This window comes from Punica granatum, chromosome 5 (genome assembly GCF_007655135.1).
Source record: "Punica granatum isolate Tunisia-2019 chromosome 5, ASM765513v2, whole genome shotgun sequence".
NCBI classification, from domain to species: Eukaryota; Viridiplantae; Streptophyta; class Magnoliopsida; order Myrtales; family Lythraceae; genus Punica; species Punica granatum.
The window spans coordinates 21,941,378-22,011,586 of record NC_045131.1 but is presented as its reverse complement, the minus strand read 5'-3'; the positions used below and the strand labels follow the sequence as shown (position 1 = coordinate 22,011,586).

At 38.8% G+C, this 70,209-nt stretch overlaps 7 protein-coding genes and 1 pseudogene across 10 annotated transcripts in view; 4 read left to right on the top strand and 4 right to left on the bottom strand.

Annotated features, from left to right (window-relative positions):
- LOC116208802 (probable serine/threonine-protein kinase PBL19) overlaps positions 1-953 on the bottom strand; it is a 2,518-nt gene extending 1,565 nt beyond the window's left edge. The window contains exons 1-2 of the mRNA XM_031542364.1: positions 313-953; positions 1-28 (exon numbers count right to left, since the gene is read on the bottom strand). The exon at positions 1-28 is cut by the window's left edge and continues 233 nt beyond it. Of these exons, the coding sequence (XP_031398224.1) occupies positions 1-28; positions 313-666 (382 nt within the window). The 5' untranslated portion in view covers positions 667-953. The remainder of the gene's footprint in view (positions 29-312) is intronic.
- Positions 954-18,718: 17,765 nt separating this feature from the next.
- LOC116208445 (pentatricopeptide repeat-containing protein At3g24000, mitochondrial) lies at positions 18,719-24,831 on the bottom strand. 3 transcript variants are annotated; one of them, XM_031541898.1, is made up of 5 exons: positions 21,725-24,831; positions 20,611-20,857; positions 20,343-20,504; positions 19,764-20,012; positions 18,719-19,191 (listed from the first exon to the last, which is right to left on the bottom strand). In XM_031541898.1, the coding sequence occupies exon 1, from the start codon at positions 24,682-24,684 to the stop codon at positions 21,727-21,729; it is 2,958 nt and encodes a 985-aa protein (XP_031397758.1). In that variant the 5' UTR covers positions 24,685-24,831; the 3' UTR covers positions 18,719-19,191; positions 19,764-20,012; positions 20,343-20,504; positions 20,611-20,857; positions 21,725-21,726. The 3 variants fall into 3 exon arrangements, with proteins under 3 accessions (XP_031397758.1, XP_031397759.1, XP_031397757.1); XM_031541899.1 differs by lacking the exon at positions 18,719-19,191 and adding an exon at positions 19,327-19,701 and having other exon boundaries at positions 19,825-20,012; XM_031541897.1 differs by lacking the exon at positions 18,719-19,191 and having other exon boundaries at positions 19,327-20,012.
- Positions 24,832-28,695: 3,864 nt separating this feature from the next.
- On the top strand, positions 28,696-30,681 carry LOC116209344 (annotated as a pseudogene).
- A 20-nt stretch (positions 30,682-30,701) lies between these two features.
- LOC116209346 (cytochrome c oxidase-assembly factor COX23, mitochondrial) lies at positions 30,702-33,493 on the bottom strand. The gene is made up of 3 exons (XM_031542956.1): positions 33,250-33,493; positions 31,498-31,574; positions 30,702-31,036 (listed from the first exon to the last, which is right to left on the bottom strand). Exons 1-3 carry the CDS (start codon positions 33,344-33,346, stop codon positions 30,989-30,991), a joined length of 222 nt encoding a protein of 73 aa, XP_031398816.1. The 5' UTR covers positions 33,347-33,493; the 3' UTR covers positions 30,702-30,988.
- A 3,702-nt stretch (positions 33,494-37,195) lies between these two features.
- Positions 37,196-39,793, top strand: LOC116209345. Its single transcript, XM_031542955.1, has 3 exons — positions 37,196-37,364; positions 38,641-38,968; positions 39,074-39,793. The coding sequence occupies exons 2-3, from the start codon at positions 38,654-38,656 to the stop codon at positions 39,674-39,676; spliced, it is 918 nt and encodes a 305-aa protein (XP_031398815.1). The 5' UTR covers positions 37,196-37,364; positions 38,641-38,653; the 3' UTR covers positions 39,677-39,793.
- A 1,994-nt stretch (positions 39,794-41,787) lies between these two features.
- LOC116206607 (DNA repair protein XRCC4-like) lies at positions 41,788-44,695 on the top strand. Its single transcript, XM_031539378.1, has 5 exons — positions 41,788-42,028; positions 42,136-42,278; positions 43,003-43,131; positions 43,368-43,490; positions 44,143-44,695. Exons 1-5 carry the CDS (start codon positions 41,878-41,880, stop codon positions 44,377-44,379), a joined length of 783 nt encoding a protein of 260 aa, XP_031395238.1. The 5' UTR covers positions 41,788-41,877; the 3' UTR covers positions 44,380-44,695.
- Positions 44,696-47,393: 2,698 nt separating this feature from the next.
- On the top strand, positions 47,394-50,860 carry LOC116207021 (rac-like GTP-binding protein RAC2). Its single transcript, XM_031539870.1, has 7 exons — positions 47,394-47,827; positions 47,999-48,086; positions 48,963-49,072; positions 49,179-49,242; positions 50,042-50,106; positions 50,317-50,382; positions 50,609-50,860. Exons 1-7 carry the CDS (start codon positions 47,660-47,662, stop codon positions 50,705-50,707), a joined length of 660 nt encoding a protein of 219 aa, XP_031395730.1. The 5' UTR covers positions 47,394-47,659; the 3' UTR covers positions 50,708-50,860.
- Positions 50,861-52,227: 1,367 nt separating this feature from the next.
- LOC116207020 (nucleolin) lies at positions 52,228-58,127 on the bottom strand. Of its 2 annotated transcripts, none has more exons than XM_031539868.1 (12): positions 57,696-58,127; positions 56,724-57,313; positions 56,537-56,626; positions 56,207-56,446; positions 55,584-55,805; positions 54,951-55,245; positions 54,556-54,869; positions 54,333-54,442; positions 54,124-54,224; positions 53,938-54,014; positions 53,768-53,861; positions 52,228-53,664 (listed from the first exon to the last, which is right to left on the bottom strand). In XM_031539868.1, the coding sequence occupies exons 1-11, from the start codon at positions 57,964-57,966 to the stop codon at positions 53,769-53,771; spliced, it is 2,403 nt and encodes an 800-aa protein (XP_031395728.1). In that variant the 5' UTR covers positions 57,967-58,127; the 3' UTR covers positions 52,228-53,664; position 53,768. The 2 variants fall into 2 exon arrangements, with proteins under 2 accessions (XP_031395728.1, XP_031395729.1); XM_031539869.1 differs by having other exon boundaries at positions 52,228-53,579.
- Between the last annotated feature and the right edge of the window lie 12,082 nt (positions 58,128-70,209).

The following is a 70,209-nucleotide window of genomic DNA, read 5'->3' as shown; positions in this document are numbered from 1 at the left end:
GAACTTCCGCAACCCATTGTTTATGACCCTAAATCAGACAGACAGAAACAGAGATCAGAAAAACTGTTCCAGAAAACTGCAATAGCCGACCATGGCTAGTGGGAAACACGAAGAACACTTGAAAGCAAGTCCTAGAACCAACTCAGGAAAGAGGTCTGGAAAATAATTTACTGGAAGCAAATCCCAAACGACCTTAAGCTCATGATAAATTCGTTCTTCGAAACGTCTTCCAGTTCTGGTTTGCAGGAGAAGCTTATTAATAAATTTACAGGAAATGGAAGACCCAAAAAGCCCAACGATTCCATTGTATACCTGCACGCCATCCTGGTTGAGTTTCTTAATGGCGACGAGGACCGGCTCGCCTCTTCCATCTTCAGGCTTGATCCTCCCTTTGTAAACACTCCCAAACCCACCCTCACCGATCTTAAGAAGCCGACTGAAATCATTTGTTGCCTGCCTTAGCTCCGAGAACCTGAACACCCGCAAGTTGTGAGCCTTCTCTTCGTAGAGCTCCGGTATGCCCCTCGGAGAAGTGGCAGAACACGAAGATTTGATCAGCCGGTCGGCCGCCCCCGAAGTATCCGATGTCCCAGAGGTTTTCAGCTCCGGGGCCGACCGTCGCTGCCTCGACCTTGATCTGTCCTTGAAGTAGCAGAAGCACTTCATCGGCTGGAGAAACCTGATGATGTCTCTTTACTTGCCCTGTTTTACTTTTCCTCTTGTCAACTCTTTCGAGCTCTATGGCCTACACGGGTTTTCGCTAAAACGGCAAAGAAAGCACGAAAACGACCGGTGTCTATGGTATGGATACCTCCGAGTTGGTTTGGTGAATTCAATTCAATTCAACTCTCAAAATATTTAAAAAAAGAAAAAAAAAAAAAAAACCTTAACAAGGAAGAAGGAAGAGAGATTCGGAAGCTGACGGGAGTTGAAAAGTTGGCCATGATAACTTCGTCAGAAGGGAAGAAGGCGCTTTCAAACTGGGCTCCATCTCTCTATCTCCCTATATTATCTCTCTCTCTCTCTCTCTCTCTCTCTCGCTCAGAGTGATATATACATGCATCGGAGGGAAGAATTGGACCCGACTTGCAATCACCTACCTAATTAATATGACCGACATATCCAAAGTCAACAATTTTCCCCAAAAAACAGAAACAAAGAAAAATTACGTGGAGAGGCCAAGTATAATGTTTGGGTACCACTTTCTCTTTATTTATTATGATTTTTATTTTTATTTTTTTTTTATTTTTAGGGTTCCAAACTTCGCCCTTAATGTCCATCATCTACGTGAACATCTTGTAAGCCTACATGACATGGGTATAACTTCATCCATGCACACCCCCCCAAGTTCATTCCTGACACAGCGCGGATCATGATTTTTCGCGCATAAATCTCAATTTAGACTCTAAGGAAATAGAATACATCTAAACTCAGCAAATAACACCAAAAAGGACCATGATAAAAAGAAAAATCTCTCAACTTTATCAAGAAGTATTATTATTCTTGAGATAAAGAGTTATAGCCTTCTGGTTACAATGAGATGGACTACATATATATAGGCTTAAGACAACTAAGATGACACTAAAATAGAAAATTAGAATTTAGACTCTTACTAAGTAACTTTCTGAAACAAAAAATGTAATTGTTCCAAAATAGGAAACTTAAAACTCTTAACACGAGCTAAAATAGGAAGTAATAACTAATTTCTAATATCTCTCTATATAAATAGAATATACTACCCAATTATGATTATAATATTTAGGGGTATTTACCTAAAATGACGTTTGCCCGTTTTGTCAAATCTATCATATGTTTTTTTTGTCAAATCTATCCCATGGTTTACTTTTTGCATCAAATCTATCCCGGCGTTATCTTTTCCGTCGACATTTAACTACCGTGCTGACGTGGCGTCTACGTGGCAAGTGTGGCCCACTATCTCTCCACGTGCCACGTCAGCAAGGCCGTTAAATGTCGACGGAAAAGATAACGCCGGGATAGATTTGATGTAAAAAGTAAACCATGGGATAGATTTGACAAAAAAAAGCATAGGATAGATTTGATAAAACGGACAAATCATGGGCCATTTTAGGTAAAAATCCCAAATATTTATAATCTATGAATTAAAACATCTTATCTTCCGTTTTCACATCACGAGAATATTTCTTTATGTTGTTTTGTACTTGGGCTTGTTGATAAGGATTTGAGCTGAAAATCCTCCTCGTCAATCCTTAAAGATAGGGGAGGGACCGGAGGGTGGAAAAGAATGGGAAATTATAACTTTGGGAAGTGAAGGAATTTTGTACGAAATATTATTACTCTTATGCAAAAACAATGTTTTGCGTTGGCTTTCGTGCTAGTATGAAACGTTATTCTTTAAGCGCGAAAACTTTATGCATGTGTACGAAATATGTGCAAAAACTTTCACTTTTGTACGGAACATTATTTTCCAAGTGCAGAAAATTGTGCACTCGACCTAGCTGAACCTCCAGTAATTGCACCCTAGAATTTCCGGGCTTGTTTGGTTTGTGGAAATAATTTTAGAATCATGATTTTGATTTTAACTCTACCCACTACACAACAAAAACACACGTTTTTCAAGTCAAATTTATAATATAATCGCATTTGTCCTTTTCCACAATCAAAATCAAAATCAAAATCAAAGTTACTTTAACTCTGAAACCAAACGTCTCCTCCATGTTCGGGTGTATGTTAGTAGGTAGTACGGAAGAAAATGAAAATAAAAAAATGTAAATTAAATTACTATATTATTATTTCGTAGACTTATTAACAAAGAAAACAAAAAGGTTGGTGCAGTGGCTTTCGATTTAGAAATCAAGAGACTCCGTGTCCCTTTGTTTCCTTTCCCCATCTAGCCTATAGCTTTAGCTCATTTCATTTAGCCTCATTTTAATTTTCATAACCAAGTGAGAAATGGAGTCTGATGTAAAAGCATTACTGTCAACTTGAAAATAAGAGTTCAACATTCAATTGTCACTAGTGAAACTCTTATGCCACTATATTCTTCCTCTATATATTTCCCTTTTAATCTCTTGAACCTCATTTGAAAAAATAATAATAATCGTATCGAAATGAGGAAAAAAAAAACTCTTTCTTCACTTCCACTTTTTGGGCTAAATGAAACAAACTGTTCATAGGAGAGTGGAAATTTTAATCATTAAATTAACATCCAGAGGGGAAGAACCATTAAAAAGAAAATTGTTCTGTTTATTGAAATGAACCAGAATGAGCTCTACGGATTAAGCATCGATCGATATATATGTAACCATTTCGTCCCTCTGGATGAGTATTTACTGTTTTTCTTTTTAAGGGTCACCTAATAAAAAATATTAAAGTCGTTAGGAAGTACTTCAAGAAAATGAAATCCCTAATGTCATCCCAAAGTACTTATCGTTATTCGTCCTTATTGTTTGACTTCTTAAGGTAGTTTGATGAAAAAATTGATTATAATAATGGTTATAAAAAATTAGATGTGAGAATTTATTATTAAGTGAGAGAAAAAATAAAATGTATATATATACATACATACGAATGAGTAGATGATGAATTGGATTTGACTGAAATAATAAATAATACCAAACTTTTCATCTTGAAAAATTCTTCCTTTCTTATCTTTCAAGAAAGAGTAGAAAAAAAAATTCAATTCTTTTCTTAAATCTTCCTAGAATTTTTTTTTTGGTTGACATGTGGCCAAAGGAGAGTTCTACTCCTTTAATTTTAACTAATGAGAAGACCCGTACGATGCAGAGGGCCAGATGTTCAAATTTAATAATACAATTTGATGATAATTTTGATAAAATTATGAAAATAAACTTTCTACATTTAAATTACAACTTCATTATTTCATGCAATTCCACAAATTAAAAGATTTCAATTGGATTTCTAATTAGTAAGCATTTAGTATTTAAGCGGTGCAAAATAAAAGTACAAAAATCAAAATAAAAAATTTAGAATTTATTATTAAATGAGAGAAAAATAAAAGAAAGTATATATATATATATATATATATAGATCTAAAAGTAGGTGATGAATATGACTTGAATGAAATAATAAATAATTTCATCTTGACAAATCTTTCTTTCTTATCTTTCAAGAAAGAGAAGAAAAATATTGAAATTTTTTCTTAAATTTTCCTAGAATTTTTCTTTGGTTGACGTGTGGCAAGATGAGAGTTCTACTCCTTTAATTTTAACTAATGAGGAGACTTGTGCGATACACAAGATCGGATATTACAATTTGATGATAATTTTGATAAAATTATGAAAACAAACTTTTTATATTTAAATTACTACTTATTTATTTCATGCAATCACAAATCAAAAGATTTAAATTGGATTATCCCAAGCCGTTGGTAGGTGTATTTGCCATAGGATGTTGGATTATTTCGAGGGCGAGATTTTCACAAGTGGGGGAGAATGATGAGGAAGATTTTCAGTCCAAATCCATATCAATAAGTCCAAACCCAAAGAAGCATGTCTTGGATATATCAAGGATATATTCTCGTGATGTGGAAAGGAAAGATAAAATGTCTTGATCTACAAATTATGAATATTATAATCTTAATTGGATAGTATATTTTATTTAGATAGAAAGATATTTAGAATTACATATTACTTCCTATTTTATTTTGAGTCAAGAGTCTTAAATGTCCAATTTTGAAACAATTACTTATTTTGTTTTAGAAAGTTACATAAGTCCGGTTAATTTTCTATTTTAGAGTCTTCTTAGTTGTATAGGCTTATATATATATATATATATATATATATGTCTGGCCATATCATTGTCAGATAGAACTTTATATCTCATGATTAATAGTATTTTTTGGAGAGATTTTCTCTTATATCGTGACCCTTTTGGGTGTTATGCATCTTGGACTTTTTAAACATATATATATATAAAGTTTAATGCAAGTGCATTAAATAGTGGTGTAATTGTATAAAATTAATTCACATTAATAAAATATTTATCAAATAAATAAATAATAAAATCTATATATATGTTCTGAAAATATATATACATATATAAAATGAGTATATATGTTAATTCACCTGAACAAAATAAAAAGTAATTATAGTTCTGAAAATATGTATACATAGATAAATGAAAATCTATTTTGGTAATTGTTTTAATAATTATTAGTAGACAAGTGATCGTATAATTCTTTAAATATATAATTTTTTTATGTTTTTAGTTTATTTAACTTTTTATATTATCGAAATGTAATGCAACTTTTCACTCTATATATTTCTACAAATTTATTGTAAAGAAAATAAGTAAATCTAGAAAAAAAAAAGCTCACTGCTAGAGTCAATTATATATTTCTTTTTTACATTTTTTTAAAATTTTATCATGTTTCAATTCATATAATCATCATAGTATTTAAAAGAATACACATGTTATATTTTTTACAACAGAAACATCCTCAAGTACATGTAAAGTAAATATAATTTGTGAATAATATGATAAAAATAAAGGGAGAATGACACTGCAAGTTCTATAAGTTTATTGTTCAGGCAATTTTAGTCCTATAAGTTTCATGCACAGTAAATCAATCCTATAAGTTAGGTTCATAAGGCAATTTCAGTCCATTCCATGACTGACCGTTAGCCGGGGTTGACGTGGATACTAATGTTGTTAACTTTGTCCACGTGACAATTCGTGATTGGCTAAAAAAATTAAAAATATATCAATTTTAGAAAGAAAAAAAAAGTACAGGCTGGGTGTTGCTGAGGGTTAAGGGGCCCTCTACCCCTAGTCCAGTCTCTCACTCCCTTCCTCCGTTTTTGAATAGAGGGAGGGAGGGAGAGACCTAATCTTGGGTGGGGGGCCGCTTCCGGCCACCCTTCACCTCCGACGAGGTTGTCGGCGCCATGGTTGTTAAACTCGCAAGTCAAATCGTAAAATCGCATGATTCTATGATTCACAATGTTACTAGCGATTTCGATTTCACCCTGAGAATCGAAGTCCTAGAATTGTGATAGGATCACATCCGAAGTCGTGGATTAGTGCAATTCTACCGATCCTACATTGGGGACCAAACTCAGTTCAGTTGTCGGCCCATAGAGCAGCTCGACTAGATTTTTTTTCCTCTTCTACTGATCAACGAATGAATGGAGAATCGACTCCTGACTTCTGAGCTCTATCGAAGTCTCGAAAAAATGAAAGACTCAAATCCTGACTTCTCCCATTGCTTAAATCTTGCCTTCTTGTATTGAAATTGCCTTAATCCCCTACTCAAATTGCCGACTATAATCGTTGTCCTTCCTCTTTTGGTTGAAATTGTTGATTGTAATCGTCATCCTTCGAGCACTGTTGTATGCTACTATTTGCTTCAAGCTCTCCGCTGCTATTCTGCTGTACGTTGATGATATTGGTGTTGGCGATGAAGATTTAGATGACATTTGATCTGTTTGTTCACCCTATGTTATGTTGTTAGCTTTTTATTTCTATTTCGAGACTTTGAGTTATAAACTGTAATTTAGTTTCTATATATATGTTATTTTTTTAATTACAAGTAGAATCTTACGATTAACGATTTGAATCTACGATTTACGATTCCACGACCATCGACTTATTCTAATTAGAATAGCGATTCTAACAACTTTGGTCGGCGCCTTCCAGGCTGCCGGCAACCTCGCCAAGGGAAGGGGTCCCCGAAAGGGCCCCCATCACCCCCTGTCAAGTCCCCCCCTCTTTGCCTTTGTTTTTGAATAGAGAGAGGGAAGGGGAGAGTCGACCGGGGGTGGGCACTAGCGACCTCGCCTGAGGTGAGGGGTGGTCCGAAAGGGCCCCCCACCCCCCATCGAGTCTTCCTCTCCTTCCTTCTGTTCGAAAATAGAGGGAGGGTAAGGGAGACTCGACCGAGGGTGTGGGGGGCCCTTTCGACCACCCCTTCCCCCGGCAACACCCCAACTCGTTAAGGGCTAGGGTTTTACTTTTTTTTTAAAAAAAAAATTATATGTTTTTAATTTTTTAGCCAATCACGAATCGTCACGTGGACAAAGTTAATGACATTAGTGTCCACATTAATATCGGTTAACAGTCAGTCACATAATGGACTAAAATTGCCTTACGAACCTAATGTACAAGACTGATTTGCCAAGCATTAAACTTATAGGACCAAAATTGCTTGAATAGCAACTTATAGGACTTGCAATGTCATTCTCCCTAGAATATACAATGGAAGGTTTAAAATTTTTTTAAAATACCTGATTGTTGTTATTAATTCTTTGCAAGTTCATTGCTCTTTGCTACATGTTATAAATTCTTTCCATCTATAGTTGAAAATAATTATTCTAAATAGCTATATCTATTGTATGATAATTGTGCAATGCATGGGTAATATAACTAGTCTTATTATACATGACAGATTAGTCTCAAAGTACAAATATTATTTCCATGCCCTTTCTCTTATGCTTAGATTTTATGAAAAATTAGGCAATAACCCTTAGTGACATGGAAACTTTGATATACAAATATAAAGTCGAATTGTACTTTCAAAAAGTTATAGGAATACGATGAGATCAAAAAATACTAAGATAATATATTGTTTTACTTCACAATAAGAATATGACATTTAATTTTGAATAATATATATATGCACATTGACAGGCACGTTGAGATAAAGGGACAGGTCTTTGCAGCAAGAGAGAGAGAGAGAGAGAGAGAGAGAGAGAAAGGGGTAAGTTCAATTGTGGTTGGGAAGGATGATGGAGAATTTTTTAGGGAAAAGATTTAGTTCACATTTATTATACCTTAACTTATGTGTGATAGTTAAATCTTTAGTGTTTATAGTATATGGACAAATTCAGTTATATAAAAAAATTTCATATTTTGGGATGCCATTATAATTATCTAGTTTATTTTTTTTACTTTTTGAGAAAGAATCTTCAAGTTATTATTATGTACTAGTAATATGGGCTAATTTAAAGATAATGCAACAGAATTTCCCTACCAAAAAAATCCCTGTCGAGAAAAATGATAATCCAATAGAATTTAATCCAACTAAAAGATGGGGTGAAATAGTTTAACCTAAATAGGATGAGGTTGTAAAAACACTCATGATGGAGTTAACTGCTCATTTAGCATAAGTTTTGTTTTTAAATTTAAATAAAGAATGATAAAAACAATAAAATTAATCAATTGAAATGAAAAAATGGCGGAAACCCTACTCTTAAAGAGAGAGAAGGCTGGTGATCATAAAAAAATAGCGAGATACGGGTGAGAGGGGAGAGAAAATCGGAGATGTGAGATGGTGAAAGTACGTTAAAAGGTAGTTATTTTCATATTTTGCAATTGTATCTCTTAATGTAATCGTTGTAATAAATTCAATCACATATAGGAAGGGTGATTTCGGGAGGCAAAAATTATTAGATAAACTAAGTTGCTTCTCATATATAAGTAGTATAAATAATTGATAATCAAAGTATATGTGGCTTTATTAAATTATTGTCATTGACCATCTTGGATCAAAGAGCTGCCGTGAATGATTATAGGGTTTTATAACATTATAAAGGACGCTTTTAACAATTCAAAATATTAATGAGCTTATAAAAAAGAAGAACGAGTAAAGCATGCCCCCGTGCATTTCATTGGATCTGGAGTACGAGATACATAATAAGTATTAAATTAAAAATAAAAGATGTGGGATTCCTATGATCTGCGAGGATCGAAGGAAACAACAAATCCTACGTTTAGCACACCAAAGGATCTCCTAACTTCTTTGGCACGGTTATCTATAAACACTATATGGACATAGAAAATTGTCTGTTCGATTTGAGGACCCTCATTTTGCTTCGGAATTGTTTGAATAAATTTGACAAATTTGCCGTCCAACAAAATTGGTCAAAAGAAATAAGGAGAAATATCATAATATCATGGTACAGGTGTTTCAGCTTTTTTTTTTTTTTTAATTTGAAAAGTATAAGGTACTGCGGCGACTCAAAAATAGACCTGAGGCAACCCCTCTTTTTCGTTGCCCCAGATCCCCCGACCCATTTTCGACCCATCTGAAAAGGTCGCCTAAGGTTAAGTCGGGATAGACCTGGCGACTCTTTTTGAAAAGGGTCGCCATAGACTAGACCTAAGGCGACCAACCACGTGGGTTAAGAAAAAATAAATTGGCCAAGGCATATCTGGGCCGACCCACATTTGGGTCGATATAGCCACAATTTGACCGACCTAAAATTTTGTGTCAACCAAGTCACACCTATGCCGACCCACACTTGGGTCGGCAAAGCCTTGTATTTTCAATCTTTTCAAGGGTTTTCCTAGGCTTGGCATACATACATATACCTTGGCCACTGACAGCAGGTTATTAACAAGTTGACCGTCCATGAGGGCAAATAATTTGTGCCACTAACAACATGTTATTAGCTTATTATCAGTTTATGAGAAAATTACTCAATCACTTTATGGCATCAAGTTAACAGTTTGTTATCAGTAAATGAGAAGGCAAATTAGCATTCGGATTTTGTCAACAAGCTGACACCAAATTGCGATATGGACAAATATCCAATTATGGCCAATGCAATATTACATAATAATTTATGAATCCTAGCAAGAGCCAATAGAGGCCTATGTATACACATACAATAAAAAGTTAAATTTCAATAACAATATATTTCCCTCCACCTTCGCGCTCATTGGGTTGCGTCGTTGGATGATCCTCCGCCTCTACTCTCATTAAGAGTACCTAGATGTCCAATATAAAGGCAGGAAAGAAAAAATTGATCAGTACACAAAGGTCAATAAATTGATCGTAAAGAGACCAAATTCAAGTTATCGGACATCTAAAGACACCCATGCGTATCTTTGGCCATGTGTTGATTTTGGAGTTTTTTTTAACTCTACTCCACTTATCTTTAATTTAACAGCACAATTATTAATTTCTTTTTATTCAATTTTTTTAACCATTCAATTCAATTTTGTAATATCAAATTCTCTCAACTATTCATTAATTTTTCTACAATTCAATAACACAATTATTACTTTCTCTCAACTAGTCATTACTTTTTCTCACTTTTTCCCATAATTCAACAAAATTATCATTACAACCTCAAATAAATATAATTATTTATAGTTAGAATGGAGTGGAGTTCATTCACAAACAAAGCCTTAGCTTCTACTTGAGATCGAGAAAATCAAAACAATGAATTTATCACCCAAACAAAGTGACAGGTGCGATAACTCAACTCGGACTCCATCACTAGGATAGCCATTCTCGCCCATTCCCCATGACATTCATTCTCAATATCAAATAGCCACTCCATCATCAAGAAATAACCAGTTCTCCAAACACAAGAATAAATCATCAAGATCGAGCCATCCAAACCAAGTTAAGCATGCTCAAATCAATTGACAAGTCAGCCCCGAACTCGTACGGACATAATGGCACCCACCCATATTGGGAGCAAAGGAACTCAACATTAGCCCTTATGTATATATATAGTCAAAACAGAATCGATCTCTGCAAAGGAAGTCATCCGTAGCAATGCACTTAGAAGCACAAACGTTGAAGGAAAATTAAGCGAGAGACTCAACTCGAGGGTTTACACATATTGTTAGATTCGGGTCTGCACCGATAAGCTGCCATTGGAGATGAAGCTGCTGAAGCACGGAACGAGCTACCGTGAGGGAGCCAGTCTGAGGTAGTGCTTGGAGGTGTAGTTTAACTAGGACTAGGGTAGGAGAGAAGGTGCGAGACAAGGGGAACTGTGGTCGGCGACAACTGGGTGTAGGCGGCATCAAATCATTGTCTTTAGAGGATCGTGCCAGTGCTCAAAAGACTGTAAGGAAGGGGACGAGAAGCTTCTACAGAAAGGAGACAATATGAGAAAGGCAGTATGGATATAGGAGACAAGACGAACAGAGAAAGAAGAAGAAAGAGAGAGAGAGAGGCGGGACATAACTCAGTTGTAGGTTGTAGAAGAGGAAGGTAGAGACGGGGCTTATGCAGGGCCGGAGATGGTGGTGGTGGAAGGCGAAGGGCCTGGGCGTTGAGGATGGTCTAGGCATGAAGAAGAAGAAGAAGAATAGGGGATGGCTAAGCACGAAGAAGAAGAAAGGGGTATGAAAAAGAATAGGGGGAAGGAGAGATGAAGAGCTAAATTTTAAGCGAAAATTTTGAAATTTTAAAACCGTAGATAGGAAAGTGAAAATTTAAAATTTTAAGTAAAAAATTTGAAAATGAGTAAACGGGCAGGGTCGGCAAAGGGTAGGGAAAATTAATTAGGTGATACAAAACTTTTTAAGTTGTAACGCGGACGGTACAAAATCTTTTTTTTTTGGTAATAATTTGGTATAAAACGTATCAAGTTGTTTCAATCAAGTTCAATCCGTCAATTTCCGCCGATGTCATCAAGACCTTCTAACGTGGCAAGTCGTATCATACGCGGCTGACAGCTTTTAGCATGATGTAACAAAATAGTACAAAACCTTTTGAGTCGTATCATACATCGCAATTTTATGGCAGCAACTAAAAAGATATCCTCTAAAACTTATCTAAATAAACATATATACTCCGAATTGCTTTATCCCATAGCCCATACAACATACGATTTCTAGCCAAATTTTCGGTTCTCACAGCGGGAAAATGGTCAATTAAATAAATTATGAATGCCGCTCCATAAGTCGGGATTAAACCAAAACATTAATTTAAAAAAAAACTTAAACTATAAACATTAAAAAAATATACTGCTCTTTAAACTTATAACAAAAGGGGACAGTATTCTTTCTACCACTAAAACATCAAAAAATGTCGACAATATTCTTTCTACTAGTATAAGAAGGGGCAATACAAGGCCAACAGCTATACCTAATCAGTTTCAATATGAGCATCAAAAGTGCAGCATTTGTAATCTCACATAAAGATGAACATCAAAACGACATTTTATATCCTAATTGCCAACATATGGTGGCTAGCTCAAACAACCCGATGTCTTTGCCTTCCTTCATTTTGTTGGTGGCTCCTGGCTGAGAGAATTTAGAGCAAATTCATCACTTGTGTTTTTGCTTCCCTTGCCTCTCTTTTTAAGAGACCCAGAAGGCCCTATTCCTCCCTTATTTGTCTTTTGGCTCGAAGATCTTGAAGCAGATGCAGTAGGTGGATTTGTTGGTGGCTCGAACATCCTACTAAACTAAGACTCAAATTGGCCATGAGCAGATGGGACAAGTGGTTGGGGAGAAACCTGAGGATCCAATCAATCAATAATTGTAAAAGTTTCACATTTTTATGAAAATGTGCATGTATTTGATTTGTATACCTAAGTAACATTGCTTTGGATGAACTCTGATCTATGAAGATCTGGACTAGCAGATGGGGGCTCGGGAACACTGTCATATGTTCTCCTCCTTTTTTCCTGTCAGTAGCTTGCAAACCAAGGAATTAGATCATTGAAATGAATGAATATAAGGATTATATATTTGTCTAGCAGTAACTCACAATGTTTTGTTGGTTGTAACTTCCACTTGACATATCTTGCTCTGTGTTTGAAGACCTGCTGAAACACTCATTCCTATCTTATTACAAGTCTTTTTATTATGACCAGCTTCTTTGTATATTGAGCATCTCATTTTCATGCAGCCTTTATTTCCAATAATCTCGATGCCATCTTTAGCAACTCGTACAGTTTGCTCATCAGGACCCTTTCTCCTAACAGTTTGGTGTCTACCCTTTTTTGGCTTTCAGGGATGAGGTTTTACTAGTTCCAAACCAGTTGGGTCATAATCATCTAAATCTCTTAATGAATAAATAACTGGTTCATAGCAAGCTTTGAAGCTTGCAATACTATAGATAGGATAGATAAAATCTTATGGCTTCCTCCTTTCTAGTTGTATACATACAATTGCATGGTGACAAGGGATACTTGAGAGTTGCCACCGCTTACAACTACATGTCAAAGCAAGCAAATCCACCACATAGAGCTTCTCAGAAACAGTCACACCAAACTTACATGCCCCAGATTCAATTGGCCAGCACCCTAATGCCCACTCCTTGTACTTCTCAAGTTTCTTCAGAATCTTATGACAAAACCTCCACTTATACTTGTCTGCAAGTTTCCTTTTCATGGACATCTTTTTCATCAGTTTTATTCTAATACTCTCAAGCAATGTAATAATATATTTTTCTCCTTTTTTTCCAAAATCCACCTGCACAATAAAAAATATTACACATTATTATTTACTTTCAAGTCAAAGTATTGTACTTACTAAGTATGTAGGGTACCTATTAAAGCAGTCATAGTGGTTGTTTAACAGAATATCAGACTTGGGGTATTCCCTAAAATGGGACTTTGACCACTGTGATGGAGGTTTATCCTAAAGCCATTCCCGAGCTTTCTCATCTTGTATTCTTAATACCTCCATGTGCTTCCTGAATTTTGCAGGGTAAGTGGCTTTGGCAGCAGCCCATCTTTCAATTCTTTCCCCCTCTTGATAGTGTCTAATCTGTAAAGATTTTTCCATAGATGTCGAATGTAGAACCTTTTCTCTACAAGAAGAAACAATTTATCAAAGGATTGAACTAATCCCTTGATAACATATCACACACAAACAAAAAAAAACATTGTCAGCAACTTCCACAAGTAAATAGGCATTTAAATAGGTTCAAATAAATTAACACAGATATGTAAGTAAACCTAATTAATTTTCAATAAAACCATACATTTTTCTTATCTCCCATAAAAGTCTAGGAGGATGAATCATCAATATTCAAGTCTCTTGCCATATTTTCTAAGAACCATGACCATGATTCGTTATTCCCAATCTCCACCACCCCAAATGTTATAGGATAGATGCAATCATTTGCATCTATTCCCACTGCGGCTAGGAGCTGTCCACTGTATCTTCCCTTAAGCCAACACCCATCCAATCCAATTAATGGTTTGCAACCAGATAGGAAATCCCTCTTGTAGGCATCAAAACATACATAAATATTCTTGAAGATGTGCTGGTCGGTCCCTATTTAAATAAAAGAACCAGGATTGGTCTTTCTTAATTTTTCAGAATAGTTTCATAATTTTGGATATTATTTCTCGTCTGAACTCCTTAATAAGGTCAGAGCATAATTCCTTGTTCTCCATAGCTTCATCCTGTTGCATTTGGCCTTGAAGTCATGGTCAAGCTGATGTGCCAAAAACTTGGAGGACCAGTTTGGGTGAGCCCGAAATTGAGCCTTATAAGTCTCACCTATCTCCTTATAAGTGATATATATGTCAGGAACCTCCTTCCCACATGTGTGCTTGTCCTTATATTTCTCAATTTGTAACGCATTGTGCATTTTATTCCATGCTGACCTTAGCATCCATCCATTGCAATTCATACACTTTGCATTGACTCTGTCCTTTTCATTCCTCATTATGGCCTCGTTGACTTTGTTCATGATACCATATTGCTTCACAACATCCTTTAACTCCTTCGTGGTTCCAAACAACATACCAATTACAAACTTTGGATCTTGCAAGTCTCTTTCTCACCTGAATTCTAGCAACCTACTTTCGTTCCTACCTTCATCACCAGAGTCTATGCTCTGGAAGCCATCAGACTGATCACCTCCATCCCCTGCCTCCCAGTCACGTTCTTCACTGGTAACATCGACATGTGGTTCTTCTCTGGTTTCAAGAGGGTGGCTACTCCTCTTCCCATGCCAAATGCCTTCTTGCAATGCAACATTCACATCCACCAAATCCACATAATTTGTCATGTCATTATTAGTATCATTCAATTCAGAATCCTCATCCTCATTTAATTCAGAACCCTCATCGCAAGTTTTCTCATCTTGTATTCTTAACACCTCTATATGCAAGTTTACATACTCAAAGTCATCTTGGACATCAACTGAAGGCACATCTCTGTTTGCATCTCCCACAACCTCCCCTGCATTTCTAACACCTCCTTTGTGTCTCCTGCATCTCCCACAGCCTCCTTTGTGGATAAAAACAAAAACCCAATCATCATAAATGTTTGACAAGGACTAAAAGAGCAAAAAGCCTTCAAGTTTCTAAACATAACAATTGTGATCCCAGTTGACCACTCAATCCTACTCAATATCGACCAGAGAAGTTTACTCTGTTGTGGAGCGCTAACAATATTGGTCATGATAATAAAATAAAGGAAGAAAAGAGCAAGAAGTATGTCGTGTATATAAAAGGAAGTAGAAAGTAGCGGGGGAGAAACTTGAGGACCTAGGAAATAAGGGGAAGAATCATAGAGGTATCTTAAATAATTCTTGTTTTGCTTTAATGTCTTAAGTGCCTGTGGTTGAAAACTAACTGTCATGTACTAAACTTTTTTTTTTCTTGTACTTTCTTCTTTTGGTTTTGTAGAAGATGACTTTTTCTTTTTCTATTAAAAAGAAAAAGTCAAAGCTAAGTTTATATAGGCTAAAAATATCTAAGTGAATATAAGACAAAAAATAAATATAAGATGAGATCATTCACAGTCCAAACTGAGGGCTTAGCAATACATGGGCACTAAAAATGTGTTTCAAGGCAACTAATATCCACAGAGATTGAAAGATGTTTCATCCAACATTCAATCGAGTAAACCTTCTAATCTCAAATCAATTCATATTAATGAATGCAAAGGGGCTCATGAGGTAACATGAATCTCTGCTATATATGATAAATAAAAGGTAATTTAAAGAGTCCAAGTCATAATGTCCACCAAGCATCGAGCATCAAAATAATCAGTCAGGACAATACATATAACAACAAAAGCACACAGTAATAAGTTGACGTATCAACTATTTGATGCGAATGCTCATTGAAAAAGTCTTTAAGCATTCCTCCCAAAAGAAAAGACTACTAAAACAGACTACTAAACAGGAAGAAACAAAAGAAAAGAGACTGAAAATAGAGGAATGAAGAAAAATCCAACAGCAACTTCGCCACTTAATCAAGATCATCATATGCTAAAAGTAACGAGCTTTGTTGCACCCGGTAAGAGCAGAAAGAACTTAGAAGCACCTAAAGTATATCAATAAGAAAATACTTGTTAAGAGTCAGTTGTAATAAGCCATATTATCATTGCTAGTTCAATTATTTTTATTTTTTTCGAGAGAAAATGAGGATGAGAAAACTCAAAACAGAGCGACAAAGAATAACCCAACCATTATATTACTGCTAAATTGAGATGATCAGATGCTAAAAGATAACCATTCTTCGGCACATTCAGTCAAAGGCGTGCTGAAGTACACAAAAAAGAAAATATTTGCTAAAAAGTCAATCAATGCACGCAAGCTCAAAGGATGGACTTTTATATATGCATAAGCAATTTAGGGTCTTACAGAAAACTCATCGAACAGCACCAACTAGAGAGAGAGAAAGAGAGAAAGAGAGGAGAGAAAAAGAGAGATGTAAACTAATCAAATCACAGCAAAATCCTTCAAAATCAAGCAAAGTGAAGATAGAGAGGGAAGGGGAGGGAGAGGGTGATGAAAGTTTCAGGTCAACAAGAAGTCGAGCCCCACCCGACACTGAACAAAAATGCCATTATTGTCTCAAGTTTGAATCTTTTTATTCTTTTCGGGAGAAAAAGAGGATTAGTAAACTCAAAACACAGCAATACCAGATAATCCAAGCTTACACACCTTTCGACTTCACCCAAAACCTAAAATCTAAACCACAGACATCATCGACATGGTAAGCTAATAGATTACTTACCATACACGGGAGCAGGATCCAAGGAGCTTAGATCGTGAGGCATTGTAGACAAACCAAAAACTTGCATGTGCTCTGATTCCTCTCACTGCCTGCAACGAAACCCTAGCCTAATCGCAAGTAGAAGGAGAGAACGAAACAACAAAACAACCAATGTCATCGTGTCCCCTCAACCCTCTGTCTTCTCTCTCAAGTTTTGCTTTTTGTCTTTTATTTTGTTTTTTGTTTTTTTTTCAGCCCCTAGATTATTTCCCGCCTTAGGAACGTGTGTGTTAAGTTGTCAGCCACATATGATACGACTTGCCACGTCACTTGCCACTTTAGAAGGTTTTCACAGCGTCAGCGAAAATTGATATATTGGACTTGATTGAAACAATTTAATACGTTTTATACCAAATTGTTACAAAAAAAAAAGATTTTGTACCATCCGCATTACAGCCTAAAAAGTTTTGTATAGTCCAAGTAATTTTCCCGCAAAGGGTACCCTTGGGCGACCCTAAAAAAGGGTAGCCCAAGGTACCTATTGGCCGACATATATAAAATAAAATAAAATAAGAAGAGGGGTCAAATAAGACTGACATTTGTCAACCCTTTATATTGGGTCGACTTAGGTATACATTTTCTGACCATCAAAATGTATACCTAATTACAAAGGGTCGGCAGACTCATGCTGACCTTAATTTTTGGGTCGCGAAAAACTTGACCTAGGGCGATCCTTTTTTAAAAGGTTGGTAAAGGCTAACCTATAGCGACCATTATGGTTGATGTTTCACAAAGGGTCGACCAAAGCCCTCCCTTTGGCGACCCTTTTTTCTTGGGTGGCCCCATGACCATTCCAACTCACTTTTGGACCCTTGTTACTGGGTCGACAAAACATGATTGCCAAAAGTCCCTTTTATGATAGTAGTAACTTTTGTTACGTAAGAATGTACTGAGAATGAAATGGGCATTTCAATCTATCCACCTTATATTCTTATTTAGTTGCACTCATAAAAATTGGTACGTTCATTCTATTATGGAGACCATTTCTCCTCAACTTAATGGAATGGAACGTATATGGACTAAAAAACGTTAAAGAACATTTATTTCAACATCTCAATAAGTTTTTGCATTATTATGTTTAGAATAGCAGTAATTTTTTTTTCGGCAATAAGGGAGGCACGTAAACCTAATATAATGAGATGAAATAAAGCTAAATAAAAGGGCACGTAAGTCTCACTGGTGAGGATCGAACCCAAAATCTCTTGGTTCCGAGCGGCGCCTTGTGGCACTGCACCAAGACCTCTTCCTCATAATCACATTATATTAAATATGTGTGTTTTACTAATTTTCATTACATTTTCTATATCAATCCAAGAGTTAACATTTTTCTACCAACATCGTTATATTTCATTAGAGCAGTGGCGCATACTTTCACATAGTAATCAAGAGATTTCAGGTTCGTTACTCAATATTAGACCCACACGCCTCCTTTGTAATAAAAAAAATTAAATTCCATTCGAATGGACCAAACAGGGCATAAATGTCTAGAAAAATAATGGATTCTATGTTCTACTACTTAACATACTTAAATAAAAGTGTGGACCTCCTATTTTATTTTATTTTTTTTACATTTAACTTCCATCAATAAGCCCATTTATTTATGGTGATAAAATTTGTACGCATAGTGAATTAAGGCATCGGGACCATTTGTTCTACAGACCCAATCCTGCTCATTGAGAGGGCCATCAATTCACTTTAGTAACTAGTTTAGCGGGTTATGGATGGTTATGGATACGTAGGTTAATCATCCATATAACCTACGATTCGGACAATCTCCAGGGATAAAACGCAATACTGGCCATAAGCCAGACCGTTGGAATCCTTACAAAGAAGCCGATTTAAAAGAAAATATCTCTCCAAAATGGTGAGAATTATTAATGTTAAGAAAATGTGTATTTTCATAGCAGATTCCATTAGGAAACTCCCCATGAAATACCAAAACTTCCAAAAGAGAATATCGGAGTCGCTATCTCATGTACAGCTTGAAGACGTGTACCCGATTGACTCTCTGCAAGTTAATTTCTTATTGACTCTCATGCCAAAAGAAGGCTAATTAATATTCTAGATAAGGGAGATATCTACCCAATTCAGAAGCTATGAACATATAAGCACCTCCATCGAACCAAGACGAAGTTGACCTCATTTCATGCTATCCCGTTTTATCTTACAAGTTACCGGAAATAAGCCTTGCACACCATCATAGCGTATGAAATCAAGACACAATAGTAGATCAATCAATTACATATAAATAGTCATCCTTAATACTCCACAGACCTTCAATGATACTAGCTCCGACTTATCCTGGATCGAGTCAAGCCAGCAAGCTATCCACAACCTTAGCCATTTCCACCAAGGAGACACGTGAATTGAATTCCAATGACTAGAGGGATACCTCACCTAACAAATATTTTCTTCCACAAGAATTCAATCAATTGAATCCCCTCCTCGATTGTGATCCCTTCTTACCTACTTCCTGTGTGGACACTATCCAAGTCAATTCAGAATCTCAGTGCTTAATAATATCAGGATAAATCAGATTGTCACGGACAATACGCTCAGCTATGCAGATAGACCATTCTGGAAAAATAAAACTGACCGCGGATCAATGGAGAGAATCACTGGCCAAAATTTATTCTGCGCCAACCAGCGCTAACTGTGCAGTGACCGGCTGGCCAGACAATATAGACTCTGTTTTAAAATGAATTCTGTTTTGGACTCTATATCAGGCTATTTTGCAACCGAATTCGTCAACAGAATTGGAAGATGCTACTATTTTACAATATATATTTCAAGCTTTTGCATTCTCCTTACACGATCTGCATGGCTATAAACCTCTACACATCCAAACCTCTGAAGCTTGGGAACTTGATTCAGAATTAAAGCCTTGAATAAAGAATAAAGAAGACCTTCAAGAACTGTCTCATCTTAATGCTTATCTCAGAACTTCACGGGCCATTCCACTACATTAGTTTATAAATGGAACCTGAAAAGAAGAGTAAGTACCACAGAGAATTAAAGGGCAACAGCTTATGAATGTAATGTCACCTTCTGATATATCATGTTGCATGCAGCGTTTGTATAGTATAAAGCTTGCAGAATTTCATACTTTGTTACACCCTTCTAGTCTTTTTGTTCATCTACTCAAGGGCTTCTCTTGCCTGCGAAAGAAAACATGGTTGGATGACGTATATAACCACCCTTGCTGTTCCATGGCAAGTGGTAGAATTCACTGTTTCTCGAGATATACTGCTCTGTTCTCTTTTGCTCCACTAGAACCTTTTCCTCGCCGAACTCCTGAAAAAAAGAACAAAAAAAGAAAAATGCTCCCTCTGTTCTTTATTCCTTTTCCTTGACTAGGTTATTGGTGAACTCCCAAATGCTATGAAGACATAATAGTTATAGGAGTCATTTAGAATCTGCAGTTTCATCGAAATCTCTATTTTACTGTAAGTTCATTGAACTCCCAAACATATTTCACAGAAGACAAGCAGGAAAAGCAAAAGCCGTAAAGGAGGAACACATATAAATTATTGAACTCTATCAGAGATAATATTTTCCAATAAAAGAAAAAAAAATGCAATAAAAGCATATGTTAGATAAAAGAAGAATGGCTTCCAAATTTACCAGGAGCAGCTAGAATAACTCATGCCCAGGCAACTGTGATCCAGCAAGGGAACACCAAATACAGTTTCAGTATTAGACAGCACTGCTAGCTCCAAAACACTTACTGGGATAGAAATACTTGTATTTCAAGATTTTCAATGTATTCAAGTGTTTCAGAGCAGCCTGCAAGATGAAGAAGTCCAGTATCGATCACATATTGAGATGATTCTAAGCAACATGGGCCTCAAACTAGAAAGTGAGTGTAGTGAGTGTCAGAAAGCGAACATACCACCTCAGAGTGTAAACCATGACAAATATTAGTATTTTCAATCTATGAACTTGTCGGGCCCTGTATGTGGCACATATTGTACATGTGTAGCGGATTCAATGGGGACAAAGTCAGTCAAAGCCACTGGAGTGAATAAGGACAAAAGAATCCACTCCATTTTCATATTTGTTGCACGGAACTATTTTTTGGATTCCCTTTGACTTGATTCTGCACCAACCGTATCAGAAGGCAGAAAAGGACAAATGATCTGCAAAGAGAGGAATTCCACAATCTGTATCAGATAACAAAAGCCATACCGCATAAGAACCCAGCCAAAAGAATTCCCAAATGAACTCCAATTTCTTAGATACAGAAAGTAACTTTGACAAGATACTGAGAAGTATAGCTTCATCAACTAAACAGCAACCATGCATGAGACAAGTGATATAAACTAGTCTTAGAGGAACGACTTTATGCTAAGCCACTAGAACTCATCCATTATACATATAAGCAAGAAACAATATCATATTTATGAGATATTCATTGTTGTTTCCTGTACTGCCTTCTAACATCATGACACCTCCTGCTATGTAAATCTTGTGAAGAAACTTATGGCCAGGCACACGATCAAACCATTCTACACTTTTATGATCAATAGCGCCCCTCAATTAAACAGCCTGAATAAAAGATATATTTGAGCATGTACAATTTCTAAGGTTTTAAGTAAAGATGCTGATCTTTGCATAGCTCAAATGTCCCTCCAGTCTACTTAGTTAAACTAATAAGCAAGAGTTGATAACCAAACTTCTTCTTTTCAATGGTTAAATGAACCTTTAAATCCTTAGATAATTTAAAGTCACCAGAAGAAGTGAAATAATTATTTTATGACACCCTTGAAACGACACAATTGAGATGCCTCAAGAAAAGATTTACGTGTTCAGAAAAGAATTAACAGAAGAAGCTGGGAGTAGAAACTCAATTCATTCATTTCTATCTTACCAAGAATGACAGGTCTGAAAGTTTCCCCAGTGGAGTGCACTACAGGATTTTAAGCATTAAAGATAATACCTATGCCTTAGGTAATACTGGCATGGTTAAATTTTTAACATAAAAGTAAAAGATGGTTGGAACTCACTTCTACCAGTAGTCATAGCACGAGCATCGGCCGTCCTCAAAATGATGAAATCGATATGCATCTCTAAGAACAATTCTTCGATTGACAATCTTGCTCACGAACTTGTAAACAGAGTGGCAGTCGCTGCAAACTCGGAGGTTCTTGAACACCCGAATAGTCGATCTCTCAGGAATGTTCATCAGACCGTATGCAAGAGCAAGCCTCTCGCTATGATTCCACAGATTGTGCTCCTTCTGCTCTTCGTCTGTATCCTGCAGAGCGAAGCTCGTATCAGGAACATAACCAGCTTCTTTGATCATCCTCTTGAGCTCCTCCAACTTTCCTTGTATTTGCTCCATTTGTGGATGGGACTTGTCTCCCATACCGAATGAACTCACCGAGTCTTTCAGCTTCACCCAGCTGCATGCAGGTTTCTTCCTTATTGACCCCATTCGCCTCCTCACGCTCTCCACATCTTCCCATCTTCTTGATGTAGCACAGATATTTGAGTATAAAACGTATGCTGAGTCATCTGATGGGTCCAGCACGAAAAGCTGTTCTGCCGCCCTTCTCCCGAGCTCCAAATTGCCGTGGACTTTACACGCAGATAATAAGCTTCTCCATATATGGTCGGTGGGCATAACAGGCATTTTCTCTATAAAAGCTTCAGCCTCAGTGAACCTTCCTGATCGACCGAGAAGATCAACCTTGCATACACAGTGCTCTATTCCTGGTGAGACCTCAAAGTCCTTTTCCATGGAATCGTAGTACTGAAGGCCCTCGTCTACTAAACCACCATGGCTGCAAGCAGAAAGCAAAGACACGAAGGTGACATGATCAGGCTTCAACCCAAGCTCTACCATCTCGTGAAAGGCTTTCCTTGCCTCCTCGAAGCACCCGTGTCTCGCGAAAGCTGATATGAGAACATTCCAAGACATTCGTGACCGTTCCATCGGTTTGGGAAGAATATTCATCACACAGTCCATTTCCCCGCACTTTGCATACATGTCCATCATCGCATTTATAACGTAAAGATCGGCTTCAAACCCAAGCTTCGTGACCAGAGCATGAAGTTCTCGACCCTCCTCTAGCACGGCAAGATTCGCAGCTGCAGCAAGCCCCCCTGAAAAGCTGAAATTATCTAGCTTTTCAACTCCAGAGGCTATCATTGCCCTGAAAAGTTTTAGCGCTTCCTCAGAATGCCCATGATGAGCGCTAGCAGAGATGATCGCATTCCATGTGATGGAATCTCTAGCATCCATGGCATGGAAGATGCGGTCACCCGAACTGTGGTCCCCACATCTGACATACATCGAGATAAGCGAGTTCTGTACATAATTATCTGATTCGAACCCGATTACCACAGCATGAGCGTGAATAGGCATTCCTCGTGTCATCAAATCATTGGAAGTCAAGCAAGCACCGAGAACACCCACTATGGTGATATAGTTCTCAACAAGCCCTTCTTCTCTCAGTAGCTTAAGCGCTTTCATCGCATCCTCACATTCCTTATTCTCAGCATGACCCCCAATAAGTGCATTCCAAGTCACAATATCATGCTTAGGTGCTTTCTGGAATACCCTCCTAGCTTCAGACATCAGTTGAAGCTTCCCGTACATGGTAATTAATGCATTGTTGATGATCAAGCTATCCTGTAACCCCACGAGGATTACAAGCGCATGAATGATCTTACCTTGAATCAGGAACTTTGGACCTGAGCAAGCACTTAAAGCACTCGTGAAGGTGACATAGTTCATCTCTCTTCCCATGAAAAGCATCTCACAGAAGAGCTCCAAGGCATTCAGGCATCTGCCTTCAAGAACATAACAAGCAATCATGGAATTCCAAGATATCAAATCCCTCTCCGGCATTTCATGGAACGCTAATTCTGCATCCTCAAACATTCCGGCCTCAGAGTACATACTCAACAGAGTGTTGCGTGCACAAATATTTGAGCTCAATCCAGATTTTACCAGTAGACTTTGAATCCCTTTGCCCCACTTCAACCCATCAGGAGAGCCTGATGCAGTTAACAAGGTAGAAAGAGTGGTAGGATTGAGGTTTTCATGAGAGAAACGCATTTGATGGAAGAGGCTAAGAGATTCCTTATAATGCCCATTGCTTACATTAGCAGAAATTATCGCATTCCACGAGATTGTATCACGCTCGATAACATGATTGAAGATGTAACGGGCTTCTCTAATGCCACCGAAGCTACCAAACATTGAGATGAGAGAGTTAGCAACAGACGTATACCTTTCAAGCCCCGATTTCATAATGTGCCCAAGGACTTGACGACCAGTTATGTCGTTCTCTAGCGAGCTACAAGAGCTGACCAGTGTAGCAAATGTATTCTCATTGCAAATCACTCCCTCGCGCCTCATACACCTGTATAACTCGACCACCCCGGAAGGCTGGCCAGAGTTCAAGTACCCGACCATCAACGAAGTCCAAGATACCACATTTCTGTGGGGCATCTCATCGAAGAACTTCCTCGCAAGAGAAATGAGCCCGTATGCGCCATAGAAATGCAGAATGGAAGTGCCCACAAAGACATCACACGTCAAGCCAATCTTAGCAGCGAGACCATGCAGTTGGGCACCTTCCTCAAGCATACGGCCAGAACGATCGCAGCCCGTGATCAAGCTTGCAAGGACGAACCCATTGGGGGAGAGACTGCAGGCACGGTGGTGGTCAAAGAACATGAATGCTTCGGTGAATAGCCCCGCCTGAACGTAACCCGATATGATGGTGTTCCATGAGGCCTGGTTTCTGTCGGGCATTCGATCGAACAGATAGCGGGCGAGGTCAGTGCGGCCAAGCCTGGAGTAGAAGTAGATGAGGGTGTTGGTGTGTAATGTGCTGAGATAGAAGAGACCCTTCAGGCAGAGGGCGTGGAGAGCTCTTCCGAGGGATTCATCGGTGATCTTCGAGAAGCCATCCCTCAGAAAGGCTCTGTAGCTGAAATACGCCATAGTCATGCATAGGAGCCACGACGGAAAGGATGATGTTCAAATACCTTCCCGGGCGGGGCTACGTGCTTCCCGCCCCGCCTCAAATTTGACATCGAGGTTGATTTTTTAACAGGAAGTTTAGAAATTTTTCCTTTTAAAATTTCTATACTAACACAAATTTCGAATCGGGACAAAAAATGATTTCAATTCGGTTTGATTTCAATTTTGTTCAAATCATTTTAATTCAATTATAAACGAATTAAATTCATTTTAAGTTATTTGTAAAATTAATTTATGAATCTAACTAAAATGAATTGTTTGGAAATTAGGAAGCGTTTTAGCTTAAGAGTATTTTTTAAATTTGATATAGCCGCAACCAGCGAATATATAAGACAAACTGAACAACCAGTGCAAGCACCAACCCCATCAACGTAGTACTATCAGTGGCTTAATATAGTTTATAAAAGTCGGAGATGACCTCAAGCCCAAGCCAAAGAGTCCACCCTAACATATATTCCTAGGGAATTTGAATTCGAGACCTGAAAGTCTTCAAACCACCTAGAAGTGAGCTTAGAACCACTAGGCCATCACCCTTGATGGTTTCTCAAATACCCATCATGTGTTTGGTGATGAGCGTTATTGGGTATACGAAAGTATTAATTATGATAACTTTATTAATTACCTCATATAATTTTTAGAATAAATAGATAATTTGATCCCTGAATTTGAAAGGTTATATCACTGGAGTCCCTGACAAATTTTGTACATCAATCGAGTCCTCAACTTTTTCAATTTGCATCAATATGGTCCTAGTTACATCATTTAGGTCCATTTGTTTGCAAAATTATGTCAATTTACTCATTGAGTGTATTGATTTGCATCAATTTAGTCCCATGTCGCATCAAATAAATCCTTTTTTAGGCAAAATACATCTTTTTGATACATCAATTATGTCCTTCTATTATGACATTGTTAATTGAGGAGCATGTAACATCATTTAAATCTTTTTTTTAATTTTCTTTTTTCTTTTTTTTTTCCTTTTTTAAAAGGGAAAAAAACAGTAAGGGAGCTTCAATTGGGGGCTCCCCCGCCATCTAGCTCCCCCAAACGAGGTTGTCGAAGGGTCTTGGACTCACAAGGACTCCCCCAAATGGTCATTTCATCTTAATTTTTTCAATCGGAGCTCTAATTGGGAGCTCCCCTCATTTTTTTGTCAAATACAACGAAACGACGTCGTTTTGACTAGTCACTCAAAGCGACATTGTTTCTCCCCCTTTGCTCCCTCTCTTTACGAAAGAGAAGGAGCAAAGGGGGGAACCCCTAATCGAAGCTCCTCCTCTGCTCCCTCTCTTTCGAAAAGAGGGGGGGAAGCTCAATGGCAGGGGAGCACCCTTATTGTTTTTTTATTAAGGAAAATAAAAAATAAAAAAATAAAGTAAAAGATTTAAACTATAACATGCTCTTAAGTTAACATCGTTATGACGTAAAGACCTAATTGATATACTAAAAATAATCTCTTTTTATGTATTTTGCATATAAAAAATGACCAAATTGATAAACTCAAACACTAAATTGATGTAATTTTGCAATTAGAGGGATCTAAATGATGTAACAATGACCATATTAATGCAAATTGAAAAACTCGAGGACTTAATTGATGTAAAAAAATTTCAAGGACTCAAGTGATGCAAACTTTCAACGTCAAGGACCGAATTACGTATTTACTCTAATTTTTCTTATTAAGTTTTAGTCATGTTAAATAAATAGGAAAACGATTTGTATTTCAATGTACGTGTTTGAAAATATGAGAGTTCATATCCCTGCTATGGGCCACATTGCGAGAGCATTTTATGATCTTTTAACATATATATATATATATATATATATATAAAGGAAAAGAAAAGTTTTGTCTAACTTTTACTTTTTCATTTTATCGGCACTAGATATATTCAAATTAATAAGAATTATTCATTTAAGATTAAAATAGTAAAATAATTTAAAAATAACACACTCACTTCTGAAATTCATACTTTTTTCTCTCACTTTTCTCTCTCGTCTTTCTTCTTTTCTCCCTCCACTCTCATCTCTTTTTTGATACATCACTTTTTTCTCAAAATTTTTATGTTCTCTCTCCACTCTCACTCCTTGTCACTTTTTTTTTAGAATTTTTCTAATAATCTCGCACTTAGTGCGGGCGCACGTTTAGTGTGTATATATATATAATTGGGAAGTTATTTCGGTGGTTAATAAAATATGAATTTACCAAATCATCCTTTTAACTTCCAATGACTTAATCATCTATCTATCCAAAAACATACTAATTTCAGCTGGCCGAAAATTTTACAATAAACAATAGAAGTTGGTCCGTTCTGCCTGTAAGTAGGGTCGGTTTCCACACCTGTGGAGATCCACCCTGCTATTTTTCCTTTTTATTGATTTTTTTTATAAATTTTGAATTTTTTAATTTTTTATATGATAAAATTAAGTATACAAACCCCTCTCAGGCATAATCGGTTCGTTAAGAGAAAAAAACTATCTTGGACCAACCATGCACTTATTCTTTTTTTAATTTTTATTTTCTTTAATTTTTTACTTAATTTAAGTATACAAATACCATTCTTTTTTCATGTTGTGCACCACCTAATATTTAAATGTATAATAGATCCAGTTGATCTAGGATCGAGTGAGGTAGACCCAACACGGGATAAAACTCTTTCGATTGTGGATTTCCTTCAATCACAACCATTGAATCACCTAAAACCAACCCCACATTGTTAAAAAGCCTATTTCAATTTAAGGGAGTCTCCTTTTATTTAGGGAAAATTATAAAAAAATTATAAATTTTGTAAAACGTCTTAGTTTTGTCCTAAATTTTACTTTGTAACAAAAAACTTACATGTTTTTATAACCGTCTCAAATTTGACATTCGTTACTATTCTGTTAAGATTTCCGTCTATTTGCCTACGTGGACTTTATGGGACCCACCAAATTTGCAATCATTTGATCATCTTTTCTTTTCTTCACAAAAATAACTTAAATTTTCATAAAAGTCTCAATTTTGTTCTAAATTTTGATTTGTAATTAAAAAAAAAACATTTCAGCACCCCCGTTTTAGTTCACCGATTTCAGGAGAGAACATGAATAGCATTCCTAACTACAACTAGGAAACTATTACAGAAGATGACCCAGTAAACCCCCGGGTAACTATTCACAGAAGAAGACCCAGCATTCCTAATGTTCTCTCTTGGAGCCGGTGAATCAAATGATTCAAAATCTAGAACAAAACTGAGATTTTTATGAAAATTTAGATTATTTTTGTAAAGAAAAGAGAAGATGATATGATGTGCAAATTTGGTGGGTCCAATAAAGTCCACGTAGGCAAATAGACAAAAATTTTAACTGAATTGTAATGGATACCAAATCTGAGACGATTATCAAAACATGTAATTTTTTTTGTTATAAAGTAAAATTTAAGACAAAACTTAAACGTTTTACAAAATTTAGGTTTTTTTTTTTTGTAATTTACCCTTTTATTTATGACATTAAAAATGTCCTTATTTTTCTAGTGAAATGCAACAATAATTCTTGCTGCTATAATGAGAAAATGCTTTTAATGAATATCAGACTCCTAATGCAAGTAAAATTCATCCACTTACAATTAACGAGCCACTTAAAACCTATTATTTTATAATCATGATTTTCTAATTAGAATTATTAAAAATTCAAATTAAGATTAGTAAGAGAAATTTTGGATTTTATACTATATGAAATATTAAGTAGTACACTCTTAAAAATTTTGGATCATAATTTTTACATATAAATAAATTTATTAATAATTTCTATTATATTCTCTATTATTTATTACACAAACTATTATGATAAACCAAAAATTTGATGGAAAAGTTTTCTGACCTGTGACAACGCGTGGATGTTGCATACTAGTAAGGAAATGTACCAGAATTATCACATCGTCCAATATTCTTGTCCTTTCTCGGAAACACATCCTCCATTATCATGAATCGCGATGTATTCCAGGGCCTAATGACTTAAAAACTTGGGCAACAATATGTTGCTCTCAAATTACAAGAGTTTTAATCTAGTATAAAATGACACGTACTTGCATCTTTTAAGTCCGAAGGATTTAAACCTATTTAACAGAACAAATGGATGTGTATAGTGTGTACTAGTAAGAAATGTCTCATCTTCTCTTTTCATAGGACCGATATTCATGTATTCGATGGGGAATATCCATCTGTTGAGTGTGACGGAGGCATCGATGGTGAAGGAACTGAGCTTGTACATGTCATTGAGCCTCGGGAAGCCCTCCTATCTAACCGAAGACAGAGGACCCCTGCTCGGCGAGGGCATCATTTCGTCAAGTGGCCAGGTTTGGGTGCACCAGAGGAAGATCATTTCTCCCGAGTTATACCTCGACAAGGTCAAGGTACGTAATTTTTCCGATGCTTAGGAAGGACCTTTATCTACAAGTTCAAGAGTACCCAACCATCTGGTGATCCAGCTTGAACACAGTACTCGCATTTTGTTCAACTTAGGGCATGCTAAGCATAATGGTGGACTCGACATGTTCGCTGCTGAGGTCCTAGGAAAGCAAAGTCGAAGCAGCTGATGGAGGAATTGCAGAGATCAATATTGACGCAGATTTGAGGAGTTTGTCGGCGGATATAATCTCACGTGCTTGCTTTGGAAGCAGTTACTCCCAAGGAGAGGAGATTTTATTGAAGCTCAGGCAACTTCAGAAGGTCATGTCCAAGGGAAGCATTGGGTCCCAGGTCTGAGGTAATACATGTATCCCGAAAACTTGTTCTTGAAACATGTTCAAGGAATAGGTTTCTTGTTGTAGAATCAGTTCTGCAGCTACTAATGTTCTTGTTCTCATGAATGAAACTGGTAAGACACTTGCCCACAAACCACAACAGAGAGATCTGGAAGCTCGAAAAAGAGATCCGCTCAAAGATACTAGGGGTTGTGAAACGATGGGCTGAGGCTAATTTGTACGAGGACCTGCTCCAAATGATACTCGAGGGCGCCAAGAGTTGCAGTGAACAAGAGGGCTTGCCCTCGAGTATCTACTGTGACAAGTTCATCGTGGATAATTGCAAGAATCTTCATGAGACTGCTGCAGTCACGGCGTCATGGAGCTTGATTCTGTTAGCTGCATATCCTGACTGCTAAGACCGTGCTCGCACTGAAGTTATCGAAGTTCTCAGGGATGATGGAGTTATCGACTCCAACAAACTCCGAGGCCTCAAAATAGTTAGTCCTTGTCTATTGTTGTCACTTACTAAAGAGTATACTGACAACAACCGTACAATCTGATTTCCTTTAATATCAACTATGGCAGTTGACGATGGTGATCCAGGAGACGTTGCGTCTGTACCCACCTGTAACATTTGTCGCGAGAGAGGCCCTCGAGGACATCGAGTTCAGGAAACTCTGTATCCCGAAGGGATTAGGGTTCCAAATCCCAGTCCCTTCGGAGATTCTGCGAAGGGATCTCCAGCGCCTGCAAGTTTGTCCAGGATTACATCCCTTCTGGCCTAGGACAACGGCCCTGTGTAGGGCAGCACTTTGCAATGGTCGAGCTGAAGGTGATCCTGTCTCTCATTCTGTCGAGGCTCCGCTTCTCGCTCTGGAGAAGGTACAAGCCCTCTCCCGCATTTAGTTTGGTAATCAAATATGGGAACGGGGTCACTCTAAGAATGAGTAGACTGTGAATTCCGAACAAGAAATGGCTCTAAAAAGTTAGAGAGAGCTATGCAGCTATTTCATTTAGCTTGGATGGTTTCTGTTGCCTCTTGCCAAACGTGAAGACTATCTCCTTAAAGTTTCGGCCTCAAATATTTTTGTCTGACCAATCCTTATCAAAACATGATAACGCTGCATTGAAACATACCTTATTTGCCCTATCTGAAATGCATCAGCTTTGTTAACGCAGAAGATTCAACTCCTCATTGGAGCGCGTAGAATTCGTGCCGAGAGGTAGAATTTCAGGTCTAATTCATATGCATTGCACCGTATTTAGGTCATCTGGAAAACATCTAAACCTATAGAGGTAATAACAGAGTGATTCCAGCATGTATGCTACAAACAAAGGAATGCTTACAATATCACCACACGGAGAACTAGAAAAAGAAAATGAGGAGCTCCAATGACCCGAACACTTATTTAGAGAAAACCCTCTGTTTGAGAATACATGCCATCATAGGACGTCATCTGAATCTTTACTCTGCTTCATTTAGAATATAAATGGAATAAACCTCAACATCTAAAATTCAGTAAACCAGCTTCAAGTATATGACAGAAGCGAAATTCATGAGAAGAAGGATCGATTTCTGTTACGCTCCAGCCGTGCTTCCCTCTGTAATAGCAAAGATAGGAGGTCAGGGGACAAAGAGTTCAGAATACAGTGAAGTTGCAATATAAATAACAATAATAACAAATCACGACAGAATTGCATATGTTCTAGGTCAAGTTTGAAAGAATTTACTCATACGGACAAGGGTAACACAATCTCGATTTTACGTTTCATCTATACATGTATAGGCTGCTTGGCTTATATAGAGAATGCTACCCTACTTTACTACTCTGTATAAGTTGTTACTCTGTATATAACATGACAAGAATTAATAAGGGTACGGTTACAGAATAATGTAACCATACGAAAGGACAAATAGCTTTCGGAGTTATCAAGGTTTACAACAGTTTTCCTTTGTGGATTCAACAAGAGCAAGTCGTCTGCATCATTCTGATTGCAAGGTAAAGACAACAATATGTAACTATAAAGTAGAAAATAGGTCAAGATATTGAAGATCACATTACCTCCTTTTTCTTGCATTCCTTATAGACATCAAAATGTTCCTGGCACTTGCTCTTGTCAGATCGGAACTCTTCAAGACCTGCACAATTGTAAGAAATTGAGATTCATGCACGCACCGTGTGAAAATCTTGGAAGAAAACCAATGCAGTGGGCAAACAACAAGAATAGATGAAACCCCAATGGGAACCCAATTATTTTTTTGAAAATTATAAGACAAGAAAATGCATTCAAGTGGACTTAAATGTCATTGTAGCCTATTAACCAATCATATAAAGCATAAATGGTAGACAACATGATACGGTCATGTTAGGTACGAATGGAATAAATAGAACTGCCATACAAAATACAAAATAAATATAGAAATCCATTGCCTGACCATACTAATCCTCCATAAAGGCAGGTCATAGGTATCTTTAACCGCCTACTCCTTGTCGCTTGCCTTTTGCTAATAATGAAACCATATCACAATTCAAGAAGTCATCAACCTAATGTGTCGGTATCCACCAGTTTTTCAAGTAGTAAACTTGTCTTTTATTAAGGAGGTTTCTTATAAGCTAGCTGAAATTAAATTAACCATGAAGGCCAAATGTTGATACTCATCCATGCGAGATGTCATTGAATAAATCTATTCTGCAGGTCATGAAAAATTGTATAGAATGCCGACGTAAAGAAAATTGAATGGAATGGAAAGTAAACATTATAATAAAATTACATGCCATTTTCTTTCCATTCACTGTATTAAACAGGCACAATTTTGACAAAACAACTAATACTTCCAACTGCAAGTTCTTTTAGAGGAATGCCTATGCTAAGGCTTTCTTCTAGCATACTGCCTCAAAAGCACGAGAAAATACTCAACCCTCTTCTCCAAAATAGATTAAATATATAAATGCAGTAGATCTGGGTCAAAGATATATAAGTGATTGACTTGCAGAAAAATCCATTTTTCCCCATAACAGTGGTATCAGCAAGACGCTTCGATAACATTGTTTAGTCTCGAGCAGACAAAAACCGAAATGGAATCCATTTCTCCCCATAAAAATAGCATGAGCAACACACTACGATAACAAGTTTGACACATTTGGTCAGTAAATGGTGGGCATCACATGTAACGGGCAAAGAGCAACTGACCTACTCAACTGCACGCCACAAACTTCCACAGATTGCTCAGTCTACACCTTAGATCAAATAGACAAGATTACGGACAAATTATTTGAACTATGGTCTGAAAATAGACATTTCCAACGAGTCGAGCCGTCATAGAAGCAGATGAGCATTCTGTGCCACATTTTGAAAGTTTAGTACGCAAGACGTGATCACGATCTGGCAACACTACTCTGGCTTACAAAGAAGAGCTAATTATCCTATTTTCAGTTGCCGGGAACAATCACCATCATCATCTTCGTTATAAGCAACTTGATTAAAATGATTGCTGGTGCTCTCTAACTTACACAAGTTAGCGATTAATCAATTTCAGAACTTCTAATCTTCCTTGATGGGATAGCATAAATCACAAAGTCCTCGCATAGATAGAGGAAACACGGGCAAAAGCAGCGGGCAATTCGGCAACAACGCAGACCATAAAGCATACGAGGCATGCTCATCAAGGGAATAAGTGACCGACTGTCGAAGGTTGATAAGCCAGGCATATGCTCGATCCTCAATCGGCCAGTTTTAGCATGCAAATTGTATTACACAAAAGGCCACTCAGTCAATTAGAAAATAACTTTGATTAAGGAGAGGAGGAGGCGTACACTTGAGAGAAGCTGTATACTGAGGGTAACAGGGAGAATCCGCGATCCTCGCGGCACTTGGGTATGGCGGTGTTGAAGCCCCAGAAGTCGCCGCCATTGCAGTGTTTGAGAGCTTCCGGTTTTCTCTCTCTTGTGGTTTTCCGCCTGTCTATGTCACGTCGCCGGAAATCGCCGGAGTCGCTGACTGGGGCGAGAGAGGTTGTCAGGGAGAAGGCTCGGTCTTTCCAAATTGTCTTTCCTGAAGCAGTAGATAATGTCCAATAATTCAAGAACTTATTAACTATAAATATGGATTTTGGATGATGATATTAATTTACGAATTACAATGATTTTAGCAGAGATACTAATTGTTTTATGCATGGATTCCTTTTGATATATCTCTATATCATTTACTATTGTATTTATTTACATTTTGAAACACTCATTTTTTTAAAAATAATAATAATAATTAATTATAAATTTTAATTTTCACATAACATCTTCATTTTTTTATTATAAGTTAGAATAAGTTATATTTATTATAATAATAACAATTTAAAGCTAATTATTACAATTAATATGTGTCATATTTTTAAATTTATTGTTTATATAAATTTGTCCCATATATTAAGTTTTATAATTAGGAACAATGTTTGTTTCGTCCATTTTTTAAACTTTGTTAAGGAGATTATTATTTTAAAGTTTTATTTATATTTATTATTTATGAGTTTAAGTAAATTATTGTAATAATTTTGTTCTATTTAGAGAAAGCATTTATTGCTATAGGAGTCAATCCATATATCTATATATAATAAGTATTACACCATATTAAATAGGGGTATAATAGTAATGTTACTATTAAATAGAGGTAGCTTAATACATGTCTTAATAAATAATTACTATGTTATATAGAAGTTGAATAATATTACTTACTATTGTAATTAAAGAAAATATATCCAAAAAAAATATTAAAGAAGAATTCTAATTACTTATTACTATTTTATAAGCGATTACTATTTTATTATTAAGTTAAAATACACAATTTTAAAAGTTGTATCCCACCTTATAAAATTAATGGGGGCGGAATAGTAAATGTCCCTGTTAAATAGGGGTAAAATAGTAAATGTATTAATAAATTATTTTGTTACATAGAGATTTCATAATATTACTTATTATTGTAATTAAAGAAAATATATATAAATGAAACATTAAAGAGGAATTCTAATCACTTATTGATATTCTTTAAGCAATTCTATTATATTATTAAATAAATATACATAATTGTAAAGAAATTAAGAATTATTAAACTTTACTCAATTAATTTTAATAATCATTTTTAGCCTTATAAAAGTTAAATTGAATTACCTCTCATCGAAGTTATTAGTCATTTTATCTATAGTTATTCAAATTTACATAATTTAATATATGAAATACGATTGAAGAAAAGAAAATAGTAAATACTTAATGTTAAATTTTTGTAACCTCTATGATTATTAATCTTTCTTTCATTAATTAAAGTTAAGAATTTCATACTATGGGATTTTATTATTATTTTCTTATAAATTGAATTGATAATTGCTAATTTCACAGGGCCTACGGAAAGCATAAAAGAAAGAGAAATTCAAAATTTCATAACGTGAAACTAAATTCCAAGACCTACTACAATAATAGGAGTAGGAGTAGATAAAGTGTACATGAAATCTTTTAGACCGTCGACCGAGCGTCCCAAGCGTGACGCCTCTACCAGTATTCACACTAATTTCCTCGACAGGATTTCGAAATCGGCGGTGCTAGCGGCCAACTCTCGAAAAAAACACCAGTGCGATCCTCATAATTTATTAGACTAATGGACCAAACTAAATTGAATTCGTAATCCAATTCTTCACACACTTATATACATACACACATCATATAAGTATATATATATGCATGCACACCCTTACATGCATACTCATAGTCATACATACCACAAGCCAACCCTTTAGTGCTTTTATAAGCACTTGGGAACAACTTAGGTTTGTCCATGATCGATGTGGGATTGCCTTAAATTAGCTCCCCACATGCCATGTGGCATGCAATGTGTAAGTATGCATGGAAGCCATGCATCATTCCTTCCATGAACACCACACGTGGCTCCCAATTTCGGGCCCAGTGTGTCTCCGTTACGTGTACAAATCGTGTCCAATTAATCTAGTAAATCGGGTCTAATTAATCGATAAATTTAATCTTATTAAATATTCGATTAACTAATCACACCATAACTCGTCTAATCTCTATTAGACAGTTTTAGTGTTTCATCCCGTCGATTTGATCGTAGTGTGTGACCCTGTAGGTTCCCGATTATGTTGACAGTAATATCGAAATCTCTATTTCAATATTAAAAACAGTGAGCGGCATCTAGCAATGCATCACTGCTACTCAAGTAATGGATAAGTCAATTTCTCGACGAACCTTGTGACCTATATTATCGTGCAGTATATTTCATTTGTCATCTATATCTCTATTGAGCCTAAGGCACGGTCGTTGTCATCCTTATATGGCTCAATCTCTCTTTCTTGGTTTACTGGGTAAATCTATCAGAACAAATGAGCTCGATATCCCTATATCGACTCATTTGGGTATGCATACACTTATAGACTCTGCTCACCAAGCGGCCGTGAGATATCACTCCCATTACGTAGGAGGGACAAATCCTATCTTGGTCACTCACATTCTTCTCCATACTTTGTGGTATACCCAATAGCTGTCTTTATAACCAGTCTGTTACGGTGGCGTATGACAACATCAAAGCATACAACATTACATGTAGGAAACTATGATGACCTCAAGTCAAAGGACCACTGCACTATAGTCATTATGAGATATGCTAATGACAATCACGTAATGACCCATGTAGCAGTCTCATGGTGGGTAAGTCCAGTATACATTACTCCTAATGTATACTTGCGGTGTGACTCGATGTCTCCACATCCATAACCTATGAGACTTGGTTATCAATCAACACCCACACAAGTATAACCGCATTATCGTCGTCCTAATTAACTATAATACTTTGACTATGGACATTTAGGAATAGTGTTCAGTAATTATAGGATCTCACAATCAAGTCACACTTGTTGCCTGTTGAGTAAAATTCCCCTCATACTAAATTTCTATAACAGTATAGTAATTCAATGACACTTCCTAAACCTTGAGCATGAGAATTTCAATTTAACGACATAATCATTAATTTTTCTATCTTTTTTTTTAAATTTTCTCTCATACTTTTTTAATTCTATATTACAATTAATTTTTTAATACGAAATAGCCTTAACTCTATATTCAACACTTTATCCTTAGTTTCAACATTTTTTTCTTAATTTAACAACATAATTATTACTTTTTTATTTTCTTCTTCAAATTCTCTTACGTACTTTTCCCAACTGCTTTTGTTTTCATCTTTTCAAATCAAATTAAATTTAATTTAATTTTGTTACAAAATGCAATGTAATTTTTCCCATGAAATTAATCTTAACAAAGCTGGCTCATTACATGCAAAAACAAATAAAAGAAAAAAGAAAAAAACAAAAGAAACGATATGGAAATTTGACTGTAAATGATTGAAGTAATTGAGCTGTCAAGAATTAGTGGATAATTATTAGCGGGAGGGCTTTGACTCAAAAGTCAGAAACGCACAATGCGTTTGTTTTCGGAGTTAAAGTCACGAATTTGTGATTGTGATTGTGATTGTAGAAGAAGACAAAAATATTATTTGACCGTTTGTGGGGTCCACCATCCTGTATCTACCCTTCCCCCACCACACCCCAGGCCGTGCAAAGGCCCTGTTCGTTGTTTGACTGAAAGAACAAAGGTTGGCCCCTACCCAACGTTTGCATAATAGACACCTCACAGCCTCCCCAAATTTCTTCCTTCTGCGATCTACAGCCGTGAAACTTTACAAAGCGAATCTGTCGGTGAGAGGCGAAAAGGCCATATCCTCTACCCCTAGTTGAACGGACAGTGATCCCCCCTGCAGAAGTCGGTCGAATTTTGTCGGGATCAGTGGACAGGCGTCGAATTTTGTCGGGCCCCTACCAGTGGGTGTTACGGTATAAGAGGCATCTTCGACGGACGCCAATTCCATATCGAACCGACAGGTAATTTCTTCCTCCAATTTGAAGTTCCATTCAGTGATTTTGCCCAATTTTATTCTCGGGTTGAGGATAGTTGTTACCGAGCCATGCTGTTGGTCAAACTTGCTGATCCCTTTTTGGTCGATTTCGGTTTGATTGATTTCTGTGAGGTGGACTTGTTGTTGCTGTTGGCCAATTTGTCGATTCACGCTACTTACAATTGGACTAGTGATCTGTTTTGCTGCGTTCTGTTTGTCTGAACGCATGCTCGTTGCATTTGTTTGGTTGCCCTAGGCACATGCAGCACAGATGCTCGATGAAATGTCTGTGAAGGATGTGCTCGAAATAGCATTACAATTGTCTGAGCTCTTGCCGAAGATTCATTAAACTTTTAGTTGTTACTCAAACTAAGAAAGTATGCTCTTAACTCACTGTAATTATAGAGAAGAAAGTCGACTTACCACATAGAAGGCCCCGAGCAGTATGAGCAAAAACACACCTGAAGCCTCCTTCCAGCTCGGGGCTGCACAGACGTCTGATCTGGCCTGAAGCCTCCTTTTCCCTCTCTTTGTCCTTCTTCTTGCTCTTTGCAGCGTCTTGTCTCAGCTTTGTATATGACTGTGGTGTGGCTAATACAGATCAAGTTTAAAGTGGATACTACATAAAATGCGTGATGCTCATGGCCTTCTGTTTATGTCTGTTTGCATGATTGCTCTTGGTAATTATGGTGGTAATTTAGATACGAGGAGGTTTACTGTGTCTAGCATCCCCTGGCTTGTTGGGCAAAAGATATTGTGCGGTTTAGTCCCCTGTTAGATAAAATAACATATGGTTATTAAGAAGTAAGAACTGAAAGGAAGGAAAAAAAACAGAAAAGTAGTAAAAGGAAAAACACTCATAGCAGCTTGGGAATTAACAGAGTTTCCTATCTTGCCACGAATGCTGCAGCTATTTCTGTCAATTTTTCTGGGAAAAGAGAAAGGTTTCTTCCTCTGGTCGGTGGGTTGACTGAAATAATCGAGTATGAATGTTCATAACCGATTCTGTATTTGATTCTTTTCGCAATCATGTGATAAATAACTGCTCTCTTATGATCCAAGAATGTTTATCTTAGCACCTAAATCCACTTCTGTAGTTCTGTACGTCGAATTTGGACATATTCTCTGCGGTTTGAACTGAAGATGTTGCCTTGCCTGCATATTATTATGTCTGTTTTTGTGCTGAATATTGAACAAGTGCACACAAACATTGTTGTTTGTCATATTTTATTGTATCACCGCAGTATAAGTTGTTGTTATAGTTCTTTCAAAGACATGGCCCCCAAGGGTGAAGGCGTAGTTGAGTGGACTGAAGCACTGGAGAACGCTTTCATTACCATCTTGCTGGAGAAGTTTACAAGGACGCATACAACATATTGGAAAGCCAGGGACTGGGAACAAATGAATAAGGAGCTGGAAGAGCAATTTCCAGGCACCAGTCTCGACGCCAACAAGTTGCGGCAGAAACTACGCAGACTGAGGATCCAATACACGCAGTTCACCGAGCTGATTGCGCACACTGGAGTCGGCTGGGATGAGACAACCAATACCGTAAAGGCAAATGCTGATGTCTGGGATAAGTTTATTAAGGTATAGTAACACTAACCTTTACTTCTAACACATTTTTCAGTTTGTAATTTTCCAGATAAAGTAGTTCTTTGTTTTATATTTGTTGCATTTTTTTTGAAAATGCAGAAGAACAGCGGCTTCAAGACTTTTCAGAACAGAGGTTGCAAGCATTACACATCATTAAAAGAGTTGTTCAGGTCTAAGACAGTAACAGGTGCATTACGAATTTCATCCACCGACCCACCAAAGAGCCCAGAAACATATGCACGCATGGAAGAGGAGTTCCTACAAGCCGCATCAAGCCGTGGGAAAGAACCGATCAATCTTGAAGAGGGATCCGGCGATAGTGATGACCCCGTTCATGAGGTTACCGAACCAGTAGTTACTGGGTCCCGTCGTCGTGTGCGCAAAAGGAGTTCGACCACCGGGTCGCGGTTGCAGGAGTGCCTTGACATGTTGAAGTGCAATCTCAGCAATAGGGACAAGGACATACATTGTACCCCTCCTGAAACGAAGAAAAGCAAATCTGTGACGAGCCCCGACAAACCAGCAAAGGGCAGCATTGAGGAAGCGATGGATGTGCTCAATAAAATGCGTCCATCCATGTCCATAAAAGAGTATCTCGTTGCTAGTGATCGACTTTCAAGGGAGGAGCACACACGGCGTATGTTCATGTGCCTTCTCGATGATACAAGGTTGCCATGGGTTTGTAGCCTGCTTGACCCTTGAACGGCCACGGTCCATCGTCTAATGCGATATATATGTTTATAACTAAGAGTTTATTTGTTATGTCATCTACCAAACCTTTGTTTTATATTTGTTGTGTGTGCTATTACTTTGCTTGAACTATGTGTTTGTTTTATGTGACTCTTGTGACATGCAATTACGATGTTTGTGATATGCACTTGCATTTGTTTTACATTTTAATCTTGATTCCTTTGACCATATCATTTCAATTCTATGCTTTTGGTAATCTACCATTTTTTTTGTCGATATAGTTCGCTAAGCTAAAGGGAACACACAATGTCAAGACACGGGAATTCACGACGAAATGATAACCAATCAAGAGATGCCCAACTTATGGGGATTTATTTGGCGCTGGAGATTGCGGCGGCCAAAGAAGATGTCCCGCACAACATTCCTTGTCGAACCTCACGTCTACAAGGCAGATATTACATAGAGGAAGTTCTTGGCAATGACACAAGGTGTTACGAGAATTTCAAGATGAACCCTCACGTATTTCATAACCTGTGCGATACGCTAAGAGCAAACTGTTGAATCAGAAATAGCAGGAATGGTATGACCGTCGAGGAGATGGTCGGCATGTTCTTAATGGTAGTTGCACATAGTACTCGGTTGGCCGTGGTTGCCGAACGATTTCAACATTCTAAGGAGACGGTGTCACGAGTCATCAAGGTAATAGCTCATGGAATTCATTCGTTGTCACCAACGTATATAAGACGGAGGAACGTTGCTGTGCAGCCGGAAATTCAGAGTTGCCGAAAATGGTACCCATTCTTTCAGGTATGTGTCGTACATGTGATAAATTGAAATACCACTAATTTTTGTGCTTTATAATGTAATTCGTATTCTTTTCATTATTATTGTAGAATTGCATTGGAGCAATCGATGGGACCCATGTGTCTGCTTGTGTGCCATCATCGGTGAGAGGCGCGTATCGCGAACGGAATAACGAGATTACGCAAAATGTACTCGCCGCTTGTTCGCATGACATGATGTTCACTTATGTCGTCACTAGATGGGAGGGTTCTGCTCATGACTCTCGAATTCTGTCTGATGCCGCTACATTGGAATTATTTCCTGCACCATATGGCGGTAAGTTCTTCATGCTCATATCGTATGTTCCCTTGTCAATCGTGTTATGTATTTTCATAAATACATTCTACTTCTGTTATATTTTAGATCTACATATGTGCTTGCAGAACAATATTATGTAGTCGATGCGGGATTCCCTAATATTCCCGGGTATTTGGCTCCTTACAAAGGCCAAAGGTATCACCGCAGTGATTATAATGACGACACGCCACCAATGACGGAGAAAGAATTATTCAATCAGCGTCACGCATCCGTTCGTAATGTTATCGAACGGTGTTTTGGGGTGCTGAAGAACAGATTTGCAATACTGCGGACAATGTCAAATTACGGCCCGCTTCGCCAAGGACAAATTACTCTTGCATGCTTCGTGTTGCACAATTTCATTCGGCTAAATAATTATCACGATAGATTATTCGAAGAGTATGGAAATGCATGGGAATATTACGATGAATTTCGAAATCCTCCTCATCTAACTGGGGATCGGATTGATGTAGACATGAGAAGTAGGGAAATGGATGCATTACGTAATCGTATTGCAAATGCAATATGGAATGCGAAAACAAGAGGAAACCGGTAATATTGGAATGAATGGAAGGTATAAATAATTAATTATAATGGAATTGTATGTTTAATAATATATGGGGCCCACCAGTTTGACTTTTGAAATGTGTGTTTTGTTATGTAGTGTTTTGAATTAAAGTTAAAGTTAAAATTTTAAACCACGACTCTGAAAACAAACGGAGTTTGGTTTCGAAATTTTATTTTAAAATCATAATTCTAACTTAACTCTATCCACTACAAAACAAAATAACTCATACAAAGTTAAAGAATGAGTCTCATTTATACCACTTTTTTTCACAACAAAACAACATAATTCATACAAAGTCAAAGGGTGAGCCCCATTTATTCCATTCAAAATTAAAATTAAAATTTGATTTTAAAATCTTACTATGAAACCAAACGTAATCATAATCTTTCTGATTGAAATGGAAATCGGACAGAAAGCGAGGCGGGAAGAGAAGGAAAGAAGAAAAGGAATCCCTCTCTCTCTCTTTCAGAGCACATTCTCACTGAAGTAAGCCAACAGTAAAGTAATGGAGTCGCCGAGGCATTCGTGCTTGAAGCTTGAGCTCCCAAATCCTACGGAGCTTGACGAGATCGAGCTGATTTTCATCAAGGCCACATGGTACGACACCCACTTCGACCTCTCCATCACGAACGGCCTCGACTCTTGGGTCTGCAAAGGTCATATTTCATCCTACTCGCCTGTTCGATTGACTCCCCTTATGAATCCTGAAATTTTTCATCGCCAAGTTTCAACCCTTCGCGGTTTCACATTCTGGGTTTTACAGTATCGGAGGAAGATGTGAGGGAACGAGCGGCTCAGTGGGACCAGCCAGTGGCAGAGTACATTGAATTGGCTGAGCGGTACTTAGGGTTTCAGCAGCCTGGTTCTGTTTACAAGTTCACCGACGCCGGAAACGGGCAGCGAAGAGTATGTGCTTTCCTCCGGCGTCATCCCCCTAAAAATTATATTTAATTTTTCTGGGATATTTGAATGTTTCTTACAGAGATTAATCAAATGTTGGGTTGTATGGATGCTTTGGTGAGATGATTTTGGGTCGAAAAGTTGACTTAGAATTGGGATAAATTTGGGAAAGAGATCCAGAGTTCGTGAAATTTCTTAGTTTATTGAATTCACAAGTGACTGCAACTCGTTCCGTGGTTGGGGTAAATTTTCTCAGACATTAACGTGCAATGGGAAGGAAGGGGGATGGAGGGAGCTGAAGGGTGCCAATAGGGCCGAGCTTCAGGTTGCATATTTTACAGGGTTTAATTGATTTAGTCAAGATGGGCAGGAAATTGGGTGTATGACCCAAATTGATACTATCTTCATACTGATCATTCCCTGCAAGATGATATCCTTGAAACCATAAAAGAAAAAAAAAAAAAAAGAAACGGAGAAAGCAAACCAAAGGAAGATGTAAATCATAGAGCTGAGCTTATCCTCTTGTTTGCTAATTCATTTTTATTCTTGTCTGTGGTGTGATCGTAGAACTTGCCGGAGTACTTTTTGTTTCCAATCTTTGTATCTGTACTAGATGAAAGAAATATGTTGTATTTTAAGATTGATATTCCGATACACTCAGGTTTTACCTTTGGTCTTGTTTTGTTAGATGACCTTGCCCTTTATCTGCCTGATCTATTGAGTTTCACAGTTGTCATGGACCTTCGAGAAGGAAGGGACAAAGCTGGAATGGCGATGGAAATGCCAACCTTCACCCAATCCTAAACAGACCAATTCAGGAATCTTGAACTTTCTTATGGATGCAAACATAAGGCTCAGTGTAAGCCTCCTAAGATTATAATTGGTTAAACATTATTAGTATAATCTCTTATATGGCTGCTTGGAGAAGAAATAAGTCGTTAGTGTATACCTAAACTATCTCCTCTGGTTTGAAGTATCATTTGACTCACTGGGATCAAAGATAAAATGACTAAAAAGTAAAACTATTGATTACCTTAACTGGTTCACTCTACAATGAAACTCTTGAGTTCTTATTTGATTGTTATCTATTAACAGGAAGAAGTTGTCAGAAAAACTAAATCGTTTGAGAGGTTAAAAGTGGAAACTGAGAAATGCCTGGCACAGAGTGAAAGTTTCAGCAATGAGAAGACAGAATTTGAGTCTGCAATCTATGCAAAGGTGTTTTCTTCTTTCCTCTTTTACCGTGGGAATAAGTAATATATCCAAGCAAAGGTGCTTTTTGTTCTTCTGATGAATATAGCTTCTGATAATTATGCACTCTTAAAGATAAATTAGAGCCTCATGAGTAATGTTTATCTTTTACTATTAAAACTATGTGCTTGTTGCAGTTTTTCACTCTAATAACTATGTAATTATTCAGCCTGAAAGTTAGTTAAATGTGAAAGGACAATTAGTTTCATAATTCTGCAACTTGATCAAGAGAAAATGTCTAAAGAATTACGTTTAGCTTATGGCTATAACTCATGTTTTCTACATGATGGATTGATTATATAGTCTCTTCCTTGAGGAGAAAGGAAAAAAGGAAGAAAGAAAAAGAAACTAAGATGAGAGGAAGGCTTGAAAATTCTGTTTGTTGGGTTAACCGAGCCAAATCAAATTGATTGGGTTTTTCTTCTCCAATCTGGTTATGGTTATGTTATATAATTCACTGATAATCCACGACTGAACTTATGGCACATGACGAAGACCGTCTTAACTTTTTGCTGGCACATGATTGGAGCACTTGATGAATTGCACGTGAATATAATAGGTAACCTTTAGAATTACATCTCAGTCACAAAATTGACTTTGGGCTTGTTCTTGGATGTAGTTCCTTAGTGTCTTAAATTCGAAGAAAGGGAAACTAAGGGAGCTCCGGGAGCAACTTGTCAAGGCAGGTGGTAATGGTGGGAAATCACTAGAAGAAGATGAGGAATCCACGGAAAAGACAGACCCTTTTGATGAGGGAAGTGATAGTGAGGTAGAGACAGTAAAGAGCGGCATTGGGACATCAGAAGATGTACAGAAGGGTAAATCTCGTGGTCGGAAGGGGATTGCATTGAAATGAATAGTTCTATAGACCAAGACTGCTTTTGCTTAGGCGGAACAAGCTCTCTCTCCCTTATATGTACAGAGACTTGTTCTTTCACATTGCTGATGGCGTTTTCTTGTAGATTCCTCATTTTGTCATTGTGCTGATGGCCTTTTCTTGTAGATTCCTCATTTTTGTAATTGCACATATCTAATGTTCTTGATTATACAACATGGCCTGGCACCCATTAGCAGTAGAAATGAAATTTTTGGATTATGGAAGGACTTATGATATGATTGTCCTGAAATCGCAAAATTTGACTACTATGGTAAATTTTCTAAAGTTGTGTTTAGTGGCGATTTATGTTTATTTGCATTAACTTTGATACATCTAACTGCTTTGGGGAAGCTTTTATGGTCATTTCTCACTATTCTTCCATTAACTTCCCATGTCAACTTTACTTTTGGATGGATGGCAAGTTCTAAGAATTTCATGCAGTGATCTCTATCGTTTTCATGATGGTTTGTCTTCATCATCTTCTTCTTCTCGTTGCCTTCCCTTCTCTAGAGATGTAAACTTGATCTTCAGACGTATTAGACTATTCTTCTCCATTTTTCATTTTTCAGAAAGACAATCTTCACTACAGCTTGTGAAGGATGGAGAGGGGAGAGATCATTTTCATCCCTTCGCCAGGTATAGGCCAACTTGTCCCTGTTGTGCAGCTTGCTAAACTCATCACTAGAAAGGATGAAGGATCGAGTGTTGCTGCACTGGGTCTGCTGCTTCACCTCCAGACCCTCCGTGATGAGCAAGGCCGAGACGTTACTAAGTTAAAAAGACTCGGTAGTCGAATTAGCTGTCCCCAGCTATGTCAACCTTGTTCTGGCAAAAGGTCGTTCCCTCTGTAGTGCTCAACTGAGACTGGTCCAACATCTTGCTTGATCAGTTCAAACGGTTCAGCGAAATAGAATGTATTGTTGTGAATACATTCTTGGAATTGGAATCACATGCAGTCAGCTCCATTGCGAGAGACAGGAACTCAGAAATGTACATTGTGGGACAATATTGGACTTGAAAGGAGATGCCCGCGTCAGATCATGTGGTGCTCAACTTCATGTGGACCTAATAGCGTGGCTTGATAACCACCAACCCATACCATCAGTCATGTTCCCCCAGGGGCTGCTTCGGGTAGGACCAAAGGGATAGCCCGGGCTCTGGAGCAAGGCCAGCACCAGTTTCTGGGGTCCTTACGCCAGCCACCGTCCAAGGGAAAGATGGAGTACTAAAATAACAAAATTGTTGTTTCCCTGACACTTTGGTTCGCCATTTCTGATGCTTGGTTTTGCACTAGTTGTTCCTTTTAAGGCAATGTAAACCCTATAATTCTTTACATACCTGCGCACTACTTAAATTCATAGTTAAACATTGATTTCCATACATTATTTTGCAAGTAATGTAAATGTCTCTAGTATTTAATAATATGCAATTTTTTATTTATCTTATGGTAGAATTTATTTTTTGGAATGATATTCAATGACATTTTTTTTTCTCTTTTTTGTATTTCTTGTTAGCTAGACGAACTGATGCTTGAATTAACATTTCTTTTAAGGAAAATCCATAATAAGTTAATCGTATACCTCCGACATGAGTAAGATTCCCCCCCCCCCCCCCCCCCTCCTTCAAATCTAAAAGGTCTTTTCTTTGAGCACGTGTTATGCTTTACAACTGAATTAACTGCTAACCGGCATGATCAGCGACGATTTTGAAATCATTTCGACCATCTCTTTATGAAAATGCAATAGCCTTTTACTCTACTGTACGATTTTGTAGAGCAATCATTTCAACTAATGAACATTACCAATACTCCTATAATAGAAAGTACTAATACAAACCTAACTTACGAAGGATGAAATCCTTCCCATAATCGTCCCACTCGCAAGTTGGATTTGGAGTGCGAATACGCTGCCTTCATTGAGCCTACGCATTAGAGCAACCATACTTTATATCACAACATTACTCATTTCCCTTGGAAAAAATTTGAACTCATGAATCACAATATTGCCTTACTTGTCACATTTTTGTTCGTGGTCATACGAGCAACAAAAGGCTTCCTCTGAACTACATGGCACATCCCTATGTTTGTAAACGGCTTTTGTTTTACTGTAAAAGATTTTGCAATTGGAACAAATATTTAAAATAATATTTTGTAGATATCACAATAATAAAATAAAAAAGGTAACATGAATTAAGAAATGACGAAAAAGATTGCCTTATGAAAATTAATCAGCTCTTATGAGCTTGAAAAAATTAAAAGTTTTTCTATAAAATAAATATAATACTAACTTATTGCAAAATATATTTAACATGATCTTCTTAAAGTTATTTTAGAGGATTTACATGGAACAAAAATAAAAGAAGAAAGGAGAATTAAAAAAGAAAATAAGAAAAGATAAAAGAGAGAAAGGAGGAAAAACGAAGACGAAAAAAGAAGAGAAAGGACACAAAGATTCAACCGCAGACCCTCAAAGTATTGATAGAAAAAGTGGAGGATCCTCAAGTAAAGGAAGAAGCACCCTGTCATTGCAGCAAGTGCTATGAGTTATATATGTATATTCTTTCAGTTTATGAGTTATATATATATTCTTTCAGTTTTATTAAACATAATAACATATTCACGAAACAATACCCTCCCTCTGTGCGCGTATGAAAAATACCTTACACGCTGTGTGCATGTAAAATGGGACCAATTTAACTTCTTTTTTTAGTAATTAAAATGGAATACCCTCACTTTAAAATTCGTGTTTTTTTTATTTTTTTTAATTATATTGAGGGAAATATATGGGCCAAGTAAATAAATAGAGAAAGTTAAATAAAGGAACATGAGAAATCCAATTGAAGAGAATTGATCCAAACCTTTTGATTTCAACTGAGGATGTATCTGCACCGCACCACACCACCTTACTCTCACATTCTCTATTATTACTTTAATTTTTTGTTTTTGCTTTTTCCACCACTATTCAAAAATAAAGTGATGCGAAATGATGACTATAATTTTCCTGCTGATGGGTGATCCCTTTTCCTTCCTTCTTTCCAAAATCCAAAACTTTTTGCCTCCTTGCCAACTTAAATCAAAGCTTCTTTAGCTTTCTTCAGTCTTCCATGGCAGTCTCGGTTTAAATTCAGCAAAGACCAATTCAGTTGAAAAGAAACTCACCTTGAAACAAATATATATATATATATATATATATATATACAGAGAGAGAGAGAGAGAGGAGCATTGAGTATTCTTTCCTAGTGTCTTGTTTTGGTTGTTAAAATGAGCAGCGGAGGAGGAGCTAATGCAAGTAAAGCAGCCACAGCAGCAGTGTCGATGGCGGCAGCCTTGGCATCGGCTACGAAGTTCATCAAGTGTGTGACAGTTGGAGATGGAGCTGTTGGGAAAACCTGCCTACTTATTTCCTACACCAGCAACACCTTCCCCACTGTAAAGTCTAATCATTTGCTTTCGGTTTGACCCTTCTTCCCTCAGGCCTTGCTCTAAAGATATATAACGTTACTGTTCCGATCGCCATTCTAGAACCGTACCTAATTGGATCGAGATTCTTACAAATTAACATGGTGTCGCACGCGTCGTTTCATGTTGGTTGATGGGCAGGATTATGTTCCAACTGTTTTTGACAACTTCAGTGCCAATGTGATGGTTGATGGTCAGACTGTGAACTTGGGCCTATGGGATACTGCCGGTTCTCTCTTCTCTCTCTCTCTCTCTCTCTCCCTCTCTGAGTCTATTTTAATTTTCTCAATAATTTCTTTTCATAAATTAGTCCTTCAAGACTCAACAATATTTTGGGCATGTCCATACGATTGTTTTGATTCTCAGAAAAATATATATATATTTCATTTATTGACGTTTAGGTTGAGGAAGAGAAATAGGGGTATTTGTTTGGAAATCTCAATGTAAATTCCTCGATTCACTTCCGTTTCCTTCTCTTTCCCTTAAGCTAGACGCAAGCCAAAGATGATTATTCATTTATTAGAGATTACGTATTGCCAACCGTATCATAAAGAAATTTTGAAATGAGAAAGAGATTTCTATGAAACTTCTCGTATTCCTTTATTTTCTAAACTCTTGGACCTTGATTATAATTTAAAAACACAACAAAGGAGTTTCGCCATTGAAGGCCCTTTATAAACGGAGTAAGCAATTAGGGGGCAAAAATTAGCAAAGCTGGCTTCTATGAATTAATCGTACAAGTTTTCAAATAAAAGTAGTTTGAATGCTGTGCCAACGAATTCTTTTGGAAGGAAAAAGAAAAGGTGGTTATATGATAATCTTTTTGCATGTGACATGCAATTATGCCCTATCATTTCAACTTTTTGATATCAATTTGCTCCCTAATACTAGTTTATTATTGTGCCTATTGACTCTGGCTTGTAATTTACCCTATAATTCCGGAAGAAGCCCTCGAAGATACCTCTCACGAGTGGGGACCAAACTCGCACGTTCGGCCCCCATCGTTCACCTCCGATCTACTTTATAGTTAATCTTCGAAGTTCCGAAATGGTAAAAAAAAAAAAAATTTCTTAACCAAATCTTACTGTGGGTAACATTTCCACAGGTCAAGAGGACTACAACCGGCTCAGGCCTCTGAGTTACAGAGGCGCCGATGTTTTCATACTCGCCTTCTCCCTCATCAGTAGGCCGAGTTTCGAAAACATCTCCAGAAAAGTCAGCATCTTTATTTTTATATTATTATTATTATTATTATTTTCGTTTATTCTATTAATATATTTATTTTATGCAGTTTAATTGATTTGTTTTTGTCTGTGCGAAGTGGGTCCCAGAGCTCAGACATTATGCCCCCTCAGTCCCCATTATACTAGTGGGAACAAAATTAGGTGATTATATGCCATTCTCTCCTCTTGCCAGCAATGCAACATTCTTATTTCTCCACAGTGTCAATGATCACCATTTGTGGGCATTTTTCTTTCTTCTCACGTTTCCAAAAGGTTTGAATAATTGGAATGTTACTACGCAGTTCACTGTCTAGTTTGTCAGATCTTAATTCAATATTAATTTATAAAACTTTCACTATTCATTTATTTTTCAATCTCGTAATTTTTGTTAAGCCAGTCAGTTAACCTTGCAACTGAAAAGACAAAAAAACAACCAAAAAAGAAAAATAAAATCTCTACTTTTTTTTATCAAAATGATTTACTGAAAATAATATTTTCAACTCTGTGGCAAAAAAAAAAAAAACAATTTCTGTAACTTCTTTTTTAGTTACGTATATATTTAATCACTTTTCTTTTTTCTTTTGTTTTTGACAAGTATTATTTCTTACTTGTACAATTTATCCCTAAGCCAATGAAAATCGTGACAAATTCTTTTTGCTACCTCGGGATTTTGTTAATTTCTCTCATCGTTATTTTTAATCGCATAATGTCCTATTCAAATCTAATTCTAATGACAAGCAATTAATTTAAATTCGATTTTTACATCCATATTTTTCTAGATTTTGATTTTACGACTTTTCTCCATTTTTGTGACTGGTCCTAGGTTAGACCTCAGGCAACAGCCATGCTTTGTTAAATCTTTTTCTTCCGACGTGTACCTTATCTCCTTTTTTAAAAAAAATTTCAAATATCTCTACATAGCAAGACCAAATTTCAATTCAGATTTCAATTTTACATGCAGATCTCAGGGAGGACAAAGAGTTCCGCTTGAGTTATCCGGGTGCAAGCACTATTTCACCGGAGCAGGTACAGTTCAAACACTTCTCTGGATAACCGAATCGCCTCATAACGGTCGAAACCAACTCGGCTGGATGATTAGGTACTCGGGGAAGCATACTGAGCTAAACAGATCACACGAAAGAAGTAGAGGGCTTTACGATTCCCTCCAAATGCACTCTCATTTAAATGAATATTGTTGAAGATTTTCCCGGTTCACTTCTCTTGTTTCATTTGCAGGGCGAGGAGCTAAAGAAGCAAATAGGTGCATTGGCATACGTGGAATGCAGCTCGAAGACACAGCAGGTATCATTTTCGTTATTCATCCGTCCTACCCCTATCGAACAATGACCTTTCTTACATGTTCAATCGATATGGGTCTTTAGATTTTGAGTTGGACACGTTATATCTTCAGAATGCCGCGTGATGCTTTATCGGTACCTCATAGGCTTCGTGAGTGAACTTTTTCATTAGTAAATCTTTACCCCTTCCCCTTCAATTTTATTCAGCATCATCTCTCTGCATTTCACAGAATGTGAAGGCTGTCTTCGATACTGCAATCAAGGTTGTGCTCCATCCACCGAAATCTAAAGGCCGACCAAGAAAATTTAGAATTTGCAGAATCCTTTGAAGGATCCTCGAGTAATCCATGCACACCGATCAACCGCCGAGCAGCGCCTCTACTGTCATCCCTGCAAAAATTCCTTTTTTTACATTATCATGTTACTCTCTGATATGATCGTTCGCAAGTCTTTCAAAAGAGTTTTCTTTTTATTGGCTCTCATCCATACGTGCTATATTTATATGCTCGAGTGAGAACATTCCGAGCTTTCTATCAAGCGACTGGCAGTTTTCACGTGATATCAGAATCAGAACCTTCAGGATTCAATAGGCGCCACATGAACATAAGTTGATAACAAACTTGAAATAACTATAGGGTGCATATACATACAAACTGGTTGGAAATGCAACTTTATTCAGAATGGCGGACCTAGTATCCGATCACAGGTAAATCGATGCAGGGCACACATAGATACAAACTGGTTGATATGCGACTTTATTCACTGAGTACATGTAAATCAATGCATTACGAATGTACAACCCTTGCTATTAAGATACAGTGTACAACACACTTTGGCCCAATTATGGAATAGAGACAAACCGAAGCGCACTAGTGTCAAGCACCTGCAGGTTATCATGTCTCACTTGCACGAAAGACAGGTTAGAGGGCATGAATGTGAAAATGCAATATGAAGTTGCCAACCACATTGGATCACTAGCAATGCAAGATTGTCGGCATACCAATGAAGGGCAAAAAAAAAAAAAAGAAGGATAGACAGAAAACCGATTATAAGGATAACTAAAATAAAACTACGACATGCAAGACAAAGATCTAGATGCAACAGTTTATATTATATCGAAACCAAACAGGCTGCTAGGCCGGGCATGATTGACACCATAGGTGGGATACACTTTCATCTCATTTTCCCTGGAGGCTGAAAAATCTAATATGAGGTATTAACTTTTCAAGCTAAAGACAGAAAAGGCTCTCAGTAAGATGCAGAAGAATGTGAAGGTTGTAGCAGTTCATCCGGTAAATACAAACCGAAGTTTATGAAAAGGCGAGTCCAAAATTCATTATTATTTCCACAACCACTGTCTGTTACAAAAGCAACTTTCACATCTTCTGTTTCTTCTCTCAATAACTGACTTGCTGAATCCTATCCACTCACTTTAAGTTTGATTCGGCTTTTTGGCCCAACTACCCCTTGCACTTTTTACTTCGAGAGGCACAGATACAATCTTGGAACCTAGAGTACAACTGACTTCAAGTTCAATATTCACAAGAGGGAATGAATTTAGATGAAGCCTCGGCTGTCCCAGTCATTGTGCTTTGCTATGGCACTAACCTTGCTGAGAGGAATAATATCAAGCAAGCTCTAAACCTACAACCATCAAATTTCTCAGTGCCCATCAATAGGGCTGTAAATTTCACGAGATGCACTTTCCTGTTGATAAAGAGGCAGCAAGACATTGTCTCGCTGGTTGGTGGTGGCCTCAGAAACATCTCGAGTTAGCCAAGGGTAACTTCTAAGGGCAGCTCCCTAGCCTATTCATGTAAAAGCCTTGAAAGGGTATGCAATCGCATCAGAAAGAATTCAGAGTGCATACAACTTTACACAATCAGGTAAGATACGTCTCCGAAGAAAATCGAGTCATCTTAAGACTTTTGGTGACCTCCACAACCAAACTAATACCATTCCAATTGGTAAATTCCAAAAAACCACATTGCTTTAAGCTGCAGCAGGTTGCTCTAAGTCCGTAAAAGATATCACTCGAGTGAAAAGGCAGTTAACGACTAACCATGTAAGTAAAACCTTTTTTCTCTTCAAATTAATTTATGACCGGGTATGCATCCGTTAGTCAACAATGGGAATAAAAAAAAGTGGATGTGGAGGCAAAGGCAACAGAGGAATCCAAAGTTCTTCCTCTATAGAAATCACAGCGTGGGATCAAGGCTCAAGTCTGGGAACAAGATGCTTGGAGATTCGGATGATCAAGTATTTCTTTATCTGTAAAAAATGATACGATGAAGTGCAGTCCAAAGACGATAGAATACAGTCCAAGCATTCTGTCCCATGGAAGTCCACAATCAACTCCAACAGAACCACACTTCTATGAAGAAAAGGCAGATCAAAGCTCTTTCCTTATGAGCTAGTGACGAAGCAAAACAAGAGTATCACAATGTCGAAAAGATGTTCATGGTGACAGGAAACTTGTTGAGCTGTTTGTTTCCAATTATAGGACTGATGTTTGTTGCACCTTGTATGAAATCTTAGGGCAAATTGCAATACCAGTATGCAGTAGATATCCAAACAGCCTTGAGGCACTACTTAGCAAAAGGAGTTCCATGCCAAGCATCGCTTATTAAAGGGGCATCCTGTAGTTTGCCACACGCTGGTACGTTTTAGAAATAATTGATTTTGCTGGGCTTTACCCAGTCAGCCATTGTGGTTCAATCAGCCACATTGATGATCCAAGAAATCAAACTGCAATAGGCTCATTCTCTGAAATGATAAATCAGACCTCCACAGCTTCCACAAATCTTTACCAATGGATTTGGAACCATAAATTGATAACTTGAACCAACTAATGCACGAGTCTCTTGTAAAATACTCTTTTCAACTCGAGAGTTATGGAGCACACCCTCATACCATTCTTCAAGAGGCTTCTTCCACAGATAATGTAACAAAATAAACAAACTATGACTTTGGTTTTCATCTCTAAATGACTCAAATTTCCTTACATAATAGGAAAAACGGCCTGATAAGATTTGGCTGAAGCAGTTCCATAGTGAGGCTTGAGCAATATACCACACAGTAAGCTTGGAGATTTTCCTAGACCAACATAGGGATGGTTCCTCTTCTGCCAAACCTAGCCATCCTTATGGTAGCTTCAAATGATCCACCCCTTATACCAGAGGCTTCTTTGACAGTTCAAATCTGTTCCATGGACAAATTTACTTGTGACCGTAGAACCTTTGTGTCCACCACTTACATCACTCGGGGAAAGCATATTGGAGTACACCTTCAGGAACCATATTGTCCGGTAAACTAAGGCAAAGGACCTAAACCTACCGTCACCATGATCAAAAAGCTAAAAGATAATATCAAATGATATGTAAACATACCTCAATAGTATGAGCCTGAACCACCAGGTCCCATGTAACTGCTGCCGCTGCCACCACGACTCGAGTACAATGAGGAGTAAGAACCACTACCAACCTGCAACATGATCAGGAAAGACCGTCTTGAGTACCCAGATACAAAATTCTAAGTAAAGCAATAAGTGATTGCATACATTAGATCCGCGAGGCATGTAATCGTTCCCGTAGCTTGACGAGTACATTCCACCAACATCACTGCTACCATAAGAACCTGAAAGAAAAATTAAAAATTGAATTTATACAATCTATAGATCAGAAACCGATCAACCTAGAGATTCGGTTTCCTAAAAAAAAGTAAAGAAGAAGCATTCACATATCACCTCCATATCCCATTCCATGTCGACTGCTATAAAGGCCATGTGAATCTTGACTGGATATGGAACTTCTGCTGCTGCTATATCCAATACTGGATCTGCCAAGCCTGCCACATGGAAGCTCTATAGTGAGGAACAATAGAATTGCTGTTTCAAGAAGCAAATAAACTATAATAAGATGGATTCAAATGTAAAATAGGAAAATTAGAAATAACCTGTCATTATAGGCATCACTGTAATGGGAGGAACCACCACTAAGCTCATAGTCTAAACGAGCTCTTGATTGACGAATACCAGGATCAGCATAGCGAGGAGGAATATCATCCTTCAATTGCATAAAACTCGTAATGAACATTATATTACCCTTCAAAAGTAAGACCAGAGGAAGGAAAAGTAGAAGTTAAAGAGAGAAAGTAGGCCAGGATTTGATAAAATTACCATTGCAGAATATGGACGTTTTGAGCCAGAGATAGAATCATAATCACGGGGACGGCCTTCTCGGTAGGTTGGAGGCCTATCAAACCTTTGCCCATAGCCATCATCAGGATACTCTCTTCTCGGCACAGCACGTGATGTACTTCTATGCATATCAGGATAACCAGACCCACGAGGGGGGTACTCATCTCTATATGATGTGCGCCTCTCAGGGATGACCCTCGAACCGTAATCCATAGGAACCCTGCTTCTAGGAGGGGGAAGCTCCTCACGCCGACTATAATCCCTCTTCATGCTACTCTTCGGATAGGAGGGAACTGAGAGAAAGCCAATAGACGTATCATCACTCTCAATGAGCACATTACCAAGTTCCAATCAGTTAAAAGAAAGTTTCATACCAGGAGCTCTTCGATCATAGAATCTAGACGGAGGAGGCAACGGTCTGGGTCTTGGTGGTGGCATGGTCACTACAGGACGCCTATCTCTCACTACAACAGGTCTCTTTAAGCTGGTCGAGGGGATACGACTTCCAATACTTCTTGCTGGCCGTGTAGGAAAGCTACGTGGAGGTGGACGGTGCCATGAACTTCCAACAACTCGACTACTCAAACGTCCAGAGCGTGTATCTCCACGACTGACATGTTTCCCTTTCCCTCTCTGAAGAGGTCTCGACAGTCTGGCCCTGACTTTGACCTGAAAGTATCATTACTTTTGTTAAGCACCGATGCTATTATATTGCAAGCTAAATTGGGGAAAATTTTAAAGAAAATTTACAAAGTAACATGAGTTTCTCCGGGCAGAAATTATAGTCAGTTGGATGATGCCTACTCATATTATATATGCAAGTATGAAAACATTAGAGAATGCCATGGGAATATCCACATATGAAGGGCTCCCCCACTTCGTGTCATGGGAATATCCTGGGCGGTACATGCAAGAGTTACTTAAAGAAGACTTGCTGTCATATTATTTAGCACATATATGGTAAATGTCACTGATTAAAGGAAATATGAAGTATATTGAAAACAAACCTTGCTGTCACCATCTCCCAATTCTGCATTATTGATGCTTTTAGCACAGGTCACTGCTGCATCGTGAGTGTCAAACGTAACAAATCCAAAATCCCTTCTCTTAGCAGATGGCATATTACGGGCAAGCTCAATCTTTTCAATATGACCATATTTCTTTAAAAGCTCCCGCACACGATCCTCATCCCATGAGGCAGACAGGCTATCAATGAACACAGTTTTAACCTGCACAAGATGCATATCACTTAAAATTCTTAGCAACCTACCAAAACCATGTTGTAGTTACCACTTTGAGTAAAGCAAATTAGATATATTGCCACTATATTACTAATAAACACAAGTATATGATGGCTAGCAAAACCAACAAGGCAGATATTCTTTCTTTTTTTCAAGAACCAATCTTCGGTAATCTTGTCTATTACTCACATCAAACAACATATTCTGCAGAAAAATAATATCACCGGCACCACTATACTCTTAACACAAGGAAGCCGTAATGCAGTTATGGCAAATCAGAACTTTTTCAGCCAAATGTTGAGGCCAAGCAAAATTATTGCCAGGATGTTTAGATCCAAAGAATAACCTGTGTTTGGCCCAAAAGAAGGGGTGGAGGGGGAAGGAATTACCTGTGCCATTATCTCATCACCGGGATCAATGAAAGAATCCGCGAAGGAAACCTTAGCTGGCCTATCAACTCCAAACAGGACATCTCTTTTCTGAAGCCTCTTAAAACCATCCATTGCATCAGAACGAGAAGAAAATTCCAGAAAAGCAAATCCCCGATTCATCCCCTCATTATTACTATCTTCCACCAACGTCACATCATCAACATTCTCCACCCCATAATGTTTCAGTTTCTCTTTCAACTGGATACAAGAACGACAGCAGCACAATAAGTATACCAGCAATGATCATCAAAAGTCATTCTATAAATTTGGCCACATGGGTTCACTTACTGCTTCCTTTGTCCAGGTCTTGCATATGTTACCCAGGAAAAGAGTATCACTGTCCTGACTTGGCGTAACACCACACTGTTTTCCATGAATCTGGAATTTTAGCTTGTGAATAAGTTACTGACAGCAACAATCAAAACCCGTCAAATCACACTTAGAGCAGAAGTACTAGTAAAGATGAAAAAATTACCACAGGATTTTTAAGTTCTGTAACAGCTCGCTTTGCTTGCTCAACGGTCGCAAAGCGCAAGAATGCAAACCCTTTGTTCTTCTTAGTTTGAGGATTCATCATCAACCTGATCTCAGTGACCTCACCAACTGCACTGAAGACTTTCCTGAGATCATCCTCAGTAGCATCCTTGTCTAATCCACCAACAAATACTTCAAATTCTTTGCGCTTGCGCCTCTCCTTAAAAGCGTCATGGTGCTCTTCCTCTACATCAAGAATCTCTTGATGCTCATGCCTGTCCTCATGCTCATGTTCGTGCTCATGCTCATTCTCATGATCTTCACCACCATGATCATCCTCGTAATCTTCTTCTTCAACCTCAAGCTCTTCATGAGTATCTTCCAACTCCTCAACCATGTCAACCTCTTCCTCCTCCATGATATGCTCCTCCTCAGGATCCTCCTCTCGTCCATGCTCCACATCCTTGGCATACTCTTGTTCCATCTCTCTATCATCATATTCTTCAGGCTCATACTCAGGATCATTATACTCCAGATCCAAACGTTCATCTCTCCCGTAATCTTCAATGGCCTCTCTTGCTTCATCTTCTTCTGCAACAAGATAACGGAACGCATTACAACTTCTCCATCATCTTGATAGGCACTTGCATGCAATCATCACTCAAAAAATGTACATCTACAACACGTCTCTCCAGCAACATAAATATTATCAAGCAATCCAATATCGCATATTCATCTAATCTCAAAACCGACTTTTCAAGCCTGACCAAAATTCAGGCCTTAAATACAGAAACGGGCCCTATCGTGAATTAACAAGCTCTCGGAAACTCGAATCTTCTGCGTAAAGATAAAAGGGCAGCTACCAGAACATAGCCCAAAGTCTCATAATTATATTAAAACCAGAAAAGCAACAAAATCGGCACGAGAGAATCAAAATTCATACGGTCTCAGCTAACTAGGGAGAAAAACTTACTCATGCCGGAGATCGATCCGTTAGTGATGACCGCCTCTGCTTTCTTCTTCCTATCATCTTCGCCAACTGGTTTTTCCATGACGACCGGTTTCTCCTCCTTAATTGGCTTCTCCTCTTGGACGGACGCAGCTACCTCAACCGGTTCCTCCACCTTCACCGGCTCTTCCGGCACAGCTTCAGCCGGAGACTGGTCCGGCGCTTTCTTGGCAGCTCTCGGCGCCCGCTTCGTTCCCGCCGCGGCTCCGCCCCTCTTTATCGCCCGAGGAGGCATATCGAGTCGATATACACAACACCGAATAATCAAAACCAGGAGAATGGAATCGAAACCCTAATCCGGAGGAAGCTTGCAAGAGATTGCGAATTTTCACTTATGATGATGATGTGATCCGATAGACCTCTTAACCAACCCTAGCAAGCAGGTCTTCTTTTATTTATTTTCATTATGTTATTTATATTTATATATTTATTATTTATATTTATTTTTTTTGGTGGGGTCGGACTTGGAACCCTAGCCGGCAAAAGGCGTCTTATATATGGCCGCAGATAGAACAATTCTGCAGGTTAGCTAACATTTGACATGCGTCTTAAGTCGTTAAGTAAATAATAAGGTGCTGTGGGCTGTGGGCTGAACCAATTGATGGCACATTGATTGTATGGGCAAATGATGTGAGATTTATAGATTAAATGGACCCTCGCACCTAATAAATTAGTCTTTCGAATCGTTTTATTTATAACAATTGGTATCATTGTCAAATCTCGAACCAGTGGCTCGGGAGTGCGGGCTGTGACCAACGAGGACGTTGGTCCTGGGCATATTAGATGCTAAGCACATGGCAGTCGAATTGCAGGTGACTCAGATACAAAGATTGATATGGACAAGAGTAATAAAAGAATAAACGAATAAATAAAGAATACATGCCGAGTATGTGAGGAGAAATCTCCAGAATTTACTATAAAGTGGAGTGAGTCAAAAAAGGAAACCAAGATGCAAATCCGAAAACTAGCGACAGGTTTGATTTTAGGATCGGTTTTTAATGATGCGTTTGATTTCAGAGTTAAAATAACTTTAATTTTAATTGTGAAAAAGGATAAGGTCCTATTTGGATTCAGGAACAAATTTTTTTAATTTTAACTTTAACTTTAACTCAACACACTACACAACAAAAACACACATTTTCCAAGTCATAAATTTTAACTTTAACTTTAACTCAACACACTACACAATAAAAACACACGTTTCACAAGTCAAATTTATAATCACATCTCATTTGTCATTTTCCACAATCAAAATCAAAATCAAAGTTACTTTAACTCTGAATCCAAACGCACCATAAATGATTGTGTAGTGTGTTGAGTTAAAGTTAAAGTTAAAGTAAAAATTTTTACTTGGAAAATGTGTATTTTTGTTGTGTAGTGTGTTGAGTTAAAGTTAAAGTTAAAATTTTTGTGACCTTAACTGTGAAACCAAACGAAGCTTAAAGTTTTAACTCTAACTTTAACTCTACTCACTACATAACAAAAGTCAACATAACAATTATTATTTTTTCATTTTTCTTCAATTTTTTTAATCATTTAATTCAATTTTTAATACTAAATTTTCTCAATTATTCATTATTTTTTCACACTTTTCTAATAATTCAACAACACAATCATTACAATACAATTAAAATCAAAACTCAACTCTATTTAACTCTAAAACTAAACACATTGGGAATCCCATCTCTCACTCTTCTCTCCTGTCTCTCTCTCTCTCTCTCTGAGCTTGACATTACAATTCTCCTTTCTTCTCCCTTTCTTCACCACCTACGGTAACAACTTTTGCTCTTGAATGCATCACCACCACAGTCGCAAGTTTCAGCTCATCATTACAATGGCACCTTGGAGCCACTATGCATGAGATGCAATATTCCGGGAGTTCACGGATGAAAACAAGAAGGAAGGTCACCGAGGGACGAGAGGAGCAGCAGCCAATGGACTACAACAATCATCACAACTGCACTCCTTAGCGCCACCTTTAGAATGGCAAGCCCATACGCAAGCCATGATGGAGGTGTCCATTATAAAGGTGTTGAAGGAGCAGTTACGCACTGAGTATTAGAAATTCTTGATGGACATAGTGGTTAATTGAGTAGAAAGAAGAATAGGAAGTCAATTACATTAGTAGTCTCAGGAGCATTTAGTGGCCCAATCAAAATTTCAAGCAGCTCTAACTGAAGAGAATCGAGAGAAAAAGGGCTACATCATGCCAGAAATGGGACTAGCTCTAGCAAGCCTATAATGCGACATAAGCTTTCACACAAATAGAAAATGTTTCCCACCCTTGAAAACACCCTCGACTCCCAACAAGGACGGAGCTAGGAAATTCTTTTAGGGGGCCAATATATATATATATATATATTAAGACAACTATATTCTATATTTGCCATATAGGTAAAAAAATTCCATTTATTATATATATTTAGAAAGGATTATTAGTTCGTAATGAATTCTGCGGGAATAGTATAATCTATTATAGAAAAAGGAAAATCTTCTAACCCTTTTGGAAGTAACGTCTTCTACTTACATTTTGAAATTTACAAAATTCAATATTTTAACGAATTTTTTCTTACTCAATCAAGTGTGAACAAAATTTTAACTTTTTCTAGGACTTCTTAGAAAATTTATAAGGGCAAAGTCAAGCAATTGAATAAGTTTAAGTATGGAGTAAAATCTTTAACTTCAATTTTTCTATCCATATATCTAATAGAATTTGGGAATTTTAGGGGGGCAGTTGCCCTTCCTGAGTAAAATGTGGCTCTATCCCTAACTCCCAATCACAACTGAAACCAAATTCTCCGAAGTTTCACCAATATTTTGTTACAATATGATCATTTTTTGTCACGAAATATTTCTTGTGACAAAAATTTTTTTGTCACAAAGTTTGTTACAATAAGCTCGTTATAATAAGTTTATCTTGACAAAATTATATATTGCCACAATAGATTACTATTTATTATGACAAATTAATTTTGTAGTCATAAATGAATTTACTATGACAAAATAAAACGTCATAATATTAAAGTAATCTCATGACAAAAGCTGCATTTCCTCATGAAAATTCAAGTTTTAGTTTTGTGAATGAAATATTTTGTGGTAAAATACAGTAAAATTTTGTTGCGATAGCATTATGAAAAAAAATTGAATTAAAAATTGGTAATTAAATTAATTAATAAATTATTAAAAATAAAATAGTAATTCTCAAACTCAGAAAATTTTTTGACAAACTTTTCTTCAAAATTGTTTCGTACCTAGATTTCTACAATTAATTTCTGTCAATAAATTACATTTTATCAAATATCATAATTATAAGCCTAATTGGAGCATTATAATCGAATTATTTGGAAAAAAATTAATTTGTACATTCAAGCCATAACATTAAAATGTTCAAAAAAAATATAATCCTAACAACTCTAGTGTTTCTACTTAAAATATCTGAAAATAAAACATCCTAGAACATAGATGATCTTTTCTAAAACCTATTTACAAGACGATCAACAAGCTTCCCAATATCCACATGTCCCTATTATCTACAACATACAAAAGGAAAATTTTCATCAGTAAATTGTAATTTAAATTTAAAAAGATTCAAATGTATTTGAGTTTCATACAGAAGTGAAACTTTCCCAAAGCCCAATTCCCTATGACAAGAACATGAACTATGACAAACATGCAAAAGTTGTATCAATTATAGAATTCGGGGACCCGCAGGAACTGATACATTTGAGAAAACTCAATTCAAACTCTGCTAATATATAATTATCATCACAGTTACAGGAACATTCATTAGCGACACCTGAAAGGGTTACAACTTAGAAGTTTGAACACAAGATTTATGTACATATCAACACAGATAATATTGTACCCAAAATCTCAAGTATTTTCTCTCCAAATGTGGCTTAAGAAAACACGCATCATTAAATTCGTTACAAAATGCATTGAATGGAGCAACTAAACTACATTAAGTTAAAATTGATTGGTGCAAGTATCACAAAAGCCGTAAAAAGACCCACAAAACTTTAATTTCCTGATGTATTAATGATTACAACCAGTAAGTACATTCTACATGAGACGTGCCTGTTGCATATTTTTAACTATATTTTAATAACTTTGCTAGCCCAATCTCGTAAGATAACTTCATATTCAAGATTATATGAACGTATTAGCAAAATAAATGAGAAACAAAATTTTCTACAGACAATTACAGCTTCTAGATGCATTTTTATTATAAATTTTCCATGAGAACTTCTATTGAAAATCACACTTTTAGCAATTTGGGCAAACTTCCAGTATACTATGAATTTGCTGTTATTCAAACTCTTGTTAAGAACAATAGAAACTGTGCGCATCCGAATTTAATCTCGTCGGGGCACGCATGCGTGATGCCTAAGCCACGCGGCTTGGGAGTGTCCACCTTCCTGGGGACGCGCGACGAGCGCACGTGAGAAGGAGTCGCCACTCGCCATTTTACGACCCGGAGGTCGAGGGCCGGCGAGTTACCCGGGTCTAGGGGTATGGGGTACACCTAAATTCTAAGGCAATGGTCGTACGGAACCGGAAATTCCGAATTCGGGGGTTCTATTACGTGCGGGCCTATACCCCGCACGCCCTTTCGGTACTCTAACTTGCTAGGCTTGCCATTTTATTTATTTACCGCGTGATTTAGGGTTGTACTCGACTCGCCCGTTTTGACACCGTAAATTCGATGAATTGATCAAGTTGGGCCAAACGTCCAAAAGGTGATTACGCTTGTACATCGAGGAATCGGTTCACTATCTTAGCGCTACAGTTCACCAAACCATGATGGCCGATTCCCTGCGTGAACCGAAACCACGAATATCCGAGCTCACTTATCCTTTGGTAGGGATAGACCAACTTAACCGATTCGGCACTCGGACCTCTCGCTCATCGATCGGGATCCTTACAAGTATATGAACGAACATGCAAATAGAATTCTCACAATGTTCTTTCGACTAATTACAAAGTACAACTGAATGAGTAAGTGGATCCCGACCGGTTCGCATTGGGCCAATATTCCGCTCCGGCTCACCGTGTGTTTTCAATGACCGATAAGTAAATTAAGGCAACGCGGACTCAAAGAGCTGGGGGTCGAGTCCGATCGATCCTACGGTTTGCAGGGGAACCGGTTGGTTCCCACTGTATCCGATGGACCGATCGAGTTCCCGGGTGATATCTAAACCCGTTTCACGCGTCCAATCCAAATTTGCCTCCCACATAGGCCGCATTCGGAGTGTGACGGTGACTCGGGGTTAGATCCCATTCCGCACTCGGGTTGCACGCATTCAGTGAGTTAGGAGGCGTTGGACCTCGTGTTCGGTGATTTGGGGCGTTAAACCCCGTGCAACACGTAACCTATGGGCTCGGACCCGAACCGCAACAAATCAACAAAAAAACGGATGGAAAACAAAAGGAAACTGATAAAACCGATGGAAAATAGATAACAACTGACAAATGTGGATGAATATAGACAAATTAAGTCAAATGTACGTGATTTAATCAGTTATTAACCGGGGTTGATTAACAAACAATGTATTTAACCTAGGCAAATATAGAGGGCGAGCTAGAATATGGTTCTAAGCCAATTATATGTGTGAATTTGTTTTAGGACTCTTATGCAGTAAAGTGTCGCTACGGTTTCACCGAATTAGCCAAACTCGTGTTTTGACTCTAGATTGGAATCTAACATTCCGCCTATCCATTATCTAATGTTTGTTTAAGTCGGGTGCACGATTAATCCGGTTCTTCGTGTTTATAACTGAAATAAAATGTCCCCCCACCGAATATACGGTAAGAAGAAAGAAACACCGAAAATGAACGAAATGGGTCGCGCGAATGAAACTCGCACCCGAACGGATTGCCCTCTCTCGTTCATAGCTCTAGGTGTTTCCAACCCCCTAACGCCTAGGGTATCGGTGAATCACGAAATGATGATTATGCCCTTGGATGATAAAATTGCAATGTTCAAGTATAAATTGGAGATCGCGTCACACGAATGAGTCTAAGAAGGACTCTCGTGCCCCGACTCGGGTCGCCTCAAATTGGGCTCGGACTCGAGTCGCAGCACGTGAGTACTCACTAGACGTCAACTCTATTCGTGTTACGTGTCTCGGTATTTTGAAATTGTGATTTTTTTAAGGAAAAAGGGGCATTACACCGTTCCGTAAATCATCGATGCGTTTACAAATTAAGGATCGATTAACCCAATTATTTAGTCCAAGTGATTTAATTAACCGAATGGCACGTCCCGTTTCTCCCATTTGTGAGACTCTTCGGTGATTATCGTTCCGCATTGTGGTTACGATTTTAACGGGAAGCATCTGGGTCTAACACGTCCAATACATAATTTGGATTCGTTCATCAACTAAAAGAGATAATATAACCACAAACGATTCCAAAGACCGGTTTTAAAGTGGCAATGGAAACCTATCCTCACTCAAAGGGGGTCCCAAAGCTTTCGGCCATCCCCTAAGAATAAATGGCCGAATGCTCCATGACTCCCTACGAGTGTCGATGGGCTTCCGTGTCAATTTTAACCGGCCTTTGCATACAACATGCAACATGCACGTGAAAATAGCATGCATTTCATTAAACCAACACCAATGCGGTCCCGATCTACACAAATAAGCGTGTGAGGCGCTCAAAATAGCACGTTCAAGGGATCAACGAAGACGGCATTGAATCATTTAATGGTAAGCTCGGAAATAAACCACGGGAAACGCACGGCATCGCGAAGCAAAGAGCTCCAAAGCTTCGGATGGATCAAGGGGCCTCTCGGCCCCCTTGCAAGGAGGATGGCTGTGGGTCTCCCTTGACACATCCGACCCCTTTGGGTCTCTCACGCCAAGATCCCGAGCCTTCCCATCACGGATACATGTCATAGTCACGGTAAGAGACAATAAGATGTAAGGAGCAACGAGTTTCGGGGCGAAAGAGCTCCCCGTGCGTCCGTGAGGGGCAAAGGGACTCTCGGCCATCCCTTCGGGAGGCATGGCCGTGAGTTCCATGACCCTTACGGACCACAAGGGGCTCTCCGACCTCGAAATGGGTCGTTCCCACTACGGCATGCACATTCATACAACATTCGGACATAGCCAAGAAAGTAAAGACACATAACGATGCATGGGATTGCATGAATCCAAAGAAGAACGTGAGCTTTCATGCATTCGTGCCTTTAAAACGTACGAACATTTCATACAAGCAAAAATTGAAGGTCCTAGCTTCTCTAAGTTATAGATGTGCGTTACCTAGCCTCGTTGCACGAGGAGAAGAGTCGGGGAAGCGGTCGTGGGAGTCGCTAGACTCGGTTTGGGCGTTACGGGTTGAGAGACCCGAGAGATGGCAGCCGCGGCAGTTCGGGGAAAACGGGTCGGCACGCGAGCTCCGGCGACGACACGGTGCGAGATCGGGCTCGTTGGACTCCTCAGAGGCGGATCTAGACGCCCGTGGGTAGTCCCGAGCGTGCCAAGCCCTGGACAAGCTTGAAAATATGAGAGAAAGTTCGGTAAAAAACGTGTAGAACCCGGTAAGGGAGAAACAGATGAACAGTGGTTGTGCACGGTTGATCGGCCCTCGGACCGTGACCACCTCTTCACGGGGGAGGGTGAGGGTTGTGAGGAATCCTTTGACTGCGATGGCACGACTCGGCAAAGTCGCGGTAACGTCTAGGGACCTGATTACTCTTGTGGCTGGAACGTGATGTTGGGGCCCTCAAATGGAAAAACTAAGCCCGGAAATGAACTTAGGGGGTGGAAAATATGTAGGCTAGGGAGTTTGGTGATTTTTGGCTTAAGTCGGGTCGGGTGGTTGCCGGAAAACCGGGTGGTTTTCCAACGGTTTTGGCCGGTTTTGGCCTTGGCACGAGCTGGACGGAACTTGGGAGTGGGCTGGAGGTTGAGAGCTTTTTAGAGAGAAGTTGGCTTGAGAGAGAGTGAGAATGAAGAAGTGATTAAGGTTAATGATGAATGGGGCTTTATAGGAGTGGGTAACGGCTCGATTAAGAGAGGTTAATCACGGCTTAGGGGCTTAAGAAAGGGCTACCGAAATTTTAAGGCAATTAGGGAGGGGAAATAGTCACTTAGAGTGTAGGGGAAGCAAGGGTAAGAGTGATGGGAGTGATGGATGGATGATGGGAGGTGATGGATGTGAGAGAAATTCAAATTTGTGGTGGAGGGAGCCTTAAGTCGCCGGCCATGGGGGGGAAGCCGCGGCTAATTGCGGCCAACCGAGTCTTGAGGGGTTGAGCCGTGGCTTGGGGTTGAGCCGTGGCTTGGTGGCTTGGCTTGGCTGAGCTGTGGGTCCCATTCGATTAAGAGAAAAGCCGGAAAACGCTTGAGACTTGATCGAGTTCGCATCCGATCTCTATGTCCAATTAATTTATTGATTTGGAATGCTTGAACGAAGAGGATTTGAATGAGCCTAATATCGCCCTGCGTCGTGTGAACGGACGTTCGGGCAACTCGGCGCTTCGAGAGTCGGTTTTGCCCTGTTCGGCCATTCGGAGTGGAATTGAGCGTCCCCGGTCCCCGATTGCTCTTCGTGCATCTTAATGTTTGTTTCGGTGACCCTTCCGCCTCGTGGGAGATCGTAGGCTCGTTGTCCCCGACCGAAGACCGTTAGCCCGGGGAGGCCTAGGGACTCGTGACCGGGATTTTCTCAGTGTTCCCTAAATGTCTTGAGGTGTTCGGGAATCGCCGTGGTCTCTGTTTTCTGTGAATGTGCCCCGAAGGTTCGTCGGGGGCGTTTGCTACCACTGAAACGTCCCTTGGGGAGCCCTGTGGGGTTCCGAATGGTCGTCTGAAGCTTGTCTCATGACCTCAGTGGTCCTTGGGTGCCTGTAGGCCCGTTTTAGGGAGGCGTTTACTTGTCAGTGGAGCGGGCCCCGCGAGCCCTGTCAGAAAAGGCGTCCGTGAGAGATCGGGGTGTCCCGGTCCCGGCTTATGTGGTATGCCCCGGAAATGCGCCCGGACGTGTCATTGGTCACTTTGGCACTAAGGGGGATTTTTAGAGTCCCATATTGGACACCTTTCGGTGCTTCAGTGATTCGGTGATGAATAGTGCCGCAGTGCCAGCTCCGCTGTTTTCGGGGTTCTTTGCTTGTAAGTTCTTCTGACTGCTCTCTTCGGCTTTTGTAGTGGACCCAGCTCTTCTCCTATTTATAACTCCGTGACCGCACGTTCGCCTCTGATTGCCGGGTGATAAATAGTAACCCGGACTTTGATCGGGGATTCTCATGTAGGAAGCCGGTGGGCCAAAATGGGAAGCTGACAGCTTGCCCCTCTTAGGTTGCATGCTCGGTTAGAGGATGTAGCCAAAGATTATAAGAAGCACCCCCTTTTTGGGCCCGGCGACTGCTCTGATGCCGCTTCCCCATGGCTGCTGTTCGCACCTCGTTTGGACATGTCGGGACATTGCGCTGGAAATTAAGACCGGGACGGACCCGAAAGAAACCGGGATGGACTCGAAGAAAACATGATAGACCTGAATAGTAATTTAAAACCGGGATGGACCCGAACAGGAATTTAAAACCGGGATGGACCCGAACAGGAATTTAAACCGGGATGGACCCGAACAGGAATTTAAAACAGGGATGGACCCGAATGCATGAACCAGGATGGACCTGAATGTGACCGGGATGGACCCGAGCAGGAATTTAAAACCGGGATGGACCCGAACAGGAATTTAAAACCGGGATGGACCCGAACAGGAATTTAAAATCGGGATGGACCCGAACAGGAATTTAGAACCGGGATGGACCCGAACAGGAATTTAAAACCGGGATGGACCCGAACAGGAATTTAAAACCGGGATGGACCCGAACATGAATTTAAAACCGGGATGGACCCGAACAGGAATTTAGAACAGGAATTTGCACAAAGCGCTGTGTGATACGGCTTGTTTGGCGTTCGGATCTGGACCGCTTCATGCGCGGCGCTTGACGATGATCTCTTATTGCTCGTCCTTCCTTGAACATCGTTGGTTTGGGCGGTGTGGTGCATCGCTCGACGGTTTCTGGCGCATTGAGAGCATATCCTGTCGCGTGAGGCAGACGTGAGTCCGTCAAGGAGAAGATGCCCCCGGGGGTCTCGATCACACCTGCGCGTTGAAAAGAGAGGCCTACAAAGGATGTCAGCCGCGTGAAATCGTTTAGACTACGACGCGTAAAGGAATCTATGTAAAGATGTGTTGGGGATATGATATCGGTGGCCATTTGGAAGGCGGCCGTGTCCCTATCGGAGAATAGCTTTTCTGAGACAGGTAACCCATAGAATTATGTGTATAAAGGTAATGGGAGGGATCTTATGGGATCCTCCAAATCAAGGATACGCCGATTCGACCCCATTCCGGGGGGAGTCTCGAGCCCGAAGAGTCGAAGAGAGTTTGCTTGCGTCGGAGAATGCCGAACCACTACTCGGTGTAGCTCCACGAAGAAGTGTTGCCGTTCTTTCGTGGTCGAGCCGACATTGTCCCCTAACTTTTGCCTAGGCCGCAAGATGCGTGATAACCTAGCGGGGCGTTTTATTTGATCTTTCTCACATGAATGCTCACCTTTTGCTACGATTCCCCGTGTTTGGGCGAGATCGCACGCCTCGGATCCTCTAACTTTTGCCTAGACCGCCTCGAAGAGGTTTTCGACCTAGCGAGGAAGTGATCTATGCTCTCCTTTTGCCGCGACTCCCCTTTGCGGGATTTTAAGTCGTGCCACTCGTTCCCTAACTTTTGCCTAGGTCGCCTCGAAGAGGTTTTCAACCTAGTGGGAAAATTTATTATTATTATTATTATTATTATTATTATTATTATTTTCTCTAAAAAAAAGATTAGTATTGGACGAACGGCAGGAATTGACGCTCGTTCACGAGAACAGAAATGTTTTACAATGAAACGGGCACGGAGCCCGGCGAGTAATAAAGACGAAAATACATACAAGCGCTCATGGATAATACTTTTTGATGGCGTCAGCGTTTACGGGGAGGGCATTTTCGGTGCCGTCCATATCGCTCAAAATGACCGCTCCTCCGGAGAAAACCTCTTTGACGACGAAGGGGCCGTCGTATTTGTACGAGAACTTTCCTCGAGAGTCGGGTGCGACATGTTGGACCTTCCTTAGGACAAGGTCACCGGGACTGAAGTCTCGGGGACGGACCTTGGCATTGAATGCTCGTGCCATCCTCTGTTGGTAGCACTGCCCGTGGCATAGCGCTTTTAGCCTTTTCTCATCGACGAGGTTTAGTTGCTCGTATCGCTGCTTTGCCCACTCCGCTTCTGCAAGTTCGGCCTCGGCAATAATCCTCATGGAAGGGATCTCCACTTCGATTGGGAGGACTGCCTTCATGCCATAGACTAAGGAGTACGGGGTTGCCCCGGTTGAAGTCCGTATGGATGTCCGGTACGCCAAGAGTGCATAGGGGAGCATCTCGTGCCAATCCTTGTAGTTCACCGTCATTTTTTCGATGATCTTCTTGATGTTCTTATTCGCCGCTTCCACCGCACCGTTCATTTGGGGACGGTATGGGGTGGAGTTGCGATGTCGGATTTTGAATTGTGCACAGAGCTCGTCGATGATCTTGTTGTTTAGGTTCTTGGCGTTGTCCGTGATGATCGTCGCAGGGACCCCGTACCGGGCGATGACGTCGCGTCTGAGAAAACGGGCTACAGCTTTTTGCGGTGACCGACGCGAGAGTGATAGCCTCGATCCACTTGGTGAAGTAATCAATCGCCACCAAAATGAACATGTGCCCGTTAGACGCCTTGGGGTTGATCGAGCCGATCACGTCCATCCCCCACATTAAGAAGGGCCATGGGGCTGTCATAGGGCGTAATTCGATGGGCGGCGCCTTAATCTGATCGACGTACACTTGGCATCGGTGACAGTGCCTGACATGCTTTACGCACTCAGTCTCCATGGTGGACCAATAATAGCCTAAGCGCATGATCTTCTTAGCCAGCATAAGGCCATTCATGTGGGGCCCACAATTCCCTCCGTGTACCTCCTCCATAAGGCGTCGTGACTCGTGTTCGTCGATGCATCGGAGTAGCGTGGAATCAAAGGAACGGCGATATAGTATCTCGCTGCTCAGAAAGTAGTGCATCGCAAGGCGCCCGAGCGTCTTTCGATCGCGGCGATCGGTGAACGGGGGATAATGGCCCGTTTGCAAGAAGTTCTTGATGTCCTCATACCACGGCTTCGCTTCGGACGCTTCAATCGCGTTGCAGTGGGCCGGGCGTTTGGCCACTTCGATTTCGAGAGGTTCGACGATGTTCCCCTCTGAAATACTTGCCATGGATGCAAGTGTCGTAAGTGCGCCTGCGAACTGATTTTTCGCGCGTAGAGTGTAGGTGAACGAGATCTTCTCGAAATTCTTGGCCAACTCCTCAAGGTACTCGTGGTACGGAACTAGCTTCGCGTCTTTCGTCTTCCATTGCCCCAACGTTTGGAAGATCGTGAGCATGGAATCACCGA

Excerpts from the sequence above, each read along its gene's own strand:
- LOC116207021 (XM_031539870.1), top strand. The coding sequence starts at position 47,660 with ATGAGCAGCGGAGGAGGAGCTAATGCAAGTAAAGCAGCCACAGCAGCA. Across the intron at positions 49,243-50,041 it reads ACTAGTGGGAACAAAATTAG|ATCTCAGGGAGGACAAAGAG; the intron begins GTGATTATATGC and ends TTTTACATGCAG. Across the intron at positions 50,107-50,316 it reads GCACTATTTCACCGGAGCAG|GGCGAGGAGCTAAAGAAGCA; the intron begins GTACAGTTCAAA and ends TTTCATTTGCAG.
- LOC116207020 (XM_031539868.1), bottom strand. The coding sequence starts at position 57,966 with ATGCCTCCTCGGGCGATAAAGAGGGGCGGAGCCGCGGCGGGAACGAAG. Across the intron at positions 54,225-54,332 it reads AGTGATGCCTATAATGACAG|GCTTGGCAGATCCAGTATTG; the intron begins GTTATTTCTAAT and ends TCCATGTGGCAG. Across the intron at positions 53,862-53,937 it reads ACATGCCTCGCGGATCTAAT|GTTGGTAGTGGTTCTTACTC; the intron begins GTATGCAATCAC and ends ATCATGTTGCAG.
- LOC116209346 (XM_031542956.1), bottom strand. The coding sequence starts at position 33,346 with ATGGCGGCGACTTCTGGGGCTTCAACACCGCCATACCCAAGTGCCGCG. Across the intron at positions 31,575-33,249 it reads GTATACAGCTTCTCTCAAGT|GTCTTGAAGAGTTCCGATCT; the intron begins GTACGCCTCCTC and ends ACAATTGTGCAG. Across the intron at positions 31,037-31,497 it reads AGGAATGCAAGAAAAAGGAG|AGGGAAGCACGGCTGGAGCG; the intron begins GTAATGTGATCT and ends TTGCTATTACAG.
- LOC116209345 (XM_031542955.1), top strand. The coding sequence starts at position 38,654 with ATGGCCCCCAAGGGTGAAGGCGTAGTTGAGTGGACTGAAGCACTGGAG. Across the intron at positions 38,969-39,073 it reads TCTGGGATAAGTTTATTAAG|AAGAACAGCGGCTTCAAGAC; the intron begins GTATAGTAACAC and ends TTGAAAATGCAG.
- LOC116206607 (XM_031539378.1), top strand. The coding sequence starts at position 41,878 with ATGGAGTCGCCGAGGCATTCGTGCTTGAAGCTTGAGCTCCCAAATCCT. Across the intron at positions 42,279-43,002 it reads CCGGAAACGGGCAGCGAAGA|TTGTCATGGACCTTCGAGAA; the intron begins GTATGTGCTTTC and ends TGAGTTTCACAG. Across the intron at positions 43,491-44,142 it reads AGTCTGCAATCTATGCAAAG|TTCCTTAGTGTCTTAAATTC; the intron begins GTGTTTTCTTCT and ends TCTTGGATGTAG.
- LOC116208445 (XM_031541898.1), bottom strand. The coding sequence starts at position 24,684 with ATGACTATGGCGTATTTCAGCTACAGAGCCTTTCTGAGGGATGGCTTC.